We start from the raw sequence: 72,089 nt of genomic DNA, 5'->3' as shown, positions 1-72,089 counted from the left end.
TACACAGCACAATGTGTGTGAATAGGGAAACACCTGGAGCTTCCCAAAGTTTAAAAGAGAGAATTACCTCCACCCCACCTCACATGGGATGAGGGAATGAGAAAATGTCTAGGACTCCCTCATGGTTATTAGAAACACCTAATGCCATTAATGGGGGTTTGTGGCCACGCTACTGAAAGCCACGCATCTCACCATCCAAGAGGTAAATGGGTTAGGAGGGAAGTGGCATATAATGGGCAGACACCCAGTCTTGCACAGAATCTGGAAAAACGGGGAGAGAAATCCTGGACCCTTAGTTAACTTACTGACACCCACTAAAGGTAGAAGAATAGAAATGACCATCACTATCTTGTTGTAGCAGAAGTCAGAGTGGGGGACATATTGGTTTGTTTAATGATAACTCTGGCATCGATTTACTTCTTTTGGATAGGCTTTCGAACAATCACAATCTGTAAGAAAAACGTTTGAAATAATTTATCTATAGAAATTCCTGTAGACCTTAATGGTGACCTTCTGCAGATTAATTATTCGTAAAGTTTTCCTAACAGATTGTGATCATTTAAAAAGTTTATAAAATAATTAAATCAAGACCTCTGCGTCTACTTCTATATTTATATTTGGACATACATTTATGTTTGCTTATTTTACAATTTGTAATTCTTTTGTGCACAGTGGAAGAGAAATACAATGAAAACATATTGAAATATAAATAGCTTCCCTTTTAAGACTTTCTTTTGCCTGTTTTTTTTTTTTTTCTCCTCTTCTCAATCCACGCACCTTCTGCATCATTGACCTATGTGGTTCTTTTATTCGCGAACACATTCCGGCTTCCACCCTCGTTTCATGACTGTTCCTCTCCTACACAAACCATGTGACGAAACACATTTTAATTCTTCATCGTTGTACATTCTCCTGCATTCCATAAACCCACAAATGTCACCTCGTTGCACAACACTCTCTGTAACTATTTCACCTATAGTAATATATTTCCACTGTTTGTCTAACTCTATTTCACATCCTCTCCTTTGTCAATGTTCCCCATTGTCAGTGCTTCTAATCAGGGGTAGGCAACCTCCGGCTCTCCAGACGTTGTGGACTACATCTCCCCTGATGCTTTGCCAGCATTATGGCTGTAAGAGCAAAGAGCATTATGGGAGATGTAGTCCACAATAACTGGAGTGACAAAGGTTGCCTACCCCTGGAGCCTCAGATCAAGGAGGAGGGTGGGGGAGGGATATGCTACAGCGTAATACTGCCTATTGTTACTTTTAAAGAACCAGAGGTACTGGCCAGGACGCACATAGGAAAAGCCCTGGGAAGAACGTCTATGGGCTCCTGCATTCACGGTCCATATATATGGATAACTGCTGTCCCTCTGTATATAGATCTCATATGGTTCCAGATGAAATGTAAATTAATCACAGCAAGAACCCAGTAGAAAACTCTGTGATAAATTGATTCTAGCAGCATGTGTATACTACTCTTACAGGGTTATTCACTTAAGTGAGAACTGACTGGAATGCAAGTGAATTTTAAATTAAAGGAACATTATAGTCACCTAAATTACTTTAGCTAAATAAAGCAGTTTTAGTGTATAGATCATTCCCCTGCAATTTCACTGCTTAATTCACTGTCATTTAGGAGTTAAATCACTTTGCTTCTGTTTATAAAGCCCTAGCCACACCTCCCCTGGCTATGATTGACAGAGCCTGCATGACAAAAAAAACTGGTTTCACTTTCAAACAGATGTAATTGACCTTAAATAATTGTATCTCAATCTCTAAATTGAACTTTAATCACATACAGGCGGCTCTTGCAAGGTCTAGCAAGCTATTAACATAGCAGGGGATAAGAAAATCTTAATTAAACAGAACTTGCAATAAAGAAAGCCTAAATAGGGCTCTCTTTACAGGAAGTGTTTATGGAAGGCTGTGCAAGTCACATGAAGGGAGGTGTGACTAGGGTTCATAAACAAAAGGAAATTTAACTCCAAAATGGAAGAGGATTGAGCAGTGAGGCTGCAGGGGCATGTTCTATACACCAAAACTGCTTCATTAAGCTAAAGTTGTTCAGGTGACTATAGTGTCCCTTTAAGGTCAAAATAGCAAAATAAAAAAAATTCACAAAGTCAACTACGATTCCATTTCGGCTACGTTGCCCTTTAAAGGGACACTATAGTCACCAGAACAACTGCAGCTTAGCGTAGTTGTTCTGGTGAGTATAGTCAGCGCCTGCAGGTCTAATAATGTAAACACTATCTTTTCAGAGAAAAGGCAGTGTTTGCATTGCAGTCTAAGGACCCCTCTAGTTGCAGTCACTCAGACGCTCTACCATGAAGACGCTGAACATTCCATATAGAGATGCATTGTTTAAATGCATCTCTATGAGGAGATGTTGATTGGCCAGCATGGTGTTTGGCTCCGCCCCCCGCCCCACCTCCTTGGCTGTGATCATCAGAATTGACAATCTCAACCAATCCAATGATTTTCCATAGGAAAGCATTGGCTTAGCTGAGATCAGCGCAGATGGAGCCTGTACCGGTGGACCCGCACCACGCTGGAATAAAGGTACGTTTATTAACTTTATAAGGAAGCAAGGGGGCACATGGACCTAAATAGTGATTTTAACACTATAGGGTCAGGAATACACGTTTGTATTCCTGACCCTATAGTGTGACTTAAAATTTAAAATTCACTTTGACCTCCAGGCATTTCTTACTTTAGCCAACAAATAAAACATGTTTTCAGAGATCAATGCTTCATGCGGATGATAGGTATTGCATGAAAAGTGCTGTCCTATCGTGCTTAGCATTAATGTTCTGATTTTCACCTTACAGTGTATGAATTCTACATACTGCAGGGCTGAGTAGTTTTTCACACCTTCAGGATTATTTACTTATGTGAGAATTTAACAAGAAAATCCCAACGTGAAGTCGGCTATGCTCCGATTTGGCTACTCTGGCCTTACATTTGAAATTCGCGTAGAATTTTCCCTTTAGTCTATGTGTCTCTCAGCTGATAGATGCCCAGGAAAACATGGTAGGTTTGGCAATTACCAGCTCAACATACTATAAGGGCAGCACTTTTGATCTGATAGCATGAGGAATTGCGTGCCCGCGAAAGCTTTATCCCAATAATATTATGGTTTTGAACTTTATATACCAGCAGGTTTATTTGGTTTTGCTTGGGTCCCTGCTGCCTATATCACACGTATTTTATAGTAACACAAACGGCAAGTTAATCACCAAAAGGGACCAGTATATATCTCTGCTGTATGTATACATTTTTCTAATTGGAAAATCTTTCAATTAACTTTGAATTCACCATTATTCTCATTTAGTAAATAACTGCTGATGTATTTTGTGTTGTCTGCATTCATTTCTACAAAGAGTCTAACAGCCAGAGGAAGGGTTTCCTAACACTAACTCACAATGCAACTAGTCATAGAGAGAGTTACACTACTGGAGGCCCATTGTGATTCATAGCATAATTCCATACCTCCCAAGTCTCCCTATTTAGTAGGGACAGTCCCTATTTTGGGCCCAAATCCCTCTTGTCCTAATGTCCCTCTTTATCCTTCTAGGCCAATGATGGCGAACATTTTTAAAGCCCGAGTGCCCAAACTGCAATACAAACCAACACGGCAATTATACCTGAATACTGAGGTTTAAAAATAGAAAAAAAAAACTCATACAGTTGTCCAACTAATGAACATCTTTTGTTTTAAAATAACACAACAACAGAGTAAATTGATACAAACGTTTTTTTATTGAACATTAACTGGCTACTTAGACACACACATACTTACAGATACACACTGACACTGACACACACACACACACAAACACAGATCCACACACATGCTCACAGATACACACTGACACTCACATATACACTGACACTGGCACACACACAAAGATCCACACACATACTCACAAATACACAGACACTCACATATTCACACTGACACTCACAGATACACCGACACTGGCACACACACATAGATCCACACACATACTCACAGATACACAGACACTCACAGATACACACTGACACTCACAGATACATACACACACACACAGATACTCACTGACACACACATACATATACCTAAACATACACATGGGCAAACACACAAATTGCAATTTACATTTGTTAACCATCCTTTGCTCCCATACCTTTTGTTTGCAGGGAGGTTAATTCCTGGGACTGGCTGGTGATGATGGGAGTCTGAAGGAGAAGCTGCAGAGTTTTCTCTCCTGCCTCCTCCTCCTCTCTTAGTTGCTTCTTCAGTGTCCTGTTAGCCCGGGCGGTCTGTTTGCTGGCAGGAAGTAACAGTCACTTCCTCCCAGCACTCTCTGCAACTTTAAAGGGGCCTGATCTGCCATAGGGCTGCAGCACCCGACCGGGCCCCTTTACTACAGTGTCCCGGAATGCGGGTGCCCGGGACCCAGGACAGACTCTCAAAATGCGGGACTATCTCGGGCGATCACGTGGGCACCCTACCGGTGACCTATGGCTGCGTGCCCACAGAGAGTGCTCGGCGTGCCAGCGGTTCGCCATCGCTGTTCTTGTTGGTGTATCTGAGTGCATAACAGTCTTTAAACTACAATAAATGTCGTTAGAAATCAGTCTCTGTAAATAAGATATCTTGGTTTTTTTTTTTACTAGTAACAATTTATGCAACTAAATTATCATTTTTACATATGAAGATGCTTCACTTTTGTTTTTTGATCACTAACAGCTTACCCTTGACGATTCTCCTGCTTGTGTCCTTACCTGTACTGCGACTTGGAGCACAGACTCACAGGCCAGGTGAATTCTTACCTGACCACCTTGGCCTGTGTTTAATTGCAAGGGTGAGCATAAATCTCTGCCTACCGGACTCCCAACTAAGGTAAGCCGTGACAGTAAGACACCGTTACTTAACCATAATACCTTCTGTCTTAACTACGGCACCCCCAGCGGGTTGCCTTTTGAATTTTTTCAGAACTGGGTAGAACTATCAACAGGTGCATCGGTTCTACAGACAGTACGAGGCTACCGCATAGAGTTCAAAGTCACTCCAACCCAAGCCTCACCACCACGTCCGTTCTACTTCACAAGGCCGGACGCCAGGCTTATAGATCTCGAACTAACGGATCTACGCAAAAAAGGGGCCATACGACTATATATGTCTCCGGAAGGGTTCTTCATCAATATGGTCCTTGTGGGGAAAAAGATGGGTGAGTACTCTCCGGTAATCAATCTGCAGGATTTAAACGTACACATCACTTACCATCATTTCAAGATGGAAGGTATACAACTGTTACGAGATCTTGTCCGAGAAGGAGACTGGTTCACCCGCCTGGATATCAGAACAGTGCATGTCAAAAGTCATCTGTTTCTGAGGTTCCTAGGGAAAGGACCACCTTGGCAATTCACTTGCCTTCCATTCGGACTCAGCTCTGCACCATAGTGCTTTACAAAGGTTGTAAAACCAGTAATGGCCCACCTTCGGGGACTGGGTATCAGATGCATAGTACATCTAGATGATATACTTCTATTCGGACAAATATGACAACAATTGATGTCACAAACAGCATATACAATACAGGTGTTCGAATCCCTGGGATTCATCGTAAACCGCACAAAGTCAGCAATGACTCTAGCTCAATGTGTACAATTCCTGGGCTTCGATTGGGGGGCCACCATTGGACAATTAGCCACAGGCGGGGTATGGATGACGGAAGAACTCGCTCTCCATATCAATTGCCTGGAATCGCTGGCAGACGCCTTCATAATTCCGAGACTGACGAAAGGAAAAACAGATTGCTGTATTTTACTGCGCATGGACAACGTCTCTGCGGTTCGTTACATCAACAATCTAGGAGACACTCGTTCCCAAACACTGGAGGATCTCACAAAGGAAATCTTTGAGTATTGTCTACCGTGCAATATACCTACTGATGGTAGTTGGCAGTTGGTGCGAGACACAAAAAGGTCTACCTTGAATGGACCTCTCCTTACGTTTAGCTCCGCAAATATGTGTGGATCCAGTTGCTGTGTCGCCAGTGCCAGGAGAACTAGTTCGCAGTCAGATTGGTATCCCCTTAGGTGTTCCGCCATCAGTGTTATGTTGCGCGGTAGACAATACTCGAAGATTTCCTTTGTGAGATCCGCCAGTGTTTGGCAGCAAGTGCCTCCTAGATGGTTGATGTTACGAACTGCAGAGACGTTGTCCATGTGCAGTAAAATACACATCTTGGTTTTTCCTTTCATCAGGCTCGGAATCATGAAGGCGTCTGCCAGCGATTCCAGGCAATTGATATGGAGAGCGAGTTCTTCCTTCAAACTCTCTGGGTCCGGTAGCTAACTGTAGAATGTTGGTAGTTGGTGGTTTGTGCGAGACACAAAGAGGTCTACCCCGAATGGACCTCTCCTTACATTTAGCTCAGTTTGTGCATCCAGTTGCCAGTCGCTACTGTCTCACCAATGCCAGGAGATCCAGTCTGCAGTCAGATTGGTATCCCCTGGTAGGTGTTCCACCAACATTCTACAGTTGGCTACCGGACCCAGTGAGTTCAATAGTAGATGCATTCCTACTGAATCCTCCGACCAGAGGTGCATACGCCTTCCCTTTGCTATGATTGCAAGAGTACTGCATCATATCAGGATTCAGAGAGTGACGGTTCTCCTCTTGACCCCTCTATGGCCGAGTCAACCATGGCTCCTGGACCTTCTAGCTCTATAATGCAAGGACCCTCTCCTCCTACCATACAACCAAATGATGCTCAAAGACCCCATGGGGAACCAACATCCGATGTTCCAAGACGGATACCTATCATTGGTAGCCTGGACTCTTTCATGGTGCACCAAGGAATTATCAGCAGAGGCTAAAGACATCCTCTCGGAGTCATTATCTCCAGGAACTAGGAAATGTTATCTCTCAGCTTGGCTCTCATGGTCTTATTGGTGTGTGGGATGGAGCCTCGATCCCTTTACGGCCTCTGTCCCTCCATGTTTAATCTTCTGGCATGGCTATATCAGCGGCTCATACTCTGGTCCAAGGAAAACCCATTGGTCAGGATCCTCTGATCTGCTGCCTACTTCCCAAATTCTCTGATTCCTAAAGGAATGGCCTTCCAGTGTTAACCTATGCCTCAGACAATTGTCGGCCGAATTGACTCTCCTCCTTTGTTTAGTCCTTCCGTTGGGTTTCCGACATGCGTGCTTTTGATGCGGACGCCTTCTCCTTTTCTCCAGAGGGCGTCAAATACCAGGTACGAAGTCAGACTCTACATCGGTTTTCTACCCCTTTTTTCCAGCGGAACCCCAACTCTACGTGCTTACTTAGAGACTACCCGTGAGAAGATTTCTCTACATTCCGGCTGTCGCATGGATTTTATATGGACAATTTTTATTTATTTATTTTTTTGTAATAGTTTTTTTTTTTTTTTTTTTTTATTCTTTATTTTTGAAGTGCGCATAGTGATAACAATTGCTTATGAGGTACCCCAAAGGCAATCCTCTAGCTTGTTAGGTACAATTCGAACATAGGGGTAAACATGAGATCTTGCACACAAATTTTTGAAAAGTATGGAGATAAACCGTAAAAATGAACTTTGCTTAGAGAGTTTGAAAGGCATAGCAAATGGACAACGTTTAGGTTTTAGGCTAGTACATGTCGAGTGTTAAGGTTGCTAACAAGCTTTTCGATTAAGTGTACGCTTACAGGCTGTGTAGTATTAGTAGTCGTTTTACATATTCTACGCTAAACATGCATTTGATAAAGTTATTGATAAGTGAGCAGTAGATTATGTTGATTATGCTTGGGTATCATTATTAAGAGTAACAATAGTTTCACCAGTATCAACAGCTTATCTAAGAAGGATTACACAGGTAAGTTAACGTGAATCTATAAACATGTTAAATTTTATGTAGAGTTAATCTTATGTGCCAGGTAAACGTTATAGCATATGAGGCACTAATATGGAGTCACAAACTGCCATTTTTGTGGGATGAGAGATCCGAGGCTTAGCTAAGATAGAAGTTGTGGAAGTTTAGATGAGGCCTGTGTGATAACAGATTTGTGACTCTGCATGTGTATAAGTTGCTGATTTACATGCTTTCCATGCCCGTCCTATGTGTTGTAGTTACTGTATGAGTGAGCGTGGAGCGTTAATAGGGCATGCATGGTTACCTACGATTGAACTAAACTTAAGTACAAGAAAAATAAACAAATAAGAACTTGCTGATACGACTTGGTTGAACTCAGGGGTATTACTTCTAAGGGCACAATAACCATAATTTAGAACCCGGTAGCTGGAAGCTAAGTGCATAGAGAGCAATACAGAGTCCTTTGAGTGTGCCACTGCCGCCTCTCTCTGAGAGGGGTTCGGAATATAGGTGCAGTCCCAGGATCATCTAGTTCCTGCCAGTGGCATAAATAATGCGAGTGCATGAACTGTTGGTTGTACAGCTAGACATTCGTGGCATGCATATAGTTGTAGCAAAATTATAATGTCAAATCAAAATTGTAAAGCAAACATAGGTGGGCACAGAGTGATGCCAGTTGGTGTTTACTTGCGTACTGCGATACGATATAGGGGAGGTCCAGGTGCCAAGAACATGTCGCCAGGAAAAGTTTGGCTGTTAAGCCTGTGGGGTGTCCTTGAAGGATCAGCCTATGCCCTTAGGGTGCTGGATACTTCCCAGGTATGGATGGGAGTTCAATTTTTGGAGCGATTTCCCCGGTGTGCGGATGTCCTGCGCCTCTGTATCTCGTTGGTGTGCGCTGGGCGAAGAGTCAACTCTCCGGTTCGCGGCAGTGCTGAGGAGTGATGGATGTGCGCTGCGCTGGACGTTGGTTCTTGGGGTTGGTGAGTAGCTTGTGTGGGAGGCCTGTTTAGCAGTCGTGTTCTTTCGTGTGTGGGGGTCTTTATGTTCGCCCATACCATATGTCGCCGCCTCCCGCCCTGGTGCTCGATGGCGTTTGCGGGGTCTTGATTCTCTTCTGGGTGTTTGTAGCGGATGCCTGTAATGGCGCCTCCTGGTTACCGGACGGACCCATGTGGCCACTAGTTTCATTGCCAGATGGCGAGCCATTCCTCGGTCGCTCAGCAGTGCCCAAAAGCCCGCACAGAGGCGGTCGAATTCCTCCAAGGGGTTCATGGCCGGCTTGGCCTGCGTGCCTTGCTGTTGGGGCTTCCGCTGGGCGGCCATCTCAGCCATTTCCCAGTGACCCGCTACCTGCTGTCTCCGTGCTGGCTTAAAAGGGCAATCCCCTCTGTGTCCTTGTCTTTGTGTCTTCAGGCTTTAGATGCCGGGATAACCCTCTCCGGCAGGGGGGGGGGGGAGGAAGTATGCCGGGCAGCTCCCCAGGTCGGTGGCTTCAGTCTCTCCCTTTGGCTGGGTAAGCCTCTGGTAGGCCTCAGGCCTATCCCCGGGTGGGGACCTCCGATTTCAGTCGGAATGCTTGGCCCTCGGGTCTGCAGTGTGTGGGCTCCCCTCACCGGGTCGCCCATCCATCGATATAGTGAGATTTGGCAGGATTTTGCCCAGTATTTGGCTATTGGAGAGCGGTTTTGCACGGAGCTCGTCTTCAGTGCGACCGCTCAGCATGGCCGCTTAGCTCCGCCCCCCTAGTTTTTATTAATTTTTTGGGGTAAGATTACAACAAATTATAAAAACATTGTAATAAGGGTTGGGAAGGGAAGGGAAAGAAAGAGGGAAGGGAAGATCCATCCAATGTGACGATTAATATAGTAATATATAAGGCATACAATTTGAGTGATACATTGCAACAATAGGATAAATTGTTACAGAATGTAGGCTTTTTTAATTTCGTCTTCCCACATATCCCAATCATACTTCAATTCTGCAAAGAGCTGCGAGTTACTTCTATGTGGTAGTTTGTGCGCTTTATTTTCTAGGAGTAGGTTCACTACTTCTCTAAGTGATGGCATATCTTTAGATTTCCACTACCTAGGCAAACAAGAGGTGGCCACTATCAGAATGTGGCTTATTATTATTTTGTTAATTCTGCTGACGGACTCAGGGAATTTCTTGAATAAAGCAAGCTCAGATGTTAAAGTACCAATGTTTCTATCTACCTTAATGATTAGGGCATAAAGCATTTCACAGTATTTGCTTATTTTTGGGCAATACCACCATATGTGGGCCATATTTCCCAAACCGCCACAATCTCTCCAACACCGGTCAGAATACGTGTTGTTCATGTTGTGTAGTCTGGACGGAGCTAAGTACCATCGATACAAAATTTTAAAACGATTTTCAAAATGGTCAGAGCAAAAAGATATTCCCTTTAATGATTTTAAAAAACTAAACCAATCCTCCAGCTCCACCTCCCAAATAGCATATGGGGGAACCTGCTGTTAGCAATCAAATAACTAAACGTAGCCGCAGAGCTTCCAAAACCTTCAAGTTTCCATGTAAGAAGAGTGTCCCTGAACATTTCTACCTAAATTCACATTTTACAGAAACTGGCTTTTATTCACTACAATGAAAATTCTTCAATGGAGTCTTGGCGAGTGCATCCCTAGAATGTAAGCTCATTGGGCAGGGCCCTCCACCTCTCTGTTCCTGTACGTCCATTTGTCTGGTTACAATTACATGCCTGTTAGTCCACCCATTGTACAGCGCTTCGGAATCTGATGGCGCTACATAAATAATAAAATAATAATAATTATAAATTTTAGGCCAAAGCATTCGAGAGAGAAAAATAGCTGAGTTGAATTGTTCCTGTTCTGCTATTTTGGTATGTAATCTACAGCTCTCTTGTCAATTCTTCACAATTCGCTTTTAAGTGCTACACACAATTAATTTTGAAAGATAATTAAATAAAGGGGAAAACTACTAAACTATGTTTCCTTTTGAAACCAAACTGCAAAATTGCTCTTAAGGCTTTTGTTTTTTTCTAAACAGTTATCAACCACTGTATAGGGAATAATATGGGCTGTGGTGGGTGTAGGGTGGGGAATAAGGGCTTTAGAGAGTGCAAGTTGTAATAGGATCTGTAATAGATGTAGAGGGACATGGTGGCCGCAGTTTGTGGTGGGGAGCATAGAGACAGTGCAGGGGGGATAGGGGCATTGAGACAAAATAAATATATATTTTGCATAAATTAAAGTTCATTCCCCCCACACTATTCTGTATCTTGGCCAGAGAGGAGGGAATGCTTGTCCTTGGTAGTTTAGTGGTCCAGTCATTTAGTTTGCACCCCAATCAAGGTGCAACCCACGCTTTCTGCTCCCGCCGGCCGGCACCATTTTCAGTTTCAGAGCATTGCAGTGGTACACGTGCGAAAGACCTGGGTTGGGTGGTTAGTAAGATATTTGTCACAGCTCCCACTTTAGGCCGGCAGGGGCGATCCTTGGATCTTTCGTTTGCCTTGGCCTGTAGCTGACTGGTGGGTCCATTTTTTGACATGGGCCTAGAGCAGAAGCTCCATCAGTCCATATGGTAGTCCGTCCCTGCAAAGGGGGCAGAAACGCATGCACTCCAAGCTGCCTGCCGCTGAGGGCACACCATGCGGGGGGAGCTGTTTCAGTAGTGTAGTCTAATGATGCTCTTGTGCTATGCTTTTTGTGGACGATTTAATGGTGACCCCTACAGCAGGACACTAGGAAATACACACTCTCTGGCTAAAATTGGGATTGTCCTGTAAGAATTGGGATGATTGGGAGGCCTGGAACTTTCAAGATAAGTGTGAGAGAATGATCAGGATGGTTCTGTTAGGAAGGTTAGTATACCAGGATCCGTGATATTATTGAAATCTTAATTAACATCACAGAGTTGACGTGAGACTGAAAATACCTGAATATCCCCCGTTGATATTTGAGTTTACCTCCAGGCAGAGCCCTTGCATATGTAAGTAACCGTGCAGACCTGACGGGGGAGTTTTAGCATCTGCATTTCAAGTAACCTGTATCACTTTGAAGTGCTAATCAAAACAGAGACTCAAACACCTCACTAGCTTTGCTTGTCTTTACAGCTGGCATGTCAAACTCTGGACCCCCACATGGCTGAACTACAACTCCCATGATTCTCTGGCCATCTATTGAATGTAAAGCACTACCAACATTGGGACCATGCCTTACCTTTGCTGCTGTCTCACCCAAATTACGTCAGTTCTCTGACCCCTGACTTTTATATACTGTATCTAGCCCTATACTATCTCAGTCTCAGTCCACAGCTCACCTTGCTTGCTTTATATCGGTCTTTCCTTCGCTCCCATGTTCATAACACATGTACACCTTTATATGTAGTCTCTCTCTCAGTCTATCATTACAGTCCAGATTGAAATGATTTACACTTGGGAATTGCACAGCTTAATTTCCTTGCATTCTGTGCAGTTGAAGAGAGGCCGGACTATTAATATTATTTTTTATATAGCGCCATCACATTCCATAGTGCTGTACAATGGGACTATGGGTACTGGGGAACGTCACTGTTACTTTTTGTCTTAAATGTGCACTAACTCCCTCTAAACCATGTTTTAATTGTACTTTAAACCTAGTAGAGTATAATCTTAAATTGGTTCTCACCACAGTTCAGTAGGACTTGTCTACTACATACCTCCCAAGTGTCCCTATATTGAAGGGACAGTCCCTATTTAGGCCCAAATCCATCTATCCCTCTTTTCTAGGAGCTCCATATTGTTGGTGTGTCTCTGTATATCAGAGCTCCTCAGCAATAATACTCCCAGTAACAGAGCTCCACAGCAATAATACTCTCAGTAACAGAGCTCCACAGCAATAATACTCCCAGTAACAGAGCTCCACGGCAATAATACTCCCAGTAACAGAGCTCCACGGCAATAATACTCCCAGTAATGTGTCTCTAATTTACAACTGTGGTTAGAAGTCAGTCTGTGTGAATAAGAATAATTGTTCTTATTCTAAATTAGATTTTAGTTGCACAAATTGCTATTAGTAAGTCACTCTCAGAACTACCCACTCCTGACCACCACCCTCCTCTCATGTCCCTAAAATTAAAGTGCCCCTCTTTTTCCATTTGACATGTTGGCAGGAATGCTAGTAGACAGAGCTAAATCTTTTTGTTCAAGCCCTGGGTCACAGTGCCAAAGGTCACTATGTTTCCGAATGCAAACAGGCCCCTTTCATCCTGGGAACAGTCTAATTGAAGGCTTTGGCAAGACGAATGTTAAATATATTAAATAGTTGAAGTAAAAGTCATCGTGCTGAATGCCATAGTAAAACGACGACACCTATAAGTCTCAGCCAATTTATAAATAAACACTAGCTTAAAAAAACAACCCAGACAAACTTGTGTAAATATATATATAAAATCCCTCTACATTCCCAAATGGAAGAGTAGGGGTCATAGAAGGACCCTTCTTCCATCTGTGAGGAATGTTTTAAATGCCTAGAGTGGCAAAAATTCCTGTCAATCATGCTTGCAAATGGAAGTACAACCTGTCCGTTAATTAGGGCTGAGACATCTCCTTGGGAACGAGGCAGAACACATCCATCTAACTGCCAGTATATTATTTATCTTACAATCTCTTTTTACCCTGCAAATAAAAATATCTCTGTGGCAATGCATTTCACCGTTACAAAGAATAGCAGTTTGATCAGTCTGCCATCTTTGAGCTCAGATTCCCAAACAATATTAAGAGCGCTATACACTAAAGGGCAAATTGTCAGGAAACCAAGAATTTTTCTGAATTTTGGGGTTACAATTTCCTTTGGATTGACTCTGAATTCATAACAAACTACAAATTAGTTAATAACCCTTCAATAGCACATCTTCACTAAACTAATGATAGAGCTGGGTTATTTTTCAATACTAAATTAATGAAGAAATGAATGATATTTGAAAACGAAAGTTTGGTATCAGGGTTATAGAAACGTGTATTTATTTAATTTATTTGACAATCTTTTTATTTTGGGGTTTTCGTTATTGTTGACAAAACAGTGAAATTGCAAAATAGCGAAATAGAAACATTTTACATGCAGGTATTACGTTTATCAGTAGCTTAATATATTAACTGTCTATACTTAAGCCCCCACTCCTGTGTTAAGTAGTTTAGTGGGTTCAACCTTCTGTGCACTGTGAGTGCTGATGCCTACGTTGGGTTTAGAATCTGTTCAACCCTTGGGTCGCAGGTTCAAATCCCGGCAGGGTTAACTTAGCCCTTCCGAGATAGATAAAATGAGTGCCATTAAATTGGGTAATAGTAAAAACCCCTGGATCTTGGGCTAAGGTAACATCCCCAGGACGTAATCTGAATGTACCTTTGTTATTATAATTATTATTACGTGTGTTGGCTGGAGGTGTCTCAGCGCTGTCGTATCGGAGGGTTAGAGGGTAAGGATTGGATGAATTAGGTTATTTACTCCAGGGGAAGTAGAGAAGGAAGAGTGGGGTAGGAGATAAAGAGAGTTGTAGTTCTACCACTGCATGCTTATGTCCTTAAAACATCTGGTTTGCCGGTCAGAGCTTGTGAGTGTCTATATAGTGTTGTGGTATGTTCCATCCCAGTTTCATGTTGGGGCTGTTGTCTTTCCCTGTGTGTTGTCTTTCCCCGGAGGATAATGTCCTGATGTTAGTGAGTGCATTCCCTCCCTATGGGTGAAGTCGGTCCAGGGCTACCATTTTACGGCACATCTGCCGGAGCTTTCTCTAAGGTCTGAGGTCATACTTTCCATGGTGTATATCTCCTCAACTTTGGCCACCCATTGCTGAATAGAAACATATATTATCCCTGGTAGTGTAGTGGTTGTGGTGCCATTAGTGCTCTGGTGTCCCCCCATTGTGAGTGGTCAAACCTTTTTTGAATAGTTTCACTTCTTCAGACTTTGAGTCTGCTGGACACTGGTCTTTACTACTGCAGTTCATGGCTTAGCTCATTGGCTGAGAGAGACCAGCTGACAATTTTACTTCTTACAATGGAGAAGCGCTAGGACACTGCTGGTACTATAACCACTACACTAGCAGGGGTTAAAATATGTTTCTATCTACCATATATCACTACAATGAGCTGCAGTGCCTATGGTACTTGGAGTGTTTCTCCAACGAGCCCCCTATTTTAGAGTTCCCAAAACAAACAAACAAACTACCATGGAATAATTAAAGTTACTTCAGAGAAGAGATTTACATGTTACTTGAAACGAAAAAAAAAGTATGACCATACCACATTGTCGGTTATTATTATTTTATTATTATTTTATTATTTAGATAGCGCCAACAAATTCCGTAGCGCTGTAGGTTATGGAGATCACTTGTTTGTGCTATGTGAGCACATACTCATTTTTATCAACACTTGACTCATGTTACGGAATTCTTTAAAAGCAGAGACAGAGGAGATGAGAGATTACTGCCAGTAAAGTACGGAGCCTGTCTTGGATTTAAGGAAATATTATACAACACCAATTCAAAACTATTTAAAATTACTCACAGTTGTTGTTTTTTTCCCCTTTAAAAGTTTTACATGAAGGGAAACTGCTTTTTAATGTTATATTTATTTTTACCTTTTTTTTTTTAACAATGTGTTTGTGAGATAATCCAAAAAATTGATAGTTTACCTTTAAAGAAATTTCATCTTACTGAAGTTGTTATAGTGCCTGAAGTCCCTTTCCCCCCTTTCCCCTCTCCCCCTCCTACCCACCTAAACCCGTATTTCAGTAATTAGAAGGCTTGGAAGCGCAGCTTCAATCCACCCCTCCAAACCCTCTAGGTATAAGAGCCGGGAATCTAACCATAACATATCTTGATATCACATGCGCATTCGCAGTGCCATTATGGTCTACCATAAAGACTCATTATATTCCATGATTCTCTGTGGCAGAATCTTAGGCGTATCTCGCGATTGCTGCACATGCTTCTAAGGTCTCTCTCTATGAGGAGTTTTGGATTGGACAATCATCACGGAGGCACGCCTCCAGGATAACATCACTCAAGGTGGAGGTCGAGGCAGCCTCCTCTGGGGGGGGGGTCCCATAAACTAAACCAGGGCTGTCCAACCTGCGGCCCCCCTAGATGTTGCTGAACTACAACTCCCATGATTCCCTGGCTATCTGTTTCTTTGAAAGAATCATGGGAGTTGTAGTTCGGCAACATCTGGGGGGCCGCAGGTTGGACAGGCCTGAACTAAACAGTCACACCAGGACTGTAGCGTTAGGAATAAAGATATGTATTACTAACGCTACAGTGTTCCTTTAAGACAAATGTAGGATAATTTGTTCCTAGCTTTTTCAAAACCACTGCATAGCTTATTGAAACCAGCATATACTTAGCACTATGCAGAATTCATGTCAAAATGTTACATTCTCATTCCCAAGCATATTCTATCGGTCAGCCATCTGGCTTAATCTTCCATAGAGATGTGTTCTGTATTCTTGTGCATGAGTGCAATTTTATAACAAGACACGGAGGCTCATATTGCATATCCCTTTCTTTACTGTTGACAAATAGCAGCAAAGGAAACATACAGAATGAAAAAAGAATGAACATGTGATAACGTAGGCCCCTCCCCCTCAGGTCCCAGTATAACAGGCAGCACTTCCCTTCCATTTCCCTCTTTCTTTGCTGCTCTGACACAAAGATAAGTACATGCCATATTTTCTCTTATATACTATTCATTGATAATTTAATGGATTTTTATTTAATTTGTATTTATTTAGTCTTTTATTTCGAAGGTTAGTAATTGTGTCGTTATACACTAGCCTCAGGGCCCAGACCTCCCCTGCTTATGTAACCTTGTCTGTTTCTTCTGCTCGAGCGCCTCTCTGCGCACTTCTTCTTGTTTCATTATTCCTCCGCGTAGCTTGCGGGTGCCGCGAATCCCGCGAGATTCCCGGCGGCCATTTTCTGTCATTCTGTCCCTACCTCTTAGTGTGTCGCTGGTCTGGGCCCTGGTGAGAGCGTTTTTCCTTTGCTTAGTTTGTTTGGGTGACTAACCCATACGTCCTTGATCATGCCTAAACCCAGACTATCTACTGGGTCCGCTCACTCTGGGGAGTCGGATTCCCCAGCAATCAGAACTGAGGCCCCTGTCACCTCAGATATTTCGCCTTCTATGGCGGATGGGACTACCCAACCCGATGGACCACAGTTTCTGGCGCTACAGCGCTCGGTGACAGACGCCATTATGGCTGCTATGGGGTCTATGTCCTCCACCCTCTCCCACACCATTTCACAAGCCCTCTTGCCCCGTCCTTCAGACGAGCAACTCTCGGGCACCTCGACACCCCAGGGAGAGGTATCTAAAGGGGACTTCAAAAAGGCTGCCCGTAAATCTAAACACTCCTCTGCCTCCAGAAACACCATGACTGGCGTACCTTCGGTCGCCCCAGAAAGCGTGTCCCATCCACGCAAAAGAGCCTTTCCGCGCCAGGCAGAACGGGCGCGGCTTTGGAAATGTGCTAGAGCACAGATTGAGAGCGGCACCGACTCAGAAATCGGGTCAAATGAGGAGGCTATGAACGAGTCAGATTCCGACTCTGATGCGGATTCCGCCGATGGCGCTCTCGACCTCCTTTCCTCTGCTCAGGCAGAGATGCCCGGAGGCGAGACGGGGACCAGGAACCCTGCGGCTGCGGGGCCATCCCTCGTGGATCCTTCGGGGGTCCCACTCTTCGACCCGGATGACCTGCATCATCCGAGGTCGGCGGAGTGGCTCCCAGCCGACCACGTTGCCACATATCTGGAAAATTGGGTCAGAAAACCCTTAAGCAAGGCGGCCCGCAACAAATTGAGGGCGGAGTGTCCTAGGCCTCTGGTGCCTAACAAGGTGTGTGACACCCCAGAGGTTGATCCAAAAATGACCCAGTTCCTCACTAAACTGGGCTGGAACCCCCGTAAAGGACTAGAGTCCGCTTTGAAGTCCTGCCAGGACAAGCACCTGGACATATTCGGGCCTTTGGCCAAATTATTTGACTTGGCGGAAGACGCCAGAGCGGAGAACCGCATGGTCGACCCTGAAGACCTTAGAGGTTGGGTCCAGAGAGCAATTTGTATTGCTGGGAGCGTAAATACCTCCCTGTCTATTGAAAGGCGTAAAGCCATATTGTTCAAAATTGAGCCAAAACTAGCCAACCTCGCCCTTACGGAGGCGGGCAAAGACGCCCAAGGACTCCTCTTCGGAGACTCCTTCATCAAAGACTTGGGGCGTTTTGTGGGGGCATTCACGGCTCTAGACAAGGCCCAGGCCTCCATGAGGCGAGTATTCCAGGGGCGGGTCTCTACCAGGGCCGGCAGAAGCAGGAGCCGTCTGTCCGGCCGCAACTATCCCCAATCCCGTGGCACGGGAAGAGGCTCCTTTCAACAGTATCACCAATACCAGGAGACCTCCCGCCCCATGTTTTCTCCATCCCGTGGACGTCAATGGCGATCCAGAGGCCTTCGGAGTAACCCAAACTCCAGACGACCATACGGTGAGTTGCCTTCTACCACACATTTCTTCTCCGGGTTACATAGGGGGCAGACTCCAACATTTTTTCCCAGCCTGGTCACAAATCACTTCAGATCCATGGGTACTGGCCACTATTCAGGGCTTCCATATAGAACTCACCTGCCGCCCTACACACATTCCCCCTCCTCGACCGATCCGCTTTTCCATCCAGGATCGCGGTCGGATCGACGAAGAACTTTCATTCCTCCAGTTCAAAGGGGCTATCGAACTAGCACCCCTCAGCCCTGCGGGCGTAATAAGCAATATCTTCCTAGTGGAAAAGAAAGGCGGCCAATCGAGGCCAGTCATAAATTTGCGCCCCCTCAATGCCGTAGTCAGGTACCGCCATTTCAAGATGGAGGGTATTCACCTGCTAAGGGATCTCCTCCTCCACGGAGACTGGCTAGCGAAACTAGACCTAAAAGACGCGTACCTGACAGTGCCAATAGCGGAGGCCTCTCGGGACCTCCTACGCTTTTACTGGCGACACGAAATATGGCGATTCACCTGTCTGCCCTTTGGCCTATCCTCAGCCCCGTGGTGTTTCACAAAACTTCTACGGCCCGTTATGGCCTGGCTACGCAGTCGAGGTGTTCGACTAATCGTCTACCTAGACGATATTCTACTCATGGCTCAGGAGCACTCCACCCTCCTCTCACACCTACGACTAACCATAAACCTCCTGTCACGCTTAGGTTTCATAATCAACTGGGAGAAGTCATGCCTGACCCCCGCCACCCGCTTGGAATTCCTAGGTTTCCAAGTGGATTCGGGGGCAGCGACGCTGAGTCTCCCGATATCCAAGATTCGTTCCATCCGCAAAGAATTGCGCAGGGCCCTTATCCGACCCCAGCTCACCTTACGCCAATTGGCACGCCTCATAGGCCTACTGGCCTCTTCAATCCAGGCCGTGTTCCCAGGCCCACTCCACTACCGAGCGCTACAGCGCCTAAAAATCGCTCACCTAAGAGCCGGGGCATCCTACGCAGACCTAGTCTCCCTGGACAACGAGACGAAAGACGAGTTGCGATGGTGGATTCTCAACCTGTCTGCGTGGAATGGCAAAGCCATCTTCGGCTTAACGCCGGAATTCACGATCGACTCGGATGCGAGTCTACACGGTTGGGGAGCCCACTGCGAGGGCATCTCAACTGGGGGCCGGTGGTCGGAGTCCGAAACCCGACTACATATCAATGCCCTGGAGCTTCTGGCAGGCTCCTTCGCCATCCGCAGCTTCGCCAAGGACCGTGCCCTATCATGTATTCGGCTCCGCATGGACAATGTTTCGGCGGTGAGATATGTCAACCACCTGGGTGGTACACAGTCGGCGGTCCTGGCCAGGTTGGCGAAAGATTTTTGGGAATTCTGCCTGGAACGGAACCTGATGGTCTACGCAGAGTACTTACCTGGCCTGCACAACGTCCAAGCGGACTGGGGTTCACGTTATCTTTCAGACACCAGCGACTGGAGATTAGCCAGGAAGGTGTTCTCCAACATATCATCTCTTTGGGGGCCATTTACCATAGACCTTTTCGCCTCCCGGCTCAATACTCAACTCCCACGCTTCTTCAGCTGGAGGCCGGACCCAATGGCGGAGGCAGTGGATGCCTTCCTACAAGAGTGGAAGGGAGGCCTCCTCTATGCCTTTCCCCCATTTTCCATGATCCCTCGCTCACTCCTGCAGACCCGCAAACACCGGGCGGAGCTAGTCATGGTCACCCCATTCTGGGAGACGCAGTCTTGGTTTCCCCAAATGCTCGAGATGACGTTGGACTACCCTCGACTCCTGCCGGATCGCCACGACCTGCTACAAGACCCGACGGGTCGCTATCATCCCCTCCGGCTGGAGGGCTCTCTCCCACTTCTGGCGTGGCGAATCTCCGGGGACCCTGGGAAATCCAAGGAGTTTCGGACGCAACTAGACTCTTATTGGCGGCAGCATGGGCTCCCGGCACTAGACGGGCATATGGGTCAGCTTGGCGAGCTTGGGCTAGCTGGTGCATGGCTCGGAACGAGGATCCCGTTTCGGCCCCTGTAACAACGATCCTGCAGTTCCTGACGTCTCTCTTCGAAGCCGGTAAGGCTTACAGGACCATTAACCTTTACCGTTCCGCTATCTCGGCGATTCACCAAGGCTTCGAGGGCCGCCCCGCGGGACAACACCCTCTAGTGTGCCGACTCGTCAAGGGCTCTAGATTTTCAAGGCCACCCAGGCCCCGCTACTCCACGACCTGGGATGTTTCAGTTGTATTGACTTTCCTCTCATCCTGGCCCGCTAACGCAGGACTCTCCCTCAAACAGCTGTCGGCCAAATTGGTGTGCCTGCTCTGTCTCATCTCATGCAAGAGAGTCTCGGATGTCAGTGCACTGGATGTCGATGCCAAGTCATACACCCCGGACGGGGTAACTTTTAACATCAGCAGACGCACTAAGACTTCCATCAAGGCGGTATCCTACCCTAGTTTCCCTGCCTCTCCTTCGCTATGCCCAGTGACCTGCCTTCGTGAATACGAATCTCGCACCGAACCACACCGATCTACTGCCTCCCGTCAGTTGTTCTTATCCTTCCGCCCCCCTTTTCACCCAGTTTCCAGCACTACCTTATCACGCTGGGTGAAATGGCTGCTGGCCCAAGCGGGCATTGACACTACAGTGTTCGGCGCCCACTCAGTACGAGGGGCTTCGGCCTCTTCTATGATGTCTGCGGGCGCCCGCCTAGAAGACATTATGAGAACAGCTGATTGGTCTAGGGAATCTACCTTCCGAGAATTCTACTTTCGGCCGGCCCCACACACATTCGCTGTAATAATGGATCAGCTTTAAACTTGCAATATGAGCCTCCGTGTCTTGTTATAAAATTGCATGATTTTGCTATTACATGACGAAAAGTCATGATTTTATTAAAGACACGGAGGCGAGTATTGCCCCACCCTTTTGTTACTCTCACGCTGGTAAGTATATATCTCCCCACCCATATTACTCATACCACGATACACCACATGTTATAGTTTGGGACGGTAAGTGGGGCCGTCCTTATACTTGTTGTTTTCAATATTACTGGATATGTTAACATTGATTGTTTTGTGGGATTGTATATACAAGGGTCTTTGTTCTCACTGGCGTAACCTTGTACTAGTTACAAGTATCGACTTTAACCTGTTGGCTCCTGTCCTTTATGTTTCCACAGCTTAATCTGGCAAGACGTCTAGCAAGGGTCCGGTTTATTGGCCTCCTCCCGCTGTCCTCCATCGGTCCTATGAATTCTACGGCCACACTTCCCAGTTTGTGATGTTATACCTCCTCGGTTTTTTCTGTTATTACCTTGGGACTTTATTCTCGCATTACTCTAGTTATGGACATTGTTCTTTGGTCGCATCTGCAGAAAGAGGGAAATGGAAGGGAAGTGCTGCCTGTTATACTGGGACCTGAGGGGGAGGGGCCTACGTTATCACATGTTCATTCTTTTTTCATTCTGTATGTTTCCTTTGCTGCTATTTGTCAACAGTAAAGAAAGGGATATGCAATACTCGCCTCCGTGTCTTTAATAAAATCATGACTTTTCGTCATGTAATAGCAAAATCATGCAATTATAATAAAATGTTATAGTGACAGAGAAAAAGGCAGGTCAGTTTGAACACTTTTAAACATGTTCCCTGTGCATTTTGCTTCGTTGGATATTTAGCTACAAACAGAGTGGCACACATATAATACCCATGTATATATTCGGACCTAACAGGATAATCTACAAAATATAAAAACAACAGATAGTGCTTTTTGTACAGATATGGGAATGTAGGAAATACCAATAAAATAAAATTCCCACAGTATAAAACCGTATCAGGGTGCCTATACAAGCTACGATTAAATACACTCCCGATTGGCTGTCCAAATGGAAACTGGAGAAGGAGGCTCCGACTTTATTACAAATAAAATTATATATTTTTTCAGGTAATGAATTTTTTTTTTATTTAAAGGAACATCATCAGTTTTTCACTTCTTGTTTTTTAAAAGTTGAAAACAAAAGTTAATGATGTCTTGTTTTTTTTTAAACGATATATATTGATTTGTAATTTTATTTTATTTATTTTTTAGAAAATGTCACTTTTATATCTGCCCGTGCAGCCATTTTGGTTTAGACTCTTCCGTTATCTGACCAACCGTTGCTCGTCTTGCCTGCTGCTGCAATTTTACCCTGAGCAACAATTGGGCAGATAGAAGTAGAGTCTGACCCAACATGGCTGCTTAGCTAGAATATAAAAAAAGTGACATTTTCTCCGAAAAATCAATATACATAATTTAAAAAATATACCATTAACTTACATTAAGTATAATAAACACTTAAAAATGAGAAGTGAAAAATTTATATTAGTCGTCCTTTAAATTAAAGAAACAATCTGTAGATGCTCTGTGTGAACATTTTGCAAAAGCTGACTAATTTCTATAAGCTTGCATCCAGATGATAGCGATCATGTTATATGTGCAATGTCCAATTTTGTATATCCCTGCGCAATATAAAGGTCTTACCTTTAACACAAGGCAAATGTTATTACTGTAGATAAAGATAATGTTTTTTTAAGAGCTCTTGGGTTGTAAACACTTTTCAGCGGTCCATTTAATTTCTTAAAACCATTTGTTACCTTGCCCAATCCGTCTGCTCATTGTGTATCTTAATCCTTTTTACCTTGACATTTGGCTGCTGCTATCATAGGCTGCGTTTTTATAAAAATAATATGTTGTTTGAACCATCCTCCCATTTGGTTATACTGAAGATTTTCTTTTTGTGTAGTTCCACCCCATTTCCTTTAGCATGTAAGCTTGTTTGAGCAGTTTGTTTTAACCCTTTTTCCTGTCTGACTTGTTTCGTCACTATCTCATGTAATATTTACCGAATGCGCACTGATACAGTACTTATCAGCAGGATATAAACATGCGATAATGAGATTTTACATTTCTGTATCATAAATGCATGCGCATGCCATGACGATGGAGGACGAGAGAAAGCACGTTCTTCTTGTGTAAGGAACTGTAAACTGTAAAATCAGACACAAAAAAAATCCCAGACACAGACACACTGAACAGACCACACACACGCATGCACTGCCAACTGGCCATTCCATTCTTCTCAATTGTGCAAAAACATACAGCAGTTTTAAGTTTCCATCTGCTTGAAGAGTGCATCAGCAAATATAGAAAAGGAAGGTCATTCGGTAACCTCGAATGGGTAAATTTACTAAGAGGTTAAAAGTTGGAGAGTGAAAACGGTTATTGTATCATTTTTAAGCCGATGAATCAGCTTTAAGGATGGTATGTAACCTAACATCGTTATCTAACTTTGCATTTTAGTAATTCAATCTCCAGAGGGTTAATAGACATGTACCTCATGGTGTGCCATGGTGATATGATAGTACATTTTATTCGGGGAGGATGGGAGCCTGACTGCCATGCTGAGTGGTCGTATTGCATTTGTGCTCTGTGTGCAAAGTGACATTTTATGCATATTTCAGATTTTTAGTGGCCTTGTAACGCTTAGGGCCACCTGCCAATCTTGTGGATCTGAGGTGCAATCATTCTGGAGGCATCTCTGATCAATTTTGGTGGATTGGACCTTGAGTGCAGGAGAGGCTGCTGATCTCCCCACCCGTAATTGACTCGGACTCTGAAAGCTCTGCTCAGATCCCCGTACAGTTTCTCGCCGGTGGGTGCACTCAAGTTTGTGGGTCCCCTGGGATCTGCAGCACACACTCTCCCTGACAAAGCTCTCAAAATGGCGAGCAAACGCAGCCCAGTGGTGACCATGAGGCAGTGTACATGCAGGAAGCCAGTGATGGACTTTTTATAGGTTTTTGATAACCTATGCAACACTTTTTGGGCAAGATTGGTGTCCCGACGGAGCTTTATGTGCCCAGAGATCTATTCACATACTACTATCCAGAAGTCTCCTCTGAAGCAACAGGAGGCAGAGCCTGGGCATTCATTGGAAACACATGGTCTGCTGGAGCTCCAGAGGTCCCAGTCGTTGAGATTCTCTGGGAGAGCATTAGTGGGTTTCCACACATTAACACCTACTTTTAGTTCAGTGAAATCCTACACCTGGCGCGTTAGGTATGGAAGGCACTGCTTATATGCTCACTTACCTACCTGGTGGCTGGTTGCAATACACAAGCATGTTTGCTTGATTTTGGTGCATAAAAAAAATAATAATAATAAATAAAAAAGTATGATTAATGACTAGAGGATAGCCACTAAACGAGGAATTTTATTTACAGATCAAGTGAGAAGTGAGCAATAGAGGGGGGGGAAACCAAAGCATAAAAAAATATATTTATATATTAAATATTCACTAAATATAAAAATATAGATCAATTACTGCTCCTCTCCCACCCTCATTCGGTCATTATTTCTAACTTGATCAGTAAACCGAATGGTGGGAAAATCCACCTCTGTGTGCAATATTTGTATATATAATACATAATATATTTTACAGTACAAGGATTGGTTTTATTTTTATTTTTTTGGAAGAAATTCTGATAAACTGAACCATCACATGTCCAAAATTCCGCCATCCCATAAAAAAAATAAAATATTTTTGGACAAAGTAGCTCGGCTGAAACTCATATTTCATATAGGTCTACCAGTGAGCCTGTTTCTGTAATCGCAGAACACATCGCTGGATTAAAGGAGTCCCACTGGGTGTGCAGCGTTCTAAGTGAGCACTTCATATTGCCATTTAAATTCATTTAAATACAGCAGCTGAGCAACTGTCTGAAAAGACCCGGGGGTGAGGTCCCCCCTGCTTGTCCTTTGCCAGCACCGATCACAGTTCCTGAAGCTGCAGCATGAGAGGGAGCTGTAATCACACAGTACAGAGTGCTCACAGAGGAATTAGGGATAACTCTGCTTTAGGTGTTAGTCAAACTATGAATGTAAAAAAATTGACAAAAAGAAAATGTTTAAAAATTTGAGGCCAAAATAGCTGACAAAATAGGGCTGAGGCCTAAAGTTTGCAACTTTCTGTCTCCATTGTATATGCTCCACTGTGTCCACAGTTGGCACATTTTCCAGTTATATTGGAAAAATAAATCCCAGGCCATATATCTATATATTAAAGGAACACTATAGAATCAGGAACACAATTCCTGATCCTTTAGTGCGGCTATTTTAGGTAGCTGCCCCCTCCCCCCGCCACCCTTTAAAAATGTATTTAACACACCTTTATTCCAGTGCAGGATGGGTCTGCTGATGCATGGCTGAGATTATCAGAACGATCGCAGCCAATCTAGAGATTTCCTATGGGAAAGCATTGGATTGGCTGAGATTGTCAATTTGATGATCTCAGTCAAGAGGGCAGGGCCAAACACCGTGCTGGCCAATCAGCATCTCCTCATAGAGATGCATTGACTCAATGTGGAAATGGATGGAGACAATGGAAGTCGGTGCTGCACACTGTGCAGCACTAACCCAGGAAGTACATCTTGTGGCCATCTGAGTGACTGCCACTGGAGGTATCCCTAGACAGTAATATAAACACTGCCTTTTCTCTGAAAAGATAGTGTTTACATGAAAATGCCTGCAGGGATTGACGACTATACGCACCAAAACAACTACATTCAGCTGTAATTGTCCTCATGCCTATAGTGTTGCTTTAATATAAAGGGTTCAAAATATCCACTCATCACTAGCGCTGGCTAGTGAAAATTTAGCCCTGGCCTCCATAGACCTTTAACATGAGCAAGAATACTGCCGAGCTGAATAGGACCGTCAGGAAGACGATGGAGGCAGCCACAAGAGACTACTTCAGGTAAGAATAACTCACCTTTACCTGCACCCCTCTGTCACCGCACTGCCAGCAGAGCAGTCACCATCGGGGATCTTTGCAACTAATGCAAATACTTCAGACGGTGAGGGAGCCGCCTTAATGGCTTGTTAGCAGGCTAGCATAGAACACATTTTAAGTCCTCTTATACATAAACATAATAAGCTCTGCTTTGTTACACATGTAGCATAGAAAACAGGTAAGGGGCATGTATAAATGACAGGACGGACCGGTTTTAATATCCCAATGCTGTCATGCACCATTTGTGGATACTGGTCACTTTGGTATGTGTCCTTGCTAAACCTGTCAGAATGTTGGAATGGGTGTAGATCCCACTGTTAATGACACACAGCTGCTGATCAGCTGATAAACGGCTTCACTGACAGCACATTGGAACGTTACCTTTTTCATAGTCTTGTAATGATGATAAAGTAAATCTGACTCACTGGTACCTTACTAGCTTATCTGCCGGCAAGTACCTGAGTTATAGCACTGGCCCTCACAGCTTTACATACCATATGGTAAGTAAACATAAATTGCAGATAAAAAGGGCACAATTATTGTGCCAAGTACCCTCTTATGGAAATACAGAAAATGTATATGAAGAGATTTAAACTGCAACCACAATAACGAAATAATATAATATAACATAATATAACATAACGAAAAAATAAATAAATATCCAGGTCATCCATGTTATCAAATGATCTATTTTGGGCTCAAATTTGAAATTCACTTTGGCCGAGTTTAGTGACAACAAGCTACATTTGCTCAGTAAGTCGAAGGATTGTCTGCAGTCTGGCTGTGCCCACAGAGAGCTCCTGTCTGTTTGTATGTGTAGAGTACACTGACGTCTCTACACAGAGAATCAAATAACACATAGTTTTCCCAATTATGAAATCCCAAAGTGGGCTACTTATTTGTTCGTAAGGAAAGTTAAAACATCGATTGTTTCAAGGAGAGTGCGGGACAGTGTCTGACAAAGATTCACAACTATCAATGAATTCAATATGTAGAGAAAATGTTGAGGTAGGGAAATATTTTTTAGAAAAATACAAATGTCAAGTTTGAGGGGATTGTCAGTAGGATATGTCAAACGTGGTGAAATAAATTACCTTGCAGACACCATAGTCTCAATTTGTGACAATGATAAGGGAATGAAGCTTACACTTGTGACAAGCAGGAGGAGGTGGGGAAGAGGAATTCAACAGCCCCCCTAGTGGAATTATTTTTAGAAAAAAAAGTCCATTCTAAAAATACCCAGTAAAAGGGATGAGGTAGGGGGAGCTTCTCTGAGTAGTTATGACAGGCCTGAATCCAATACTCATAAGGTGGACGGAGACTTGAAGAAGCAGGTCAATAAGAAAAGTTAGTGCATTCATCTACTGTAGCGTATCGGCCCTCCTCAAAATCCCCAAATGTAAGCCGTATCATCGATGCTGCTGGTAAGTCATAAAATTGTGTTGCGTTTGCTGCAAATTTGTTTCTTTCTCGTAAGAAAGAAGGGAATTCGGTTTATTAAGAAAACCTTTACCAACACATTTTTTTTTTCTTTCTAGGTTGAAATGTGACCTTCGCTCCAATGGGAGACTGGAACTTACTGGGTAAACTTCTTGAAAGTGCACAAGAACATTCTACGGTAGTGGGAAAGGTCTGGCTAACAGTCCTTTTCATTTTTCGGATTCTCGTTTTAGGAACGGCCGCAGAGAAAGTTTGGGGAGATGAGCTATCTGGCTTCACTTGCGACACCAAACAGCCTGGTTGTCAGAACGTTTGTTACGACCATACCTTTCCTATTTCACATATCCGGTTTTGGGTGCTACAGATCATCTTTGTGTCTACGCCAACCCTGATCTATCTGGGACATATTCTACACCTTGTGCGCCTAGAAGAAAAGCATAAACAAAGACTGAAATTGAGGCAAAGTAAAGGAGAAGTGCAGGGTGACAAACAGCTGCTCCTCACGCCAACCAAGCAACCAATCAAAGATGACATGGGTAAAGTACGCCTGCGCGGAGCTCTGCTCCGAACGTATGTGTTCAATGTTCTCTTCAAGACACTGTTTGAGGTAGGATTCATTGTAGCACAATACTTCCTGTATGGATTCCAGCTGCAGCCCCTTTACACCTGCAGCCGCTGGCCCTGTCCTAATACAGTCAACTGTTACATCTCCCGCCCCACAGAAAAGACAATATTTATTATCTTCATGCTGGCTGTTGCGGGTTTGTCTCTGCTGCTCAATCTGATTGAGATTTATTACTTGGGATTCACAAAGTGCAGACAGGGCTTATCCTCCTCTGGATGCGAGACCGTGCCTAAATTACAAACCAAAACTGGCAACAACACCCTCACCCATATTATTCCACATTTCCCCCACTACTCTCCACCTGAGCGGAATTCAGTTTTCAGCCCGGCTCTTCCATTTCCAATTTCTTCCAATAAGAACACTCCCAATGCACTGGACAGCAGCCACGCAGCCCGGAAACAGAACAGAGAGAACCAGGCTGTAGAACGCAATGGGATTCCAGAACTCAATGTAGCATCAGAGAGCAGTAGCGAAATGGACCCAAGTGAAAAACAGAGGATGCCCAGCAGAAACAGCAGACAGAGTAGCAACAGATCCCGGCCTGGGGATTTATCAGTATGATGGAAACCTGCAGACAGGTGAACTAGCAGTGCATGTAATGTACCACAAGCTCCTGCTTAATTGTTTGGGAACCAGGAACAGACTCCAAACTCGATGTCTTATTGCATTCAGAGTGTTCATAACATTCTTATTGATATTAAGATGCTCTTAACATTCTATTTAATTAACCAGTTTTATTTTAAAGGAGCTTGGTTTGTGTTTACCTCACTGGTACCTATAAGGTGACCAGTTAAGAAGTCAATATAACATGCATAAGGCACCATTACTCGGGTCAGCTAGTTACCATGAAAATGGCATTTTAGCTATTTATTTATTTTTCTCCCCAAGCGGTCTCTTAATTTCAATGCAAGACTGGACACTTCAGAGAAGCAGTATCCTCTCCCCCTATATTGAAAGGTGCCAATTAAACTTGTGCAAAATTTAGTTTGGGCCGATTCGACCAAATCAGAATTATTTTAATCCACACCCAAACAAATTGATCTACCAGGGAAGTAGTTTATTTTCTTTATGAACTGATTCGTTCAGCTGTGGGTTTAAAGGGAATTTGAGTCGGATGAACTAGTCGAAGCTCATTTTCGCACAAATTTACTGCCAATGATAACTGGGGAAGAGTATGGTTGACCGTGAGTCAAGTGTAGATGGGGGGAGAACAAAAAAAAAAAGGGACAATGCTAAAAGTACATTTAAAAAACAAAACCTTTTTTTTGTGTGTAAACGAAGATCCGAAATGGCGTGTTTATAAAATGGATAATAGTTATTAACTACTGGTCAGGCAGCCCTTGGCAAAACATCACCACAACATAAAACTCTGCACGATTTATTAATTTAACAGAGGAAATGTATGCTTTGCGGGGAAAAAGAAACAAAGAATATAAACAGTAAGATTTTATTTATGTACGTTTTCATAACAGACTTGTATTGAAAAGACTGCAAGATTGTCCTGCGACACATTTTTTTCAAATTTATTTTTGCAATGTGTTCCAGGCCTTTGTCATTTGGGCTGTAACCTTCCAATCACATCTAAAAATAAAGCTCATCCTTTGCTAAAACCAAAGAAGTTCACAGTTTGATTTCCTGCAGTTTTTAAACTGCAGAATTAATTCACAACGCTGACCATGAGTGCTGAGTTTTAATCAAACATAGCCACATTTTTCTATATTCCAAAAATATAGGAGTTTATTCAATAATCCCTTTAACTGCGAAAGAATTGCTTAAACGATTGCAAATTTTAAACCAAATATTTTGGCCCAAACTTTGCAGTTATCCTGTCAATTCTCCACAGTTTGAGTTAACGAATAAAATCCATAATCTCAAATTAGCACAATGCTACAACAGCAAGTAGTTTGCGATTACTCCATCTCTCTACCACTGCAAATACATCCTAGAATCATATTTGGTACGTTAAGGGGTAAACGCCATATTACTAGAAAAAATAAAACCTTTATTTTTAAATTTGCGTTTGTATGTCTGGTACAAAGGAACGGCAGGAATTAAATGGGCCCCTCTCCAAGCATCATAATCATTTTTCTCGTTACTGTAGTGGTTATGGTGCTAGAAAATGTGTCCCTGTAAACAATTTTTCAAATCCATGCCATTTTATTTCATTTACTTGGCTGTCCAGATATGGATATTACTCTCATTCCCTCTGACATTTGTGGAAGCATTACTTCTCCATGCCGCTGTCTACTTGGACGGGGTGAGCAAGCAATGTATGCTCATATAGTAATAGTCTTTTGAATGTGCATGAGCTGTACTATGAGTGAACACCACTATACTCAGCACAGAGCTACATCTCCAAATGATGTGAAGGGGCAGCAGAATGTAGTTTGGGCACTGATGACTTAATAAAACTATAGAAAACAGCAGGAATGTGAAGGGCAAGCTTGTGAGAAAAGCATCCTATCCCCATTACCACCACGATTGGATGTAGTAGTAATGGTGCTAGGAATGCCCTTTTAATCGCCAAATACAGGGTATTCCATAAACCTCTGCAAATATGTCAATGCTTAACAGTTTTCTAATTGTCGCTTTAACACTTGCATATTGCCACATGCCCAAACCCCTCTTGAAAGACATTTACGAAGTCAGAGATATTTTAATTTAATTTCATCCCTTTCGGAAAACATTATAATGGGCATGATGCTTAAGATGTACAGTTGTGTGACTGTACAATAAGTTCTAAAACCTTAATATATGGTGGTGGTGGGGAGAGAGGGAGAAATAGAAGAAAAAAGGAAAACTATTCAAATTTATTTTTGCAGCATAAAGTGTTTAGGGGTCTTTTGGGCTCCCTGTGTCTTTTTTTTCCCCCTCAATTTGAGCCTACTCTGAATGTATTTGGCATGGCACAAACATATCTGTGTAATGACAAGACATTTGGAAATGACACAGGCCACAAATAGCTGTGAAGGGGATGCAATAAGCTTCAGCTTATGTTGGTGTAAAACCAAGGAAATGCTGCGGTTCCTGAACAATCTAAATATATGACGACAATAAAAAGGTGTGTGGTATGTCCCTCGAAACTCAAAGTCTACAGCCATTTTGCATCTATTTAAACAATTTAACAAGAAACAGATATTGTAACCCACTGGCACAAAAACTGGATAATGAAGAGCGATCTGAAATGTGAGCTGCATGAATAGACTATTTCATCAAAATTCAAAGGTGCTTAAGCATTTTGGACACAAATGTAGCAAATATGAATGCAAAACAATATACTGCTGCAACCCTCTTTTTGTGTCTGTATATGTGTATGAGTATATATGCTCACACACATTAACTTGCACCAGGTAGGAGGAGTTGGGTGTGGATAGGAGAGGCTGTGTGTAAAAGGCAGTGTGTGCGTGATTAAGTGCTAAAGTAATTAAAATCTAACACCTGCATTCTCCTTATTAACAAATAGGAAATGTGTGGTAAGAAAAGATAACCTCTCGTATCTCACTGAATCCAGACGATAATCAGATAACGATATGAAATACCAAGAACTGCGTGTCCCATCGTAATACGTTTAATCCAGATTCTCTTCAATCAACCTACTGTCGGCCAGTTAGTGTCGGTTTGTTTATTCAGGTCTGTTGAGATGATAGTGTTGATACACTGCTGCTCCTGCAGATTATTCTGGGAGAAGTATGTGTTGTGGCAGCAGTTGTTCTGCATTCAAGGGTCTAAAGTCTAAAAGGGGGAGGAAAACAGGGACAGCTTTTTCAGCATGTCCATGATATTAAGAGGCACAATAATGCAGCCAAACGGTAATGGTGGGCTCAGGCCTGTCCTAAAGTACACTTACAGGGCATAAAGCGTCTGAAATATAGAGTACTTACAACACAGAATAGTAGCCAAATGCAGCTCTGTATTTGTTAAGGGTCTTCCAGCCATTCATATGAAGGAATTAAAACCATTTTATTTGCAATGAAATTTTCCCAACACACAGGGCTCTGCCAGGACCTTGCACATGACAAGTGTAAATATGAGGCGGGCGCAAAGGGCACACGCATAAAAACAATATTTACATGTTTGAGCAGCTGAACCCATTCAGAGGTTACAACCCCCCCCCCCCCCCAAAAAAAAATTACATAAAAAAATTCAAAATAAGAAAGAAAATAAAAAATCTCCCATTGTGAACCCTAATTACCAGACTGTCAGTTATTTAGGGGTGGGGTGGGTGGCCTTGGAGATCGCAAGTGTCAGCACTGAAGAATATGGAAGGATTGCTGGTCCTAGCAACAGTCAGAGCGAGTTTATTTGCAGCCTTGTTGTTCTTGTATAGAGTACATATTGTGAAAATATGTAGATACAGCGACACCTGCTGGCCAGTGCCTGATTCCCACGTTTGATACAAATGCAGACCACTTTGTTGTGACATTATCAGGAAGAACCAATACATGGGCATGTGTCATTTATGCCAACAGTTTCAGCTACTTGGTGAATTATTCAGGCCTTTAGTGATCGTAGTTAACGTATTTCAGCAAAAGCCTATAGATACCTTCAGCTACAGGTCTGTTTCGTCACCAGCTGGTTGCTACCGAATAGCGATGGTGTGTATAATGTCACATGCACAAGCATAGAGTGGTAGCAAGAGATGCAATCTCTCTCTTGCAAGCCACTTTACCTGCTGCTCTTAGTCTGCTTTGCTGCATTTTTGTATAGCCTACACATCAAAGAACAGAAGTGCAGCGGGGTCAAACAACACTGCTGTTTCCACTAAGCCCATGAAGATGAGAAAATGGCATGTTTGTAAGCTCCTCTGCAACAAAAAAAAACTTGCAGGAAAGTGTAGGGAGAGAGAATGGGTGGAGGAAGTGCCGAGAACCAACTGAGGCCAGGTTTGTGTAAAAGCCCACATTACTACACTCGGCTGGGCTCCAGACTGTCCGTCTGTAAGATTATGAGGTGTTCAACCAAGTTCACTTGTAGGTGGAAAGCGAAGATTTACAGACTATTTCCATCCAACAGTTAATCTGTGTCATCACTCGCACTGGCCGTTCGTAATTGCTCTTCATACACCTCCCTCACAGCCAGGATACGACTCAACATACTCTGAAGCATACTTTTGTCCATTGCTATAACAGAGTACCACAGCGGAGATTCTGCAACACACGAGCGTTCAGGCTGCAAATAGAATAAGTCACTTCGATTGCGAAGATTCTCGGGGCTGTTAAAGGGGAGAAAAGAAAAACAGGAGTATATATCAACCAAGGTGAACAACTATGAACATACTATGTAAGGAAAGAATTTAAAACAACACACATTGTACTAAAAATAATATATTTTAAACACAAATTAAAGTCTTACCTAGCTCCTACATTTTTGAGGAAATTATTACTCCCTGAGTTTGTAGACATTAAAACTCTTACTTTAGCATTCACAAGTGGGATTTAAAAAAAAAATATATATATATGATTCATCATTAAACTCTTCCAACTTGTAAACTCTGAAGATTTGTCTTTGCTGACAGCCAACATCCTCCATATCATGTACAATAACCAGCGATATAAAGCAAATACACATACATGGAAATGGGCAAAGGCATCAATCGGGCGGTAGCTCCAGTAAATTATAATTTCATGCCGGTAAAAAAAAAAAAAAAAAAACACCCACAAAGAGCAGATGACGGGCCCAGGAGCTAAGTAAAAGGAGGAGACTATATTTAAAAGAAGGAAAAACTACCACAACAGGACAGTCTTAAATTAGAGGGGCAAAAGCTTAAAAATAATATCTGGGAGTATTACTTTACTGAGAGGGTAGTGGATGCATGGAATAGCCTTCCAGCTGAAGTGGTAGAGGTTAACACAGTGAGGGAGTTTAAAGGACCACTATAGGCACCCAGACAACTTCAGCTTAATGAAGTGGTCTGGGTGCCTGGTCCAGCTAGGGTTAACCCCTTTTTTAATAAACATTGCAGTTTCAGAGAAACTGCTATGTTTACACTGACGGTTAATCCAGCCTCTAGTGGCGGTCTCATTGACAGCCGCTAGAGGCGCTTGCGTGCTTCTCACTGTGAAAATCATTGTATCAAAATCAAAAGCATTGTAAATGCTTTCCTATGAACTGGCTGAATGCGCGCGTGGCTCCTGCCGCGCATGCGCTTTCAGCCGATGAAGTCGCTAGGAAGGAGGAGAGGAAAGCTCCCCGCCCGGCGTTGGAGAAAGGTAAGATTTTAACCCCTTCCTCTCTCCAGAGCCCGGCGGGAGGGGGACCCTGAAAACAAGTAGGTTTTCCTGGCACTATAGTGGTCCTTTAAGCATGCGTGGGATCCCAGCTATACGATAAGGCCAGGGACTAATAAAAGTATTTAGAAAATTGGGCAGACTAGATGGGCCGAATGGTTCTTATCTGCAGTCACATTCTATGTGATAAGTAGAATTTAAATAATAATGATAAAAGGAATGGAGCATTTTAGTTATGAAGAAAGGTTAAAAAATATTTCAATCTCTTTAGTTTGGAAAAACGGCGCCTGAGAGGGGATATGATAACATTATACAAATATATTCGGGGCCAGTACAAACCATTATCTGGAAATCTATTCATAAACAGGGCTATACATAGGACACGAGGTCACACATTTAGGCTTGAAGAAAGGAGATTTCATCTAAGGCAAAGAAAAGGTTTTTTTACAGTAAGAGCAATAAGGATATGGAATTCTTTGCATGAAGAGGTGGTTTTGTCAGAGTCTATACAGATGTTTAAACTGCAATTGGATAAATACTTTCAAAAACATAACATACAGGGATATAATTTCTAATTAGTGGGGTAATAGCTGCTTGATCCAAGGAGACATCTGACTGCTATTTTGGGGTCAAGAAGGAATTTTTCCTAGATTGTTGCAAAATTGGAAGCGCTTCAGACTGGGTTTTTTTGCCTTCTTTTGGATCAACAGTAAAAGCAAATGTGAGGAAGGCTGAACTTGATGGACGCAAGTCTCTTTTCAGCTATGTAACTGTAACTATGTAACACCTAGGAGAGAAAATGATGTTGTGCCATGTCCCCTGTGTGCACTTAACACATTCACCATCACTATTTAAATCAAAGAAAAATATCTTAACATTTGTTTGAAACATGAAATGCATAACTAAAATATAAATGTAGACTACTAATACAATTTTTTAGTACATATTACTGTCCAAAGACACATAAAACAAATCTCTCACACAGTGCAGCCAAGAAGCTATAATATTGTCTAATGGACATGCGTAGCACGTCTACTGGCAAATTAAAAATCCCCAGATTTCCGGCTGGATGTTTAACAAAGCATAGGTACAGAAAAGTCATAAGTCCCTTAAGTGGCAGCATTCAAGGAGATTAGTCTGGGATTATTGACCACTATGGGTTTCTGTGGGCTCCCAACAGAATAAGACCCATACCCGCATAAACAGCTGTGTACAACATCACCATATATACAGGTTTGTCGTTTGTAGAAACACAAGAAGAGGGTTTTGCTCTGGACACTTCAGACATTTTCACATTTAATTACAAACAAATTGAGTCATAGTAGATCTTGAGGCACCATATCAGCAGACAATGTTAGTGAGTATGCATTTAAAATTAAGTAAAGGGGAGCTCTTCGATAGACTATTATTGATCAGGCCACCCCCAGAATTTGCCCTGCTGAGAACTTGAGGAAATCCCTATTTCAACCGGAACTGCATATGGGAACGGAGACTGTAACAAACATATGAATCTACCACTTAATTAGCTCCAGACAAGGTATCACAGTCAAAAGAAAGGCTGTGATACCTAGTCTCTAGCTGATTAAGCCTCATGAAAGCTAGTCCAGATATAGACTAACTGGAAGTGATGAAGGCACCCATGTGACAGGTGAAACTAATCACATTTAATTAGTTAACTATATCTGTCCAGCACAATTTGGCACAGGTAGAGAATAGCAGGAACCAAACAATGGACAGCATTCCATGTTGCTTGGAGGACGTGTTCTTCTCCTAGGTAGAATCAAATTTCTCAGTTTTACAGAACTATTTTATGCAATGTTGCAAATTCAGGAATGGGGGGGTGGGGGGAGGGGGAGGAATACCAGAGGTCTGTAATCGCACAGAGAAGGAAAAAACAAAACAAACACTTAATAGGGACAATGCTGGACTAAAAGAAGGCAGTTAAGAAAAAAATGGCACTGTTCCACAGTTGCCAACTGACAAAAGGTTAAAAGAATCTGGTAAACAGCAGATAAAATTTTTAGAATTGGTCATACCATTTTGATAGATAAAACTCATAGAACTTGACCGGGCAGCGTAGAGGGTTCAGCTTGTTCTCATTTTGCTCCAGTATTGGTGTTTCTTCCTCACGTTTCCGTTTTGTAGAGCTTTCTTGGAGGTCAAGAAACAAAAAGTATGTATTATTCTTCCAATAAAATATAAGTGCCTCAATAGTGCAAACAGATTTATAAAAAGACAAATTGGAGCAAAAAAAAAAAAAAATTTAGATCAAAAAGAGGGACAGATATCAATGCAGTGGTACATACCTCTACCTTTCTTCTGACGAGCTGGAGGATAGTATCGAATGCTGACTACTTTCATGGTTCCCCTATTGGTGGTGCATTTGCGGGACTGTCGTACCACATTGGTGAATGACAACTGCATATGCTCTTCTGCTGTGCGTAACCCAAAGTACTTTGTGTTGAAGAACATAAGTGTCTTCAGTAGAACAAAAGGAGAGTATACTCCCAGCTGTTTACAGTCCCATAGATGTTCTTCTTCTACACGTGAGTATATCAGCCCTAAAACAGAATACAAATAATGAAAAACCGAACTCTGTCAAGAAAAATCTTTTAAAATACTGCCTCCCTTCCCTCTAAAAAAAACAAAACAAAAAAAAAAAAAACTAATGACTAACACTATCCAAACCATCACTCCAAACCATCCTGACAATCATATGCTTTTTGAGGATTAGGCAACTCAGGGGTTCTATGTACCAAAAATAATGTTCCATGCGTTATTGATATGTTATCCACTTACTATTTGGAGTCAGGTTTCGATGCCAGGACGTCAATATCTTATTCAGTTCTTGCACAAATGTCAGGTAATACAGGTCCGTAAAGATGTTTACCATGCGATTATTGTCTAGAAGATACTGCATACAATCATAAAACAAGAGGTTTAGGGGAAGAAGCCTTGCCATAATTAGGCGTTCACAGTGTAGAATGCGTTCAGAACAAAATACACCTACCTGCTGAATGCCTAAGCACAGGTAGTATATACTATCTGGTTCATATCGCTCTCCGTTTGGTCGCTTTATTTCCTTCACAAACTGTGCTAAGCCATAGTTTAACTCTGCAGCTGTGCAAGCCAAGATGTCCTCTTTTATCCGCATGGGCTTTGCTGGGGAGATGACAAAAAAACAAAAAAAAAAACTTTTGACCAGGGCTGTCCAAATAAAGCCAAGGCAGGGCAGGAGGGGGGGGCATATGAAACCAATTTTGTGATACACAAGAACCTATAGCAAATTAAGGTTTACTGTGGAACATAAAATAAATTATAATAGCCACATCAGACTTGAGATAAACGCCTTCATAGAATTAATCAAATGAAGAAAGAAAAAAAAAATGTGCTCCACCACCTGTAGCCAACATCAAATTCATTATACTTACGTCCAAATCGTATCTCTTCTCCTTTCTTGGGCTCGCCCCCTTCATACTTTCTTTGCACCCAGGATTTCCAGGCATTCACGCCATATGTGAAGCTAAGGGCAGTGCTGCTCCGTTGACTGCTTAGAGAGTCTCTGGAGCAGCTTTCTCTTTCTGAAAGGAGTGCTCGTTTGGGGCCCTAAAAAAGAGCAAGATGAAAAGAAAAAAAAGTCACTTTGGGGCAACCAATGATGACCCTAGTGTTGCATATTCCTTTTGCTTCAAGTATTTTCACTCACTTTTCGCAAGACACGGTTGGCCTCCTGTTCAGATGCATCATCTGATCCCACCAAACCACAGTCAAAGAGGAAATCCACACTCTGATTAATGTCCAAAGAATCTACATGCAAGCATATGGCTTATATAAATATATATTTTATAAAACAAAACAAAAAATTATAAATAAACAAAGAAGTGGGTGTATTACGGGAGAATTTTTGATGGCAGAATGCACAAACATCACAAAGTATGACAACAATCTTACTTTTTGGGAAGTCTGCCTCCAAATCTTGTCCTGGCTCCTCCAGCACATTTGCCATTTTTACAGCCATGGCTAACACATCATCTCTTGCTGGCCCAAAGAGATCACAGTCTTCCAGCAATCCTTCCGCACTCTGATTACTAATGAGCTCTGTAGGAAAGAGAAGATGCAAATAATGCTGTGAATGATCTTGATGCCCCTTGAAATAGTGCAGCCAATATGTTGTTACTCTTTCACAGATTTCTATAAACATCTACACCTGTTGCAGTTTTTAGCTACTATATTAAAATGTATTGCCAATGTAAAAATATTGGTTTAATTAGAGGCTGGAGTAGGGCTACTTCTTTACACATGAATAATTGTAGGGGGGGGGGGGGGGGGGGGGGGGGGAAACAACTCAAATTAACAGCATTTGACCTATATTTTGCTATTCAATGGGCATTATGCAGACACAGGGACCAGTGCTTTAATAAGCCTCCCTTGTGCCTTACACTGTAATAGAGGCCTTGCTGTGACTTCACTTATCATTGCAAGTTGCACGGAGCTGCGCCAATTGGTACTGGTTGCACAGATCCACGATTGAGATGGAAAGCTTCTCTCCAAACTCAGTAAGCTCTAGAGAAGATAGGTCTGTTGAAAATAAAGTAGCCAAAATATCTAAATATCCATCTTCTCTTGGGACATGTGCTTTAAAAAGCAGACAATCACACAACATATCTGAAGGTTGCAGCGAAATAGACTACTAACAGGATTGGAAAAAACAAAAATACATATTTGGGCATTTTGCACAGGTTCCAAGACACTCACTTCCTGGATGATGCGCTAATAGGCAGCAGCCAGGAATTTCAAAATGTTTAAATGTACTTGACTTGTAAGGTATAGGTTGCAGTGTAACCAAGACTAGCATTTTGTAAGTGGAATCCTGTTCTTGCATGTAAACTATTCACTACACAGAAAACAATGGCACAAAGTTGGATTTAAAAGGAGGGCTCCATGCTATTGCAATATCTAAAATCAAATAAACATCCACCGGAAAAAGACAAGAAAGAGATTATACATAAATACAGACATTAAAAAAAAAAAAGGAAAATTATGATGACAAAAAAAATCTTTACATAGCCATTCAATAGCAGTCTGGATGCTTTGTTTCTTTGAAAAAATAAGAATTTTCCACTGAAGGGAAACAATCATTTTTATTACTTAAAATAAAATATGTACACAGGTACATGTAATATGGCCTCGGTGTATTATTTTGAATTGCATGCAATGCTTCCAAGTGATGACCAAACAGTGTACAATATAAACAACTGATATCAACTCAAAGCATTTGGAAAACCCCAGGGCTTCTGCATTGTATCTGGGACTCTAGCGGTACATTTTGATTACAAATGTGGCCTTTGGTTGGATAGCGAGAGTTTCTATCCAATGAGGACTTAAAGATGGCTGCGTCCAGAGAACAAGGAAAACCGAGACAAGCACTGAAAAGGCTTCCTTACATGTATGATTCACACAATGATACAACACAGAGGCAATAATATATATACATTTTAATCCAAGTTTATAAATAAATAAAAACAGAGCCTTTTGCGTTTAATAGGGGTTTGATCAGAGAATTAACCCTAGATGTCCTTTAGGACATCTTACCAATGCATTACCTGACTGGACAGAAATACAGATTCACCAACGTAGGAAACCTTGTGGTGAGCAGACAAACACAAATCAAGTGACTAAAATGCATCGGTTGGAGAACAGCCCACTTACCCTGCTTGCGATTCCCGATGTGACCAGTGGCCGTCCTTTCCCCAATTCCAGTATCAGAGGCCTCCTCCATTTGGCCAACTATGGTGAGAAATAGAAGAGAATTCTTCTGGTTTGGTAATAGGTGACCAGCTGTATTGTGGGGTGCCACCAATTTGATGGACTTCTGCTAATCAAAGACATTCCCCATCTGACAGACAAGACTATGATTGAGAAGGTGTCCCCCACACTAACCTACTTGCAGGTAAAGCCAAGCTAGAAATACATTTTAAAAAAACTACGTTCAAAATAGCACTTGACTCCTCTGTTTGGCTTTAAGTTTACAATGTACTTGCTTTAGAAAAAATGATAAAAAGTCACACTGAAAAAGCCTGGTCTGATATCAGAAAGAAACCAAACTTTAAGGGTCACAAGATATTGAAAATATAAACTTGCCTAACAATACAATGAAAACCTTCAGATATGTTCAGGTATGCACACTCCAAATGTTACAGCAATGCTTTTGATTTATCATTTAGCTCTATCACAGCAAAACTCATGTCTTACCACATAAGTCCGAAGCCTTTTCCAGTTCCTCTGCTTCAGCAATCATTTCAGCCATAGCCAGAATATCCGCTTCTAATGGGTTGGATGGGATTTTTACTTTCAGCTCTTCAATTGTTTCCACAATTTTATCGGTGTTCTCTAGGGTGGTCGGTAGCAGCACGGGAACCGGTACCTAGGAGTATGGCAGAGTAGAAAAATGGTTAATAAAAATAAATTGTTCAAACAATTGGCAGAATAGACAGAACTTTATGAAACAGTGACAAATGACAAAAGACGGATTATTCGTTGAAGGAAAAAGCCAGAGAGTCAGCAAGCTAGCAAATGGGTTTTTTGGTTTGTTTTTTTTTAAATAGAAAGTGACCAAAAAGCAAAAAAGGTGGAAAAAACAAATCGTTATAAAAATAAAAAAATAAAAAGGCAGGACTCAAAAATGAGTGAAATTTCAGCCGTGGAGGGCATAAATTCACCACTAGAGTGTGCGCCACGGAACCCCAGACTTTCCAGTCTCTCTCTAGTAGTGTGGAAATTTTGTAGGAAGTGAAGCTAGATAGCCATATGAATCTACAGACAGACAACGACATCACTCACCGGGAATGGCATAGTGCATGCTACAGGCACTTTCTGAGAGTATAAGTTCATGGGTACTGGCACAAATATGGGAACTGGAATGGGCAGCACTATGACTTGCGGCTTGTAATCTTCATCTACAATGAGATAACATTAAACAAAATACATACACAAAATGTCCATCAGTTACTTAGAGCGTGACATAGGATAATACCAATGACAGGCATTCACAACATCTCACCTGTCTGACAATCACTATCTACCATCTGCACCCCACAGGACGTTCCACGATTCTGCATTAGGGGTTTGCACATTGCAGCTTTATTTTTGCGGTTAGAAGGAGGAGGACTTGTTGGAGTTGTAGGGGTTGCTGCCGCATGTGCAGTACGACTTTTTGGTGAAGCCTACGTGATAAATAAATAGCCAAACTGTAATACATACACACAGTTTGTTCACTTGTACAGTCTTACCCTTTTTGTGGAAAACGGGTCTTCAAAATCTTCAGTTCTGTAACAAAGACTTTTTTCCCTCCTCATTTTGCAACCAAAGCCATTTGCTGATTACACGCTTTGTAAAAGCCCCCCCCCTACACCATTACATCTGAGCCCTACCAAACTATCTCTGTCCTCTCCTACTTCAGCAGGCTTTGTCCTTTCCCGATTCCCCGCAACAGGCTTTCTGCTTCCACCATGCATTGAGTCACCTCTCTCTGACGCTCTTCGTGAGGCATTCTGGGACATGAACACAAAAAATAAACATGACTGGGGCGGTTTAGAATTCTTTTAATGTGCAAGTATGGAAAGTTTCTGTTCTGCAAAGAGTGTAATAACATATGCAACCAGCTCTACGCATGTCTTAAACCCTTTGTCTACTTTTTCGTAAGCACATTTTATGATCAACACACAGACCAAATAACAAACACCTACACACAGGAAGCTTCTAATACCGCTGCCGACTACCAATAACTGGTAAAAGTCTATTTCTGGTCCCACTTCTCTCACCACCCATAAGTTCCAAGACTGCATTAAAATCAACCAGGATCCCAACAGTGAATCTTAATTATTTCTCTACCATAAAAAGCATGCCTTATACCACTTCCCAAGCCTTTTCACCAAATCATACACTTGCAGTCTCTTACCGTATTAGTCTCTGCTTTGTTTTGGACAACTGTTGGGGTTTTGGATCCTGCATTTTGACCTATTAATTAGAAAGAAAATAATTTTCTCAATAAGTAAATGCATGCACGGATTATTTAAAAGCCAAAATACAAAGAAGTCAAATAGTTTAAAGTACAGATATCCCCGAAAGGGGATAAATCAATAAGTAATAACGTTTCCCAAAATAAAAAAATACTTTACAGAACCATTTAAGAGGCCCCTGAGGGAAGGGATATAGATAGAGAGAACAGCAAGGGTTAGATTAAAAAAGGCCAGAGCCCACCTTTCATTTCTCAGATATTTTTCCTTTGGTCTTTCCCCACTACTCTTTGTTTTTACACACCTTTCTTACTATGCAAGAGGCTTTCAGGCCCCTTTTGAGTATCTAAGTTGGGCTGGTTTTGTTGACTGTAGAATCGTAACAAACATTGCTGGTTGCAAAAATGCTTGATTTCTCCACGCCAGTGAATGGTTTCCAACAGCTTCCCTTGACGCTTACAAGCATGACATCTTGCTGCCTGCAGAGAGAGGAACAATATTAGTGTAATCATAAAATACGCAGTGCGATCTACCTCCAGACAAAATATGACACAGGGGAAAAAGGTGGCAAAGAGTGAGCAGAATGAGTGGACGGGATTCTACCAGCACTATCAGAACTCAAATGTGTTCAACAGTCATCTAGTTGCATCTACAAACTCTTCTACCCTGCCAAACAGTATCAAATCAATGCAACATGAACAATGCACTTAAAAAATAAATTTAAAAAAATCTGTCCCATACGCCTGCAGCTCCTTTCCTATACCGAAAGATACAAACATCAGCACCTTTTGTCCCGTTTTAGCCCTTTAATGTATCTACCCAGCCATCTCGCAAAAGCGTACCTTAAAGTACCACAAAAGGTATTTGCTCTTGCACTCTTCACTGCAAAAGTCCCATGTGCTTCCATCCAGCTCCTCTGTGACTGCACGTTGGCAGGTCTGAGAACAGTAAGTGCAGGTGATGCAGCATAGACCCAGGTTCTTTGTGAAGTCCTGCTTGTATAGCAGCACACAGCCTGCCAAAAGTGAATGGAATCTCAACCAGAACTTCCAGCATTAAACAAGGGGGACAACACCATGTTTACGCAGCAACAAAAACCACCAACAAAAACCATCACATAGATATATTTCCGTTATCCGAATGCACACATTTTTTTTTTTACTCTTTATATAAACAGTCCAATTACCTTCACTGCAGAAGTTTTTCTCTACTCCGGAAAAACGTATTTTTTCATGGAGAAGTTTCTCCTGCTTGCAGTATTCACACTGAGAGACCACCCCATGTAACCGCTTATAATCCTCACAGCAATCCTTGCAGCAGAACTGATATACATGGTCCTATGGACAGCACAGAGTCATCACCATAAATGCAAAGCTTAACAAGGATGGCAAGGCAAACAAAATTGCCCAGCTGTTTTTCTGCATGCAGCAGTGATCTCAATTAGGACAGACAGACGACCCCCACCCCCCCAAACATTACTCCAAAACAAAAAGGTACCACAAAAGCACAAAGGCAGCCATACTGCATGCCATCACATAATGACTTACTTGCCAGTCCAATATCTCTGGCTTCCCTGTGAACATATTGTGGCAATAATGACAATTCAATTGGATTCCACCCTCAGGACTGGTGCGCTAAAATGTGATACAAAGGACAATTTTAAAACAAAGCACAATGTCTAACCTAGGTTAGAGTTGCCACCCCCCGACCTCCCTCTCAATTTTCTTTCCAGTCCATTCTCACTCCGTTCTTTTACCACCTTATATGAGGTTTACTTGTTGTTGTTTATTAGGCACAATACAATACAACATAGAAAAAGTAATTGTAGATAACAGCATTTATTAAAAATAAAATAATAAAAAAAAGACAACAGACAGCTTGACTTGCATAATAATTGGTAGGCCAGGATTTCAGACAGACATTCTCAAAGCATCTGGCACCTCTGGCACTTCAGCAAAAAGCATTTTACTAATTTGTATATTAAAAAAAAAAAAATCACTAAACAAGTAACTAAAAAGTGTTAAAAAGCCTTATGAGACGATCACAACACAATGTATGTTTAATGAATTTTTTTGGTCACTGACCAGTTTTAAACGGCACTGGGACGTCTAAAAATGTTTGCGCAATTAAACACAAATCACAAAAAGGGGGATTATACACAAACACTAACAATATGGATGCCAAAACGTAATAATGATGATGAATAATTCTGTGTCTCCTCTTACAGCTTTTGTAAAGTTATTTATGCGGTCATTTCAAATACTCCTTCTTAAAAGAACTCTCCACGCACCATAATCTTTACACCCCTCTGTAGTGGTTTTGGTGCCAGGATTGGCCTGGTACCCTCCTACAGTAAGTAAACAGTTTGAGAACAGTTAGACACAAGTTAAGTTGTCAGACAGGCGCCCTCCGCACCTTCTTTAGAGATCTAGAACTGGAAGCTCCTGCAAGGGGCATCTGTTAGCCCGACTGAGCAAAGCCATGCTGTCCAAGGCCAGCTCATTGGCTGAATGCCTCTGCTAATCACTATGGTGCAATAGGTTATAGGGGCAGAGGTGGCAGCATCAGCAGTTTGATAACTTATGTGTGGGAAGTTGCAAGAGCTGTAGTGGTTATGGTGCTTGGAGTGTTCCTGGGGAATAATGGGAAAATATGGAATATTGACAAAAAATGAAGCATTAGCCATGCAACTCAGGCACTTAGAAAGTTGAGACTCCTTGCTTTCAATGAGAAGCCTAAAGGTTGCGCAACAATTTCTGGGGGAAAAATGCTCAATATGTAAGAAGGGCATGCATTTCTCCATTATTTTTATCTAAGATGCATTCTGCTCCCTTGAAAGTGTCAAACTACCCAGTATTGTGTCCACAACCAGGACACAGACTGTCAAGAGCTCTCACCATACAGTCTAAAGTGGACGTTAACAGGGCCGGTGGCGTAATTAGCCCTTTACAAATCAAGAAATGAAATGTGAATGGTAAAAGCACACAAACGAAAGTTCAACTTCTAACTAAAATTTACAAATTCCACTTATTCATGGAACAAGGCACAATGAAAAGATGGAAAGATAACATGTATAATGTCCAAGCATTTTGAAATCATAGTGGGAATAACTACCAATCGACCCTGCAATACACAAGCAAGCAGAAATTTGGGGAAATGGAAAAAAGTGCAACATGTGTGAAGTAAACGTAGAGGCAAAAATAAATAAATTACACTTTAAGAAGTAAAAGAGAAGCAAGCAAAAGGCAAATCCATCTTTCAAAGCAGTTTACGTCCCATTAGAAGCACAAAAATTTCAGTGTTATTTGTATTTTTTTCTCTCCCCACAAGCATAATGTGTTCACAACTCGCCTCATTTCACACTTCACTACAGCAGCTTTAGATTAAGTCTGACAGAGTGAAAGAGAACAGCAGGGGTTTTGCACTAAATAGTGAACTGCGTACTCAAGCCGGGGGATTTTTACCAACTCTATTTTATCATAAATATTGCAAATTCTGTTTTCATTTCACTGGCTAGTCAATACACCCACAAAGTAAAAGACAATCTCAGACAATCAAAATAATTAGCTGTTCAAGTACATAAAAAGTTGAATGTGTTAAATGTACTTGCTATTCGTTTGAGTAAGTTCACACGCTTACATGTATTTATATATAAAGATATAGAGCTGGAATTGTGCACTGATTTACTTGTCAAGGACACAAACAAATACACACAACAAAGGAGGGGGGAGAGCACAAAGAAGGAATTGGAAAAAGATTCATGGTGAGCTTAAGGGTACAGTGCATCTCATTAAGAAGGCAGTGCAGGTCATCTAGAATCACAATCAAGCAGGTTGCCACTTGTTTTAGATCTACACCTTAGCCGAGACAATTCTTACATTGAGAAAAAGGAAAAAAGAAAGAAAGAAAAAAAAAAAAAATACTTAATTTAAAATAAGCTTTACTGATAATTAACTTAAGTTACCTGAAACGTAGTCCAGCAGCTTGGACTACAAAACTGGTAGAGTACACGATCTGTCTTGTTGTAATATGCAGGCTCTGAAAGGCTGCGCCTACATAGGCTGCATGGACGAGCAGGACCTAAAATAATATATAAAAAAAAAAAAAAATTCAGTCTCAATTCTGGTGAAAAAAAATGTGCTCTCGACATAAAATAGTACACTTGGACACCAGGCTGGTACTACGCGCGCAAACACAGACACCAGGCTGGTACTACGCGCGCAAACACAGACACCAGGCTGGTACTACGCGCGCAAACACAGACACCAGGCTGGTACTACGCGCGCAAACACAGACACCAGGCTGGTACTACGCGCGCAAACACAGACACCAGGCTGGTACTACGCGCGCAAACACAGACACCAGGCTGGTACTACGCGCGCAAACACAGACACCAGGCTGGTACTACGCGCGCAAACACAGACACCAGGCTGGTACTACGCGCGCAAACACAGACACCAGGCTGGTACTACGCGCGCAAACACAGACACCAGGCTGGTACTACGCGCAAACACGGACACCAGGCTGGTACTACGCGCAAACACGGACACCAGGCTGGTACTACGCGCAAACACGGACACCAGGCTGGTACTACGCGCAAACACGGACACCAGGCTGGTACTACGCGCAAACACGGACACAAGGCTGGTACTACGCGCAAACACGGACACCAGGCTGGTACTACGCGCAAACACGGACACCAGGCTGGTACTACGCGCAAACACGGACACAAGGCTGGTACTACGCGCAAACACGGACACAAGGCTGGTACTGCGCGCAAACACGGACACAAGGCTGGTACTACGCGCAAACACCGACACAAGGCTGGTACTACAAGTATACAAGAATCCATAATCACACATTCTTTCTTCAAACATTTTAAAAATATATCGCTAAACTTTACAACATGAAAAAAATAATTTAAAAAAAAAGTACAAAAGGCCCACAACCACAGTCAAGAGGCACCAGTCCCATATAAAAAAAGGACACTATGGGCACCCAGACCGCTTCTGTTTACATTGCAGGGTTAATATAACCTCAAACCGTTCTGTCTTCCAGACAGTCACTAGAGGAGATTGCTTCTCTCAAATTGAGTTTAACTCTGTGAAACTACATTGGATGTCTACACGCTTTGCATGAGGAGGTCTAACGTTGTCAAATTCCCCATTAATTCAATGCTTTCCTATGATAAAGCTCTATTATTCTCGCCACTCATTAGGTTCCCTGATTAGAGTGAAGTCGCAGTAGCTGAAGCCCAAGTCAGCACAGAGGAACCTCGGCGCTGGAAAACGTAAGTGAAAAAAGATTTGTCCTTTCATGTCTGCAGGTGTGCGTGACCTAATAAGTTAGGGACAGGGAATAAAATGTTGTATTCCTAAAGCGATAGTGTCCCTTTAAACTGCCAGGCTTTTACCAGCCAAGTACAGCTGAGCAGAGCTAAAAGGAAGATGCACTCACAGCAAATACTCTGGTATAGAGAGATGCAAATTAACTTATTTTAAAAAAGCCATATCATATTGTAGTATTTCAAAGTTTGAAATGTTATTAGTGTTACTTTACTGGAGTCCACCTGTTACATCAAATAAAATACAGAATATAATTAAAAAGTAACGAACTCATTATCTGCATACACAACTTCTCAAAACAAAAGATAACTCTACACGTGCGCATGCAGTAATGATATTCTGAGATTTTACAACCATTAAATCCTTAAATAACATGGTACTTCATTGAGTCTTATGAGAATACAAGTAGCAGAAACAGAACTTCATTGTGCAGCCTACTTTACAAGGATTCTAAGGAACGGATATAATTATCTACACTACTTCAAATTCAAGTGTTACACAAATGCTAGAAGTATTTTTGCTAATGAAAGAAAGCCTATAATAAGAAAGAGGCTGGTGTAAAGGATACATAATCATGAATGAAGTAAATCACAATACATTTACACTATGTAACTCTAAATAGCGGTTATCCTATGCTAGTAATTTACGGTGAGATTTATGTTCAGTGATATTACTAGATAGATTTAGAAACCAATTAGGATAGGGCTTACTGCAATGCTGGTTTTAACAAATCACTAAAAATAACAATAACGGTAAACACAACATAATGAGCATCATCTTGTGTTCCCACCTGTCAGTCCAGACTGCTTGACTTTGTGTGAGGTGATGCAGCAGATTGAGCAGAAGAGGCCCATACGACCATTCTTGTCCACATTGGAAAGCATTTCAAAGTTTTTGCAGAGTGTTTTGCAGTACATGCAGGGATAAACCTTTGTGTTTTTCTGCAAGGAAAATAAATGCTGTAATAAGAAGACCTACCCGTACCCAACATACACTAAACATTTTCCTCTCACATGAGTTTCACATGGGTGAAACGTTGGAGACTGCCCTTGCCTCAAACCATTGTATCAGAACCATCACCTCACCTTCTTGTAGTTGTTAAGACAAGCTGCATTGCAGAAGCGCTTCTGCTGACCCTCGTGGAACAGGTACTCCAATGGTAGACCTTTGTTGTAGATGTAAATACCACAGTTGTCACAGCAGTTTGTTTTCAGGCCTTTGGTAGCTCGAAATTTGGTGAAGCAGATATCACTGCACAGTCTGTGAATGACACTCCCATTGCTCACTTCATGCTGAATCTAGGGGGAAAAAAAAGTATGTCACGTGAGGCATGTAGTAACAGTCAATCTTCAAAATTTAAGTTCTATATCAAAGAGACAGGTTCTCAAAATCATAGCTACAACATTTTTATCAGCTACCTTTAAAAAAAAAAAAAAAAAATTACAAATTACAAATTACAAAAAAATAAAAATATTACCGCCTCAAATTTAATTCAAAATTACTACAGTCTGCTTACTCTACAGCTACATTTTCATATAATGAGATACAAACTGGGCAGCTGGCCTTCTCTTCCTTTCAATGTTTGCTGATAAGGGCCAGAAGGTGTATAAAATAATAAATTACACCTATTCACAATTTCCTATTATAAGGTGTACCCAAAACTCTGTTTCTTTCTATTAATCAAAACCAGAAGAGAGACATCAGACTCTGTAACATAATTATGAACCACTTCAATACATATAAACCACGTATACCATCAGAAATACCATATCGATATCAAAATGTGACGAGAAAATAATTAAAAAAACACCACTCCATATTGTTGCTCAATAAATATCACACTTCCGTTCCGATCTCGGGTTCGTTATAAAATAACAATCTATAAATCTCCACCCACTGACAGAGCAATGTTAAAGGGATTTTCTAGTGCAAGGAAAACAAATCCGTTTTCCTGGCACTGTAGCATCCTGGAGTGCCCCCTCCTTCCCGCTCCCCCTTCAGTCACTTACCTGAATCCAGGCCCGATGTCCCTCGGCGCAGGGTCAGGCTCCGCCAATGCTACTCGCTGGCGGGGTAGACAATGCGCATGCACGTCAATGGCTGCAAGTGTGCATTAGACCTCCCCATAGGAAAGCATTATTCAATGGGGATTCTGGCGACACTGGAGGTCATCATGCATAGCGTGAGGATGTCTAGCGTTGTTTAGAGAACCAAAAGTCGTCTAAGAACCCGGAAGTTTATAAAATCTGCAGTTTATAAAATCTGTAATAATTACACTTGCAGGGTTAAAGGTGATGGGAGTTGGCACCCAGACCACTTCAATGGGCTGAAGTGGACTGGGTGCCTACAGTGTCCCTTTAAGCTCCTCCATGGAGCCAACATCTATTTTTGTTAAAGGGACACTCCAGGCACCCAGACCACTTCTGCTCATTGGAGTGGTCTGGGTGCCAACTCCCACTACTCCTAACCCTGTAAGTGTAATTATTGCAGTTTTTTAAAAACTGCAATAATTACCTTGCAGGGTGAACTCCACCTCTAGTGGCTGTCTGTTAGACAGCCACTAGAGGTCTCTTCCTGGTCCATAGCTTAGGAAACCTGTGCTAGAGCGTCGCTGGACGTCCTCACGCTGTGTGAGGACCTCCAGCGTCGCTCAAATCCCCATAGGAAAGCATTGAAAATTGTTTTCAATGCTTTCCTATGGAGAGACCTAATGCGCATGCGCGGAATTGCCGCGCATGCGCATTAGGTCTCCTCAGCCGGTGGGCGGGAACAGTCTCGCCCGACGGCCGACGGAGCCAGAAGGAGGAGCGTCGCGGAGGAGGAGACAGCGGCGAGGGACATCGCCGCTGCCACAGGTAAATCACTGAAGGGGTTTTCACCCCTTCAGTAACCGGGGATTGGTGGGTGGGAGGGAGAGGGACCCTCCAGTGCCAGGAAAAACGGGAGTTTCCCTTTAATGGTTGTGTGTCTTTGAGAGCTTTGTGTGATCTTTGTACCAGACAAAACCAAGTACGTGTTTACGTGCAATTAAGATGGGATACTTTATACACAGAAAGCACTTGAGCAAGTTGAAGTGATTTATGTGTATGGAGTGTCGCTTTAACGAAGTCTGTGTATGGTTGGGGTGTGTAAAATTTTGACTGACACTTAACTTTTGTCCCTTGTTTTGCCTGGTTAAACCAAGATTATAACAGCTGTAATAACCAGTTGTCACATCTATCCTGCCCGAAGACAATTAGTGTGCTCCCGGTACAGCTAGGCCTGTTCTGAGCCTAGGTAAACTCTTCAACAGTATTTGTTTTGACCTATAAAAGGTTTCTCCTGCATATACATATACACTCCCTCCACATAAAGAGAATATCCTGGCTGTCGTTCCTCATTAAATCTCTTTCTATAAAAAAATATGTATATCACATGTTCTGTACATTCCACAAGATATTTGTGAGTTGATTCATGTTTCGACAACCAATTTCTCTGCCCTATACATATTTAGGCCTTTGTGTTCTATGAGTCATTGGACCATTCTAATAACCCTTATTATAGATTTTAATTTCCTTCAGATCGTCTATTACTTAAAACAAGGTGTCCAGTACTCTACATCATTAAGGACAAAAATCACTATAAAGGTTCAGGTGGGTTGAACAGAGTATAATGTTGACAATCCGCAATAATGTATTTTCTACATATTACATGAACATGTAAAAAAGTCTAGACTTAATGGAGCGCCAACGGAGACCTTCACCATACACAACGGCACGAGACAGGGTTGCCCCCTCTCCCCACTCTTATTTGTTCTCGCACTAGAACCGTTCCTCTCACACATTAGACACAACACAGACATCACCAGAGTGGAAACAGGGCAAGTGCACCACAAGGTCGCCGCGTACGCGGACGACATGCTCTTTGTGGTGACCAAACCCGATATCTCCCTTCCAAACCTGCAGAAAGAACTAAGGGAATTCGGGACCATATCAAACCTAAAAATCAACCACGGGAAATCATACATTCTCAACGTCAGTGTAAATGCTGCACAAGCAGAGCCCCTACGGCACAGCTTCCCATACCAAAGGGCCGAACACAAAATTAGGTACTTAGGGATATGGCTGACAAGACATAGTGAGGACTTGTACAAAGAAAGTTTCACGACCACACTACAATCATTCCAAAGAGACATGCGAGAGTGGTCCTTCCCACATATCTCCTGGCTGGGAAGGGTCCAGGTCCTGAAAATGAATTTCCTCCCACGTCTCCTCTACCTCCTCCAGGCCATCCCCATAGCGATCCAAAAGACATTCTTCGGGTCCCTTAGATCGGAGATGACTAAGTACGTATGGAACGGGGGTAGACCTAGATTGAAATTCACCACACTAACTCGCCCCAAAGACAGGGGGGGGAATAGCCCTCCCAGACTTCTACCGATACTACGTCGCGGCGCACCTACTGCGGATCGTGGAGTGGTCAAAAGATACCGTCGGGAAGCTTTGGAAGACAGTAGAGGAAGCAGAAGTGGGCAGACCGCTCTCCGGACTGCCCTGGGGCCGGGAGGCAGCGGATGGGAAGGATATGTCCATATACACATGGCACACCTTGAAAGTATGGAGGAGAGCCTCCAAGACCGGTAACATGTCGCCATTCCCCTCCCCCCTTCTGCCCCTTACATATAATCCCGACTTCCCCCCGGGACTAGACCCGAGAGCACTTCGCAACATTCTCCCGGGCGAGACTCCTCGCCTACACCACATCCTCCAAGCAGGTGAATGTAAACCACTAACAGCCCTACTAGGGGAGACACCTACGACATTCATGCACCGGTTCAGACACAACCAGCTAACTAACTTCATCCGAACGCTACCGCAAGGCCCGGCGCTCACTAGGGGCCTGACCACAATAGAAGCGGTCAGCGCAAGCCCAGATCCACTCCCGCATGGAATATCCTATCTATACTCCATGCTGCAACTAGAAACCCCATCCGACACACCCCTTTACATGGGTAAATGGGAGACGGCCCTACGCTCCACACTCACGATAAGGAATGGGAGTCCATCTGTTACCTAACACACCACTGCTCAACACACAGTAAAACTCAAGAGACAGCATACAAACTATTAACACAATGGTACAAAACACCACACCTCCTACACCAAATTGACCCCAACTCACTCTGACCAATGCTGGAGATGCGAAAAAGAGGTGGGAACCATAAAACACATATGGTGGGACTGTGAGAAAATCAAAACATACTGGGAGGGAATCCACAAGGTCCTAGAGAAGTTCTCGGATGCGCCCCCCCCCCCCCTGGATCCGGCAGCAATGCTCCTACACCATACAACTGTCCCACACTCCAAATACAAAAAATCTATAACCGTTAGAATACTTAACACAGCCAAACAGGTGCTCCCCCAATTCTGGAAGCAAACTACAACACCCCCGCTACTGACATGGTTTAACCAAATGGAAGACCTTAGGAAAATTGAGGAACTGACGATGACGGCCAACCAGACCCATAAGACCTACCTAGACATTTGGACACACTGGATCCTTGAGACAGCAAAAGAAGGATTCCAACAGACCATCAGAACTAACGCCCACTGAGACATAGCCAGACAAGACCAACCCACAACAAACACGACTGAGGACGACGGACAAAGGACGCACCCGATCCCCCTCTTCTACCCGACATACCTTCAACCCACCCCCCTCCCACCTCCCCCCTCCCCCCCCCCCCCCGATGACCTAGCTACACGCCTGCCTCAGCCCCCAGGAACACACCAACACAAGGGAGAACGACAGACTCTAAACAAGAGCTTACCCAGCCACCGTAGACCCCCAGCCAACACTACATACAACCCTGAAATCTAAGGAACCAAACAAGTTTCGGACTTACCAACTCACTCAACCCCTCGAGGGGACAGACATAGAAAAGGAGGGTCCAACCACAGTAAGGGAATAAGGAAAACAAGGAGGGGAAGGAGCTAACTCACACCCCTACTGAAGAAGGTAACCCACAAACTACGCTCCAACAGCTATGGTGGCGCTCACTCCACCTGACTCCCAAACACACCTAAACCACACAGACACTGGGGGAGACACCAGCTAACACACACTTGACTATTTATCCAACCAGAAACGCGACTGAACTGACATAAGTGATTTGCGAACCCGACAGCAATGTGGGCCTGCGTGCCCGAACTGTTAATGTTGATTTAAATTGCATATAATTCATTATGGAGACCTGCGAGTCTCACAGCTTCAAATGTCTTGATTGAAAAAAAAGAAACAATGAACATAATATCTACAAAAATGAGGCTATCACCGTACAGAGATGATATGTATTGCATGGTATTACCCCCGTATTGTTTGAAACCTTATTGTCTCCCTTTTTACATTCTGTACCCACATAACTTTATGCCTCAATAAAAAAGAGATTTACAAAAAAAAAAAAGTCTAGACTTAATTTAATTAATGCAAAACTGTCTGTTTGCAACGAATGCTTAATAACACTTCCTAGACAGCAGAGCTCAAAATGTCCACTCGAAACTAGCTATTGGCAAGTGAAACTTTAGCCCTGGCATGTCGAAATTCACCCCTGCTAACCTTGCACTGAGGAGTAAACTACACATGCAAAATTAGTATTTTATAAATATAAATTCTTTATGAAATACTCCCACTGACTGTTTCCAACACAACAAAAGATATGCTGAGATAAAGTAGAGACTACTTGGTCTTAGTATTTGTCACCAGTGATGGCTGTGGGGAAAAGAAGGCTCTGTGGGGAACCCTCAACTTATGCAACGACTCCAGACAGTTACAGAGCCGCCTCAAGGGCTTGTCAATAGCATAGGACGTCCCTTCAGAATACAGAAGTGGCGAGTAACTTTTAAGCCCTGGCTAGTAGCATAGGACTACTAAGCCCTGTTATAGATCATTCTCACCTCTCCACTCTTATGACAGATGCTGCACTTTATTATATCAGGGACATCAGACGATGACTGGGAGCTGGATCGTGGCTGTGCCTCGAAGAGGGACAGGCAAGCAGAGGAGCAGAACTCTTGAAAATTTCCTGCAGCACCAGTCTGAGCCACCACAGAATCTTTGGAATTGCGTATATCCCTGAAATGTGTACAATGAAATTTAAAAAAGAAAACGGGTGGAATATAGGCCAAATGTGTGATAAAGGAACAGAAGAAAAAGTTAGCAATTTGTTTTTAAAAATAAACAAAAAACAAGAATAAGCATATAAAAATAAATAAGTTAGGACTAAACCACCTGGAATAAACCTACTTCTTACAGAAGGTACAGATCTTTTTGCCCAGAGGCTTCTTTGAGAAAGTGGTAAGACAAGCGGAGGAGCAGAAAAGCTGGGGCAGTCCCTTGCGCTGATATGCCGTTTGCCCCTTCTGCAAAGGGGTGCGGCAATTGGCACAGGACATCTTGGTGAGTGTTGGCTTGGCTGGGCGTGGTGGTATTGGATTGCGAAGAGACATGCGTGTTGGGCGACGTGTGCGAAAGGGTACAAAGTCCTCATCATTTGGGTCGTCCACCATAGCGTCGGAGTCCTCATCTGAAATCTGCACTGTATGAGATAATATTGTGTAAGCTCTACACCCATAAAAATACAATGTGAAACACTTAGAGAATTACATAAGGTTACAAAGCTAGGCATTACTACACAAGGATCAGCCATGATTTGAAAAATTCAAATCTGTGACTTGATCTATAAAAACTTACTGCTCTCCGTTGATGCTAAGCCTTCCACCCTCAGGGACTCAGAACGGCGAGCTCGTTCACTCCTCTTTTGCTCCTTTAAAAACAAACAACAACAAAAACCATACAATAGGTTTGGATACATTGTCAAATATACCCTTGCACCTTGTGGGAAATGTGAGTACTAGAATTATTAGCAATGGATGGGACTATGTGCAGCTTCATCTCCAGTGGTTTGTCAAAACCCTTATTTTATTGAATAGCTACACACCCATGTAGAAGCTAGCCATCTTTGTGAATCTATAGTACTTTATTGTTTAAACGTTCAGAATGGAAAAAAATATATGAAGGAATTTTAATGGAAGTGCACAATTTTTATGGAGCACTGTGAGGACCAGGGGTGGTGATTTCTTATCACCCAACGCTCAGCACATGCAGGTACAGGCGCCAGGCAGAGTATTTTGGGCTTACACATACACAGCCAACACAAACCAGACATGGAGCCACCAAACACAAACTGTTCACAACTGAAATCCAAAGAAAATAATGGAGACAATGTTGATTTGGAGAATTTCAGTGTTTCCATTCAGATTTAATTTACAAAAATGTGGACTTCAGTGAAAAACCCTGTAAATGTCCATGATATCATGTAGGGGCCACAATCTGTAATTATTATATGTCAGGACAAGTAGATTGTTGAGACAGACATGTAGTAAGAAGCGCTGCAGATACCGATATGAAGCATTTGCTGCTGGAGGTGTAACTCCACCCCGGTAGCGTCATTATCAAGCTAATGTTAAATCTATTCATGATTTGCATCCATTGTGAGAACGCATAGCACACTGGAAACTGAACAACCAGTGGCAGCTGCTCCCCACCTCCATACAGAGAACTTCCAACTCTTTTAGTTAGGGGAGGTCAAACTTTTGAAAACAGTGTCACTGCTTACAATTGTGATGCATCAGGGCACTCCTGTTACCATATCTATTAGAGAGTTGTAGTGGTTATGGTGCTTGGAGTGTTATTTAAAAGAAAACACTAAGCACCAAAACAACTGCATCTTAATGAAGTGGCTATGGTGCAAAAACCTTGTCTGTTTTGCCTAGCATTGTAAAACACAGAGAAAAGTTTACATTTTGCTTAAACCACAACTCAATTGGCTGCCTAAGAGATGTTTTTTTTATTTATTTTTAACCTTAGAGTGTTACTTTAATCCAACAATCATTCAGTTAGTCAGATGAGGGACATTCACCAGATAAGTCTCACAACAAAGGGGCTGGAGATTCCACTAACTGCGATGAAATCTAGAGACAAGTTGATATTTTTTTTTCTCTCCTTACTGATATTTAATGGGCAACAAGTTCATTAAAGGAACACTATAGTCACCTAAATAAAGCAGTTTTAGTGTAAAGATCATTCCCCTGCAATTTCACTGCTCAATTCACTGTCATTGAGGAGTTAAATCACTGTGTTTGTTTATGCAGCCCTAGCCACACCTCCCCTGGCTATGATTGACAGAGCCTGCATGAAAAAAAACTGGTTTCACTTTCAAACAGATGTAATTTACCTTAAATAATTGGATCTCAATCTCTAAATTGAACTTTAATCACATACAGGGGGCTCTTGCAGGGTCTAGCAAGCTATTAACATAGCAGGGGATAAGAAAATCTTAATTAAACAGAACTTGCAATAAAGAAAGCTTAAATAGGGCTCTCTTTACAGGAAGTGTTTATGGAAGGCTGTGCAAGTCACATGCAGGGAGGTGTGACTAGGGTTCATAAACAAAGGGATTTAACTCCTAAATGGCAGATGATTGAGCAGGGAGGCTGCAGGGGCATGTTCTATACACCAAAACTGCTTCATTAAGCTAAAGTTGTTCAGGTGACTAGAGTGTTCCTTTAAATTACACCATGAGAAAAAACATTTTCTTTGGGCAAATCCAATCAAACACAAGCCATAACGTGTGCCAGCATCTTACCGCTGCATCCCTTGATGGTCCAGACCCTTTGTCATTGCCTGAAAGGGAAAATAAATAAATAAAATAAACACAGGAAATATTAATACAACAATGTGCATCCTCAACCATTCACAGTTACACATTTTAAAGAGAGATACTCCATTGTGAACTACGGAGGAGACAGGTGCTCTCTCATCGCTCCCTGCACTTGTTTATTTTGTTTTCTTTTCTACTTAATCTCTTTCTGCTTACCCTGATCTCAGACATTTGCTTCTTTATTTTTAGTTACCAGTTTATGAATCCTCTGATGAATATCAGCACCAGATAAACAATGTGTGAAGGCTTAAAGGGTTAGCGGTGCTTTCTCCCGGGGGAGAAAGCGGCGCACACAGGCGGGCCGGGGGAGAAAGCGGCGCACACAGGCCGGCCGGGGGAGAAAGCGGCGCACACAGGCCGGCCAGGGCCAACATCCTTCCACTGGACCTGCATTGTGTGGAGAGGCTGAACACCAGTTTTGCAATCTTTGCTGGGACGAACCTAGGAAGTCCCTCTAGTGGCTACCTTCCAAACAATTACTAGAGGTGGTCATAGGCAGCAGTGAAAGACTGCATTTTCTCAGAAAAGGCAGTGTTTTTAGTGCTGACCCTACAGGGACTGACCAAATGCCCTAGAACCACTACATCAAGCTGTAGTTCTGGTGGTGAATACAGTGTTCTCCTGCAAGCAATATTTATTTTTTCCCCCAATTAAAGGGAACCTATAGTGCACAGAAGAATCAGAATTTGATTGCAGAACAAAGTTTTACTCTTTTATAGAGGTGAAAGCACCTCTAGTGGCAGTCAGGGAGACAGCCACTAGAGGAGAGTTTAACCCATCATTTAGATATTCCTGTATTTTACAAAGATGCCTAGGTTTTACATTAAAGGATTAAAACTACAGCACCACTGCATCCACACCACTTTATTGAGATGAAGTGGTCTAGATGCATTTAATGACATGGTAGTCAGAGCTGAAATGCCCATGCAAGTGAGACATAAGAAATTCCAATAGAAAAATCAGGCAGCATGCAAGTTTGCGATTCTGTCAGTTTTAAATGTGAGACCAGGAACTGGTCTCAATTCTTGGCTTCAACAAACTGTCACCTGGGTAATGATCAAATCACTAGAGAAACATCATCTGTAGCTGTGTTCCCAGTCTTTTTTGGACAAAAGGGCACTTAAACGAGAGGAAAATATTCAAAGACACTCTTACCGAGTTAACAGCCTATTACAGCCCAGAAGTCAATGTGTAAACTCTTGATGGCCTGAGGCATGGTATACTGGCTGAAAACCATTGAACTGCAGAATGTATTCGGTATCATTGGAAAATCTACCATATCTACAAGTTAAGATATCTTCAGTTTTAGAAAAGTCAGCCTTAAAATGGGCACCATTCATACTATAAAGCTCAATGAAGTGGTCTTGGGCCATGCCCCTGTCTTTGTAACCCTGCAGTTTAGTACATACATCAATCTTTCCATTGCAGAGTTAACATGCTCTAGTAACGCTAAAGGCGCTAACCCCAAATTAAACAGAGTCAAACTCAGAACATTTGACCGGTATTTTGACGGACATGCGCACTAGCCTCCAACTGTTTCCCTATGGGGAAATATTGGATTGGCTGAGATTATCAACACTGATGGTCTCGCACAAAGAGGCAATGCGGCATTGCAGGAACCAGCGCAAGGACTGAAAAGTAATGTCTTTTAAACCCTCACACAGTATAATGCCCTCCTTATGCTATAGTGTTCATTTAACACACAAGTCAGACATTTATTAAGCATGAAAAGAGTTTGATCTTCAGCTGTGTATGCAAAATAACCCACCAAGTTTTATAAGTCATAATATAGAGGGAGTCAATAGTCAAGAAACCCTGAATACCTGGGACACTTCAGACACCTAAAGCATTGTCATGTAAACTGTATTTTTTTCCCCCCATATGACAAAGTGCAGATTTCAATAGAAATGGGCACTTTTATAACTTAACCTTGTTACACCCCCTGGTGGTCAATCAGATAACTAATCCTGTTACTTCCTGATTGTTTTGCTCAGTGGAGCAGCAATTCTTCTCACTGAGCTCCATTGGGAAGTCTGTGATTAAATAGTTGCAGAAGGTCAGGGCTGGGTTAGAAGGGGACATCATCAGCATTAACATCAAGCATCTTATAGTTAATTTGGATGGATGCTGACATCTGTCTGACCCAAAATGCATATATGTGACTGACGGATCCGGTCATATACTATGGCTAAGGATGCTTTTTTCTTCATTTTAAAAACATCTATTTCCTTTCAAAACTTGATAAAAGGATTATCATATTAAAAAATAGATTTTAAGGGGTCCGGCACCCTTTAAACACACGATTAAGATGCTAAACAGATGTTAAAATGCATAATTTAATTTTTATCATTCGCTATTTATAAATCTGATGGAAAACACTCTGAAGAGAAAATCAGGAAAGACTGCAAAACTTTTCAATAAAAGAAGAAAGCGACATTTTGCATTACATTACGCTAGACAAGGGTCTACTGTACCAATCATTACCAGACTTCCTCAATGCTACTCAAAGTGGTGAACTGGAGCTCATCATTCCCCAGTCAATGGTGCCCTTCTGGTTTAAAGGACCAGTACGACAGTCTGCATGAGTCAATGTGAGGCTCTCTCATTCATAACTGTAGCAAAAGATGGAACTATACATTTTGAAAACATGGAACCTGCTGATCTAGTTAATTCTGAGGGACAATGAAAAACTGATCAAAAGAACTCATTGAAATCAGAAAAATTTCCAACATAATACTAACATGGAATTCTGAGATCCAAATCATTTGAAAACATGTGGTGTAATCATTGTATTATTTAAATGTCTGAAATGCACATATGATTCTGCACATAATATAAAACGAAAAAACTAAACTAACAAGCATAGCAAATGTGCAGTAGTCAGTTCTAACAACATCCTTTTTTTTAAAGGCTTACCCTATGCTCTGAGCTCATTACTGTCTAGGTGGAGGGGTATCACACTAGATAAAGCAAAAGTGTAGTTTCTACATTATCACTGCAGCAAAAGAGGCAGGCTGTGGATCAAGATCTACAATTTAAAATAAATCTTTGTGGGGTGGGAAGGGAGAAATCTATAAAAAGATTATTTTCTATTCAGGGGTCTGGAATTAATTTCCTTTTTTTTTTTTAAATCATTTCTCCAATGGACTACAGTAGTAGGCCAAATAACTGGTTCCGACAAAAAATAATTTATGTAGGAGTCACCTAAGAGGTTTTGCTTTGTCGTGGCAGATGAGAGCTTACACTTGAATGACCATTGGAATGATACTAAAAAAAATTCCAGCTATTTAAATGTGCATAGGGATTTGGGATACAGGTAACTCTTGTTTGTTAGTTTTTACATTGCTTCCCAGGTCCACTTCTAATGACGGTCACTTGGACAACCAATAGAGAGACTTGTGGTCTGATGTTCAGCGTCTCCACATGGAGAAGCATCCCTCTAAGCAGATGCTGATAGGTGCAGCCAGGCAATATGCTGCTCAAGCGCACTAGCCAACCTCTGCTTTCCTATGGAAAAGCACTGGATTGGCCTAGTTCAGGGGTGCCCAAAAGGTAGATCCCCAGATGTAGAACTACAAATCATTTGATGCTTTGCAACCCTCTAAAATGCTTTTAGAATGAAAAGGCATCATGGAAGTTGTAGTTTTAAACATCTGGGGTTCTACCTTTTGGGAACCTTAGGTTTAGATAATCAGAATTGATGAGTGGCGGGAAGGATGTGTGACTGCAAAAAAGTAAATTGCCCATTTGTGGAGGGTCGGTTATCCAACTAGTTACTAGAACACTATTGCACTATGAATAGGTTTGTATTCCTAATGCTACAGTGCTCCATTAAGACACATAGTTCAAATGTTATTCAACATGAAATAGGGATTACTTCTGTAACACTGAATGTTCTTGCAATAAATTTGATAAATTAATTCCATTAATTAAAGTTAATTGAATGTATCTATGCAGCGATAAAATGCACTTTTTCACAGCACAATCTTATAAAATAAACAAAATTCAGAAAAAGAACTTAAAGGGACTCTCCAGTGCCAGGAAAATAATCCGTTTACCTGGCACTGCAGGTTCCCTCTCCCTCCCACCACCCATCCCCGGTTGCTGAAGGGGTGAAAACCCCATTCAGTCACTTACTTGAGACCCTGTCCCTCGGCGGTGGATTTGGGTCGCTGCCGCTCCTCCCCTTCCTTACGTCAGCCGGTGGGCGAGACTGATCCCGCCCGCCGGAAGAGGAGACCTAATGTGCATGCGCGGCAATGTGCAATGCTTTCCTATGGGGAATTGAGCAACGCTGGAGGTCCTCACACAGCGTGAGGACGTCCAGCGACGCTATAGCACAGGTTTTCTGTGCTATAGACACGGAAGTGCCCTCTAGTGGCTGTCTAGTAGACAGCCACTAGAGGAGGAGCTAACCCTGCAAGGTAATTATTGCGGTTTATAAAGAACTGCAATAATTACAGCTGCAGGGTTAAGGGTAGTGGGAGTTGGCACCAAGACCACTCCAATGGGCAGAAGTGGTCTGGGTGCCTGGAGTGTCCCTTTAATCCCATTGTTATTCAGCATATCTATGTACACACAATGAACACATTACCTTAACCCCTTAAGGACACATGACTTGTGTGACATGTCATGATTCCCTTTTATTCCTGAAGTTTGGTCCTTAAGGGGTTAAAGGGACACTGTAAGCACCCAGACCACTTCAGCTCATTGAAGTAGTCTGGGTGCAAACTCCCATCACCCTTAACCCTGCAAGTGTAATTATATAAATAATAATAAAAACTGCAATAAATTACCTCTGAGGGTTAACTCCTCCTCTAATGGCTGTCTGACAGCCACTAGAGTGATTTCCGGAATTGAAACGGATGTTTGGTCCGTTATCAGATGCTGGATGTCCTCACGATCTGCATGAGGACCTCCAGTGTCAGCCTTTCCCCTCAGGAAAGCATTGAATAATGCTTTCCTATGGGGAGATCTTAAAGGGACACTATAGTCACCTGAACAACTTTAGCTTAATGAAGCAGTTTTGGTGTATAGAACATGCCCCTGCAGCCTCCCTGCTCAATCCTCTGCCATTTAGGAGTTAAATCCCTTTGTTTATGAACCCTAGTCACACCTCCCTGCATGTGACTTGCACAGCCTTCCATGAACACTTCCTGTAAAGAGAGCCCTATTTAGGCTTTCTTTATTGCAAGTTCTGTTTAATTGAGATTTTCTTATCCCCTGCTATGTTAGTAGCTTGCTAGGCCCTGCAAGAGCCTCCTGTATGTGATTAAAGTTCAATTTAGAGATTGAGATACAATAATTTAAGGTAAATTACATCTGTTTGAAAGTGAAACCAGTTTTTTTTTTCATGCAGGCTCTGTCAATCATAGCCAGGGGAGGTGTGGCTAGGGCTGCATAAACAGAAACAAAGTGATTTAACTCCTAAATGACAGTGAATTGAGCAGTGAAATTGCAGGGGAATGATCTATACACTAAAACTGCTTTATTTAGCTAAGGTAATTTAGGTGACTGTAGTGTTCCTTTAATGCGAGCGCGGCCATTTCTGCGCATGCGCATTAGGTCTTCCTCGTTGGCATTAACACCTTCAGCGCTGCGGGAGGGGGCCTTGACAGAGGGGAAATCTGTAGTGCCAAAAACGAGTTTGCTTTCCTGGCACTATAGCTTTCCTTTAACCCCTTAAGGACCAAACTTCTGGAATAAAAGGGAGTCCTTAAGGGGTTAAAGCAGTGGTGCCCAAAAGGTAGATCCCCAAATGTTTAAAACTACACTTTCCATGACGCTTTTTCATTCTAAAGACATGCAAAGAATCAGGGGAGTTTTAGTTCTACAACATCTGGGGATATCCGTTTTTGACAACCCTGTCTTAAAGAGTTACTCCAATCAGACACCATTACAACTTCAGTGATTAGATGTGTTCATGGTGCTTAGTCTATATCCACACCTTTTCCATGTGAAACTTTTTTTTTTTTTTAATGCTGTCAGCAGTGTAACGTCACCTCCAGCTTCATCATTAGTGTGTTATTAGCCAGCCTGGAACAAGAGGTCCGGGCTGGCTAATGCCAATTAACATTATCTGCACAGTGGGTCATGCATTGGCTGAGAGCACTTCGCTTTCCCTCTCAGCCAATGAATGACTGTGCAGAACTCGAGATCAGCCAGCAATGGAGAAGACCTGGTGCATGTCATGGACCCAGGTAACAGGACAAAACCATTGTAGTTTATGTTTTTTTTTAAGATATTTTGTTTAACCACTTCAGTTAAACATTGATGTTTAGGCAAATGCAAGACTATGTATGCTATATGTTATTGTGTTAGTTAAATAAAACTATGTAAGTTGTTCTACAAACCTGAGTGATTAACCTATTAAACAAGAGATAGCACTTTGCCATAAGTTCATCATCTGTGTATGTCAAATGATATTAAACAAGATCAATTCTGCTATAAAATGTTAAAACTAATCTCAAAAGTTAATATTCTAAACATGAAATAGTCACCTGGTTGCACATAAAGATAACATCCAGTAAGAATAAGTCTTTACATTTAAAAATCATGATTTAAATCAAGTCTGACTAGTGACTTAAATCAACTCGAACTAAATCAAATCCAACGGTGACTACAAAAATAAATAGGGAATGGCACACAGACGTATAGTACTATAAAACACTACAAATAGCTGTAATAGCTATGATTTTAGAGAGTCCATTTAAATAAGGGGAGAAACCACCAACTGTATTGATGGCCTTACTACCGAAAATTCAGAGTATAACCATAACACATAATTGTGAGGATATTTTTCATTTGGTTTAGTACAGGGCTCGACAAATCCCAGGCGCCAGGTCGCCATGGCTACTAATAATTTTGCCCTGGCACCTGGTATTGGTCAGCCCATTCACTATTTCAATCCCTGCGTAACTTTCTGTGCGCCAGTATACCGGGAGGAAGTGATCTGTAATTACTTTCTCTCGGCGCTGAGGCCGCAAGAGCACTAGCAAGCTAGCAGGACACCTGGTAAAATCATCTCTGTTCACTGCCTGTCCCCATTTCACAGACCCGACCGCCCGCATTTCACAGATCTGACCACCCGCACAATCGTTTTCCTGCGCAGCTTTGGCGCCGGGAGGAAGTCATTGCAGATCCCTTCACTTCCTCCCGTCGCACAGTCAGCTGCACGTGATATCGAGACAGGTGGAGGAGAGGAGTCTTGACCAGCAGTTGCCCACTCCCATTAGCCACAGCCAGCCCCACAAATCCAATGTCTAATGCTGTGCCCAGTACCACTGGACCCCAGGAAAGCCACTCTCCTGCGCCCAAAAGGTAGGAAACAGGAGAGTGGCTAAAAATATGTATTCACTTTTTTTTTTTCTGTGTGTTTATCTGTCATGCATGTATGTCTGTGTATGTATTTGTCTGTGTGCATCTATGATTCTTTGTGTGTGTATCAAATATCTTGTGAGTGTGTGAGAGGATGTGTGTGCGCCTGTCCGCCAGTCAGTGTGTGCGCCTGTCCTCCGATCACATGGGAATAGTTTTTACTCACCTCTTTTCCAACGCCGTGCCAGTCTCGCCGCAGCTGGCCCGCCTCCATAACGGAGTTTATCAATTACCAATAAACATCTCCTCATAGTGAAGCATTAAAGCAATGCATCTCTATTGGGAACGTTCAGCGCCGCCTCCATGCTGAATGTGGGTGCTGCACATTGTGCAGCACAGAGAGGTGCTGCACATTGTGCAGCACTGAGATAGGAGACACTTTAGTGGCCGTTTGAGTGACTGCCACTAGAGGTGTTAATAGGCAACAAGGTAAACACTGCCTGTTCTCTGAAAAAGCAGAGCTTACATTGAATAACCTTAAGGGACAGATTATAGACACCAGAGTCCATAAATTAAGCTGTAGTGTTTCTGGTGACTATAGGGTCACTTTAAGAATTGTATTTTTGATGTTGGAAAAAAAAAAAAACTGGCTCCTAATTTTCTTAGCTGGCTCCTTGATTGAAAGCAAATTTGTCAAGCCCTAGTTTAGTAGCCCTAAATTATAGCTTTTTTTTGTTCTGTATTATCAAGAGTACATTGTGCAACAAGTATAACGATAATAGAAATAGATATGCTTTGATTATGAATACTATGTTTTTATATGTTTTCACAAGTAACCAATTGCCATTAAGAACCATAACTAACCGGATTTCAATAAGGTCAAGTGGACTCTGCCTCTTATGAACATACAGAGGGAAATATCAAAAACAGTGTTAGTCGTGGTTCCCCACATTAACATTATATTAAAAAGCATGTAATTAGTGTGATGCTAGTCTGCACGTGCTCTGCATTGCCTTGAGGTGTAGACTGCTTATTTAAAAAAGCTTACGGTAAGTAATTATGTGGGGGTGTCATGGGATTTCACACACCTGTGGTGGACATAGGTTCGTTTCTAGCATCTTTGCCTGGGGTAGAGGAATCATCCTTTGGGGATTCCTCTTTCACCTGTGGTTCTTTGCCTGCATCTGACATCAAACCGCTGTCAATGACAATGGATGTAGAAGTACGGGGTTTAAGTGAAGGTCGAAGCCTCATTCTCCTTGGGGCAGTTTGGCTGGGCTGTGGTGGGTCAGCCTGGGTCTCGGGTGGTTCTCCTGCAGCCTTTTCTTCAGGAAGGCTGCTGGCATTTTCACCACTTTCAGGAGTATTCTGACTAGTTTCACCATTTTCCTCTGCATGTGTTGATTTGGGACTCTTTGAACTATTTATGTCACCAGATGGCTCTGCTTTGAGGTCTTTGTCTTCTTCCTCATCACATTTCGGACTAGGGTGTGAAGCTTCAGGAGAGCTTTTAATTGGGGAGTCTACATCATGTGAATCCTTCTCTTGTGCCAGTGCTTTTGAGACCCTTTTGACGTTTTTTGCATCACTGTCCTCTTCCACATCATCCTGAGGCTCTTTTTCAGGTTCCTGATTGTCTGCAACTGTGTCTCCACTTTGACCATCAACTGAATTTTCCTCCCACTCCATTCTTCTGTCCCCTAAAGAGCGTCTGCTCACGGTGGCAGTCTCCGTGGCCCCAACCTTAGTGTCTGTTGGGAGATCTCCACTCAAAGGCTCGTTATTACTTGGCTCCGTATCACAATGATCTGAGAAGGAGTTGGCTTCCATGGAGGAGAGAGGGTACGCTCACCTATCAGAAGAGATGGTGTATACATGTATAACATATCAATGTAAAGACTGAATTCATTCAAAGAACATTCTAATTGCAGAACTAGTTGCACATACATTTTATAATACAATTACGTCACAATGTCAATAATTATCTCATGGAACGGAAGGAAGGCAGGCATTAAAAAAAAAAAAAAACACTCTAAATGCGTTGCTTGGCTACGCAATAAGTTTCCAAAGGTGCAACACCGTGTATGCAGAATACATAAAATAATAATATACAACAAGCTTAATTATACTTTTCAAAAGACAACCGTAAACTTGGAGTATTGTGAAAGTAAAAAAAAAAATGTATGCCTTATCAAAACAATGCATTGTGAGCGCTACTCTTCACATGTATCAATGTAAGCGGTTTCCTATATAAAGATTGCTAGGCACACAGGTAACTGTACATCCAGAACTGCATTTTACAAGACACCTTGGCACTATCCTCATCCATTTATAAAGTCCCAATAATTTTAAAGAGTTGGTGCCATAATACCTGGATACATTGCACCCCTCCCCTACCCCCTCTGCTCCCAAGGTGCCCTCCTTGCTATCCCACATTGCTGCACCCCCAGCCCCCAAAACACACATCCTCTCCCCTATCTATAACCAGACCCCCTCCTCTATTTCTCCTGGCTCTCTCCAACCACTCCCACTTTCCAGTTATTTCCCCTCCACCAACACATGTTTTACCGGATGCCCCCTTCCCCTCACTGGATAGTGGGTGTCTCTCTCACAAGGTGCCCATTTCCTGCCCCTGATCAGGGGGTTTATATGGGGGGTCCCTCTCATGGGGGGGGGGGCCTTGTTACCCCACTTCCTACTCTCTCTCCCATTTCATTATTTACCCCTCAACCCCACCCCAATATTAAAATCTGGGGGGCTCCTGTGCCACCCCCGGGTATGTACCCCCCCCAGGGTATGTACCCCCTGTCTCCCTCCCCCCCCCAGCCTGGCCTCTCACCTCCTCCCCACCCCGGGTCCCCTGCCCCCAGCTCCCCTGGTCTCACGGTTCGGTCGGCCATGCTCCAGCCCCCTCCCCCCGGTGTCTCCCTCCGCCCTGTATGCTCACCGGGCTGGCTGGCTGCTGCTAGCTCCCCTCCTCTCCCGCTCTCTCTCGCTCTCTTCCTCCTGCAGGCTCGCTCTTTTTTTTTTTTTTTTTTTTGCGCGCGCGCAGCCGCAGTCACTTGCAGTCTCTTTTTCTCCCCCCCACTCTCTCTCTTTCTCGAGCTGTCTCGCGCACTCTCGCGCTCTCTCTCTCACACACGAGCACGCGCGCGCCTGCTGCGGTCCCTTTAAGCGCGGGGACAGAGCGTGTGGCGGCGGCGGCGGCGAGGAGGAGGAAAGGAGCGCGCGTCGGCAGAGTGAGGGTGGAGGGAGGTGGAAGGGGGCGTGGCGGGTTACCTGAGGTGGGCGGGGTGTCGGGAAAAGATCAGCGTTAAGTGTTTGCGGATTGGCTGAGCGACTTTGGTCCGCCGACAGAGTGAGAGAGAGAGAGAGAGCTCGGCGTGAGAGATGCGCCAGGCGCCGCGCTGGGGAGAAGGTTGGCGCATGCGCAGTGCTGTGCGCGCCAGGCAACATATTTAATTATTTATTTAATTTTTTTTGCTTTTTCCTCAGTGTGCGCGTGCACGTGACAGCAATGCCTGGGGTACGAGCGTGTTTTTTGCCCCCAGGAAACACTAACTGCCCCCCCCTCCTCTCCCCCTCCCAAAGTGAAGGTTAACAGCCATCACAGAGACTGGGTGCCATGGCTGAACACATGGAGTTAGAAATCACAACAAGAATTAAAGGGCTGGGCCCCCAAACCCAGGGATTCACCTAATGACACCGGTCACATGAGCAGTGCTGCCCTGCAATATGGCGCATTCATTCATATTGGTTACCGCCACTCACAAAGACCGCCACGCAGGAGACGGCCCAGGGTGTGGTGGCACATTTACAGAATTACCTCTCAGCGTTGGGACACGGGATCAGTAGGAAACCTTCCGCACTCCAGATGTTGTCAACTACATTTCTCATAACGCTGGCAAAGCATCGAGGGAGATGTGGTCCACAACATCTGGAGTGCCGAAGGTCGCCTACACATGACCTAAAGGGACATGCCAGTGACGGGGTGTGTCAGCGTGGCATAAATGCCAGTGACGGGGTGTGTCAGTGATACCGGAGAAACTGACGGAAGCCAAGCACAGAGAGATGGACACAGGTTTCTTCAGGAAGGAAGAGATTCTTTATTCGGTTCACCGATCGGGACTCAGAGGGACTAATGTCACCAAAATACAGCAAGTTCTGAGCCCCGGACAATAGTGCAGGCTCCCTATATAGGCACATAACTCCTCCCATATTAAGCTCCACCCGCAAATTCTCTTGACCAATCAATACAAATAAGAATTAACTTCCTGCTTGACCGCATGGCTTGTCCAGCATAATGGAGGAGGGGAATACTACATCCTGTATTCTCGCACATGCTCCGTACACTACTGATCGTATCTTGCCACGTGCAACTAACTGATCGATACGTCAGCATATGCACGTACACATGCCACGTGGTAATCTCGGCCTACTAAATTTATTTTTACCGAGATTCCACCACATTCCCCCCTTTGATGCCTCTTGATATTTCACAATTACTTGAGACATCACTTAACCTTGGTTTGCATATACCTCAGGTTACCATGAACCAGACCAGACTTTTCCCATGATGTGAATCTCTTAACACTCCTCTTCCTGCATTGGTTCTCCCTGATCTAGAGCCTTATATTTATATATGGCCATTATCTGTGCTGCAGCCTTCCTTTCGGCTATATTTTCTATCAGGCTTTGCACAGACCTAACTACTAAGGGAATAAGACATGGCAGGAGTAGACACAACATTAAAATCAATAGGACTCCGCCTACCAATGCCTTAAGCCCTCCAAACTGCTCATACCAGCTACCAAACCAACTACTTGGATTATACCCTTTCCATACCTGAGTAGGCACATGCGCTAGTTTAACCATATGGCTAGTAAGCTCAGCTATTGCTTGCCCTTCGTCATCTATTTGAAGACAGCAATTGCTCAGGTTAAACTTCCCACATACACCTCCCTCTACTGCCAATAGGTAATCCAAGGCTAATCTATTTTGGTATACTGCTGTCCTCATCCTGGTATTATGCTTCGCTAGAAGATTGAGCGCTTGTGAGGTCTCATTAGTAATAATCTCAACCACCGCCTGTAACCTTATAATACGGTTGAGCATATAAATTGGGGTTCTATATCCAAAAGTACCATCCTCTGCCCACGTGGCTGGCCCATAATAATCTATAATACGCTGGGGAGGCCATTCATCATCTTCCCAGGCGCCTATCTCTATGGGTCCCCTTTTCTTTCTATGATTCACATCATACACTTTAACACCCAAAGTCTCACCTGTTTCAATAGGTAACAAGAAGAAGGATGGTTTGAGCATACCCAACACACATGCCCCTTCCCAGTCCTGTGGCAACTCCGAATAGGCCTTCTTACCACAGATCCAGTACAAATTTGCTGGGGCTCTCCAACTAGATGTGATGGATAAATCAAACCACACGTCCTTTAAATTGTCATATCTTGCAAACGGGTTAGATGGTTCTGAGACATTTGAAGCCGACCACCAAGTTGTATTCTTTGTATCATCATCATAAGCTTTTTGCCCTAAACAAGTTAACTCTCCTACAGAAGTATTATACATCATTCCTTTCCTTGCTATGCAAACATAACCTATGATGGAGGTCTTTAATCTCCACTCAGATTTACCTCTAACACTCATCTGATAATCGGCTTGTGAGGATATTAATTGGTCAACTGCCTCAGAACCGGACATTACCTCCTTTGCTTCCCAAGGCCATTGGTCTCCCATGTTAGTACCTCCACACACATAGCAGTTGGTAACATTAAGACTACCGGCAATACTTTCGGCTAAATCAATGAACAGGTTTTTAGCGTTATGGGGGATCTTATTATCTATACTCATCTCTTCATAAAAGGAATGGTATACCTGATGAGTTTGGGAGGTTACCGTATCGGTCTCTATCCCTATAAACAATACTGTCCCAGGGTCTAAACCCGTCCCGTATATTTGAAACCCAAATAAGTTACCATATCTATCTAAGAATTGGTCAGGATTATTTATAAGAATATGGACTGGATTGCATTCCATAGACTTACAGTATGGATTGGTAGGCAACTTAGTCACAATCATATCCTTGTCTGCTGTCTGTCCCCAAGTTGCCCACCCCACACAAGACCAATATGGGCAAAAATTATAATCCCTATTTGGGCATCTAGGACTCACATACTTATTTTTACTGCTGGGACAAATATATTTATCATTAGACCCATACGTTCTCTCTCATCTAAGATCTCCACATACATTCCACGGCTTTCTACCACTTGATATTGCCTTACATGCATCAAATAGCAGAACACCCGAAGAATGTACGGATTCTAACTGTTTTATTTATTAGGGTCCCCTGAGGATCTCCATTCCTGAGAGTCAACCAAATTGTACGGGGTTGATACTCTGGATTGAAGCACTTAGGTTCTCCTACCCCTAGATGGCATACACTATACTCTACATTTAGATATCTACACCTAGATACATCTCCTTTACATTCATATTGCGAATGCCAAATTAGGGTCTGGGAAACATGATTACATGTTCTTGTAGTCTTAATGCATACCTCACAGCTAGGAGTGTCGGTACCTCTACCTTCCTGAATATAAAAATACATATAAATAAACATTATCATAAGCACATCTTTCGTCGGCATCCTCAGTCTTCGTCCGTGCGATGGCACCTCAGCTTCCAGGTGTAAGGGCTGCAGGGAATGGAGTTCTGCTCGTCTTCACAGGGGTCCCTTCGAGACTTTTCCTGACTTTTAAATCACTCGTTGGTGAGCGGACAGGCTTTATTATGGCCGTCTCACTCACTTACCAATCTCTGAAACAATAAAATTTGTAATCGACAAGGTTCCTCGTCACTCCGACTGAGTCGTGCGCTTTAACCGGATCTTGCAGGGATTCTCTGGATCTGCTGTAACTTGCCAAGAATCGACTGCTGCTGGTTTAACCCTGGAGTGATGTATCCACGGAGTCACTTCGGCCACTTTTATCGCTGTAGGGGTAGACAAAAGAACAACATAAGGACCTCTCCACTTGGGCCCTAACGGTACATTATTCCACTCTTTAATCCACACTTGGTCTCCTGGGTGGTAA

At 42.8% G+C, this 72,089-nt stretch overlaps 2 protein-coding genes across 8 annotated transcripts; one reads left to right on the top strand and one right to left on the bottom strand.

Annotated features, from left to right (window-relative positions):
- The first annotated feature begins 26,665 nt into the window (after window positions 1-26,665).
- LOC134573193 (gap junction alpha-3 protein-like) lies at window positions 26,666-30,914 on the top strand. Of its 3 annotated transcripts, XM_063432762.1 has the most exons (3): window positions 27,547-27,675; window positions 27,790-27,834; window positions 27,925-30,914. In XM_063432762.1, the coding sequence occupies exons 2-3, from the start codon at window positions 27,813-27,815 to the stop codon at window positions 28,875-28,877; spliced, it is 975 nt and encodes a 324-aa protein (XP_063288832.1). In that variant the 5' UTR covers window positions 27,547-27,675; window positions 27,790-27,812; the 3' UTR covers window positions 28,878-30,914. The 3 variants fall into 3 exon arrangements, with proteins under 3 accessions (XP_063288831.1, XP_063288832.1, XP_063288830.1); XM_063432761.1 differs by lacking the exon at window positions 27,547-27,675 and adding an exon at window positions 26,666-26,751 and having other exon boundaries at window positions 27,790-30,914; XM_063432760.1 differs by having other exon boundaries at window positions 27,790-30,914.
- Window positions 30,915-31,187: 273 nt separating this feature from the next.
- Window positions 31,188-68,183, bottom strand: ZMYM3 (zinc finger MYM-type containing 3). Of its 5 annotated transcripts, XM_063432755.1 has the most exons (27): window positions 67,925-68,183; window positions 66,066-66,829; window positions 57,586-57,623; window positions 55,632-55,704; window positions 55,185-55,476; window positions 54,836-55,013; window positions 48,989-49,201; window positions 48,694-48,844; window positions 46,523-46,638; window positions 44,106-44,192; window positions 43,745-43,895; window positions 43,401-43,573; window positions 42,863-43,037; window positions 42,501-42,559; window positions 41,974-42,093; window positions 41,604-41,766; window positions 41,384-41,499; window positions 40,796-40,967; window positions 40,253-40,330; window positions 38,495-38,641; window positions 38,250-38,350; window positions 37,975-38,149; window positions 37,554-37,705; window positions 37,343-37,457; window positions 36,850-37,104; window positions 36,580-36,694; window positions 31,188-33,528 (listed from the first exon to the last, which is right to left on the bottom strand). In XM_063432755.1, exons 2-27 carry the CDS (start codon window positions 66,805-66,807, stop codon window positions 33,330-33,332), a joined length of 4,356 nt encoding a protein of 1,451 aa, XP_063288825.1. In that variant the 5' UTR covers window positions 66,808-66,829; window positions 67,925-68,183; the 3' UTR covers window positions 31,188-33,329. The 5 variants fall into 5 exon arrangements, with proteins under 5 accessions (XP_063288825.1, XP_063288826.1, XP_063288827.1 ...); XM_063432756.1 differs by lacking the exon at window positions 40,253-40,330; XM_063432757.1 differs by lacking the exon at window positions 41,974-42,093.
- Window positions 68,184-72,089: the final 3,906 nt, after the last annotated feature.

This window comes from Pelobates fuscus, chromosome 9, assembly GCF_036172605.1.
Source record: "Pelobates fuscus isolate aPelFus1 chromosome 9, aPelFus1.pri, whole genome shotgun sequence".
NCBI lineage: Eukaryota > Metazoa > Chordata > Amphibia > Anura > Pelobatidae > Pelobates > Pelobates fuscus.
Note: the sequence above shows the minus strand (reverse complement) of the source record. Positions and strands in the feature narration are given on the sequence as shown.

Bases quoted from the DNA above. Each gene is read 5' to 3' on its own strand.
- LOC134573193 (XM_063432761.1), top strand. From the start codon at position 27,813: ATGGGAGACTGGAACTTACTGGGTAAACTTCTTGAAAGTGCACAAGAA.
- ZMYM3 (XM_063432755.1), bottom strand. From the start codon at position 66,807: ATGGAAGCCAACTCCTTCTCAGATCATTGTGATACGGAGCCAAGTAAT. The intron at 48,845-48,988 runs GTGAGGTGATGG...TTTTCCTTGCAG, and splicing joins GTCTTAACAACTACAAGAAG to AAAAACACAAAGGTTTATCC. The intron at 37,706-37,974 runs GTAAGTATAATG...TCATCTCCCCAG, and splicing joins AGAAGAGATACGATTTGGAC to CAAAGCCCATGCGGATAAAA.